Below are 64,715 nucleotides of genomic sequence, written 5' to 3'. Positions count from 1 at the left end.
ATTGAAATAACGTTGAGTTCTTCATTTCCTTTAATTAGCACATAATTTCTTCATTTTTAATTGATGCGCTTCGAAGAAGGAAGTGAGTCATGTCTCATTACAAAAGGTTTGATATGATCTTCCTTTGGGCTAACTCACAACAAAATTTATCGAAGAGATTTCTGGTTGTAAAAATATTTTTCACTCTGGATTTGCTTTAGATTCCAGACAATTGTCTAATGTTAGAATCGATGCATTTCAAAGGTAGTGTTGTGTCATGTCTCGTTGAAAAGCATTAGTGATTGTCTTCCCGTGTGGTGACTCTCAACAAATTTTATCGAGATTTCTAGTACTGAAATAACGTTGAATTCTTCATTTGCTTTAAATCGCACATAATTTCTTATTTTTGGAATCGATGCGCTTCGAAGTTAAAAGTGAGTCATGTCTCATTACAAGGGATTTGAGATGGTCTTCCTTTGGGATGATTCAAAACAAAATTTATCGAAGAGATTTCTAGTAACGAAAATATTTTCCATTCTCCATTTGCTTTAAATTGCAGATAATTGTCTAACTTTACGATCGATACCTTTCAAAGGAGTAGGTGAGTCATGTCTGATTAAAAAGCGTTAATGATCGTCTTCCTGTGTGGTGACACTCAACAAAATTTATCGAGATTCTTAGTAATAAAATAACCTTGAATTCTTCATTTGCTTTAAGTGGCACATAATATCTTCATTTCGGAATAGATGCGCTTCGAAGATAGAAGTGAGTGATGTCTCCTTACAAGGGATTTGAGATGGTCTCCCTATGGGCTGACTCACAACAAAATTTATCGAAGACATTTCTAGTAACGAAATTATTTTCCATTCTCCATTTGCTTTAAATTTCAGATAATTGTCTAATTTTAGAATCGAAGCATTTCAAAGGTTGAGTCGGTCATGTGTCGTTACAAAGCGTTTGTGATGGTCCTTCCGGATGGTGACTCACAACAAAATTTGTCGAGATTTCTTGTAATGAAATATCGTTGAATTCCTCATTTCCTTAAAGTGGCAAATAATTTCTTCATTTTTAAATCGATGCGCTTCGTAGATAGAAGTGAGTCATGTCTCATTACAAACTGTTTGCGATTTTCTTCCTCTTGGGCTGACTCACAACAAAATTTATCGAAGAGATATCTAGTAATAAAGATATTTTGCATTCTCTATTTTGTTTAAATTCCAGATAATATTCTACTTTTATAATGGATGCACTTGAAGGTAGATGTGAGTCATGTATTATTAAGAGGCGTTAGTGATGGTCTTTCTGTGTACTGACTCACAACAAAATTTATCGAGATTTCTAGTAATGAAGTATCGTTGAATTATGCATTTGCTTTATGTGGAACATATTTTCTTCATTTTGGAATCGATGCCCTTCGAAGATAGAAGTGAGTCTTGTCTCGTTGGAAACGGTTTGAAATGGTCTTCCTTTGGCCTCACTCACAAAAAAATCTATCGAAGAGATTTTTAGTAGTAAAAATATTTTCACACTGAATTTGCTTTAAATTGCAGATAATTGTTTAATTTTAGAATCGATGCACTTCTAAGCTAGTGGATAGTCATGGCTCATTGAAAAGCGTTAGTGATGGTCTTACTGTGTGGTGAGCCTCAACAAAATTTATCGAGATTTCTAGTAATGAAATAACCTTGAATTTATCATTTCCTTTAATTGAAACATAATTTCTTCATTTTGGAATCGATGCGTTTCGAAGATAGAAGTGAATCATGTCTCAAAACAAAGGGTTTGAGATGGCCTTCTTTTAGGCTGACTCACAAAATTTATCGAAGAGATTTCTAGTAACGAAAATATTTTCCATTCTCCATTTGCTTCAAAATCCAAATTATGTTTAATTTTAGAATCGATGTACTTCAAAGCAAGTGGTGAGTCATGTCTCATTGGAAAGCGTTAGTGATGGTCTTACTGTGTGGTGAGCTTCAAAACAATTTATAAACAATGTCTCATTACAAAGGGTTTGAAATGGTCTTCCTTTGGGCTGATTCACAACAAAATTTGTCGAAGACATTTCTAGTTGTAAAAATATTTTTCATTCTGAATTTGCTTTAGATTTCAGATAATGGTCTAATACTAGAATCGATGCATTTCAAAGGTAGAGTTGTGTCATGTCTCGTTGAAAAGCATTAGTAATGGTCTTTCTGTGTACTGACTCTCAACAAAATTTATCGAGATTTCTAGTAATGAAGTATCGTTGAATTCTTCATTTGCTTTACGTGGAACATATTTTCTTCATTTTGGAATCGATGCGCTTCGAAGCTAGAAGTGAGTCATGTCTCATTGCTAATGGTTTGGGATGGTCTTTCTTTGGCCTGACTCAAAAAAATCTATCGAAGATATTTTTAGTAGTAAAAATATTTTCACACTGAATTTGCTTTAAATTGCAGATCGTTGTCTAATTTTAGAATCAATGCACATCAAAGCTGGCGGTGAGTCATGTCTCATTAAAAAGCGTCACCCATGATCTTTATGTGTGGTGAGTCTCAACAAAATTTATCGAGATTTCTAGTAATGAAGTATCGTTGAATTATTCATTTGCTTAATATGGAACATATTTTCTTCATTTGGAATCGATGCGCTTGGAAGATAGAAGTGAGTCATGTCTCCTTACAAAGGGTTTAGGATGGTCTTCTTTTGTTCTGACTCACATCAAAATTTATCGAAGAAACTTTTAGTAGTAAAAATATTTTCACTCTGGATTTCTTTAGATTCCAGATATTTGTCTAATTGTAGAGTCGATGCACTTCAAAGCTAGAGGTGAGTCATGTCTCATTTAAAAGCGTTAGTGATGGTCTTTCTGTGTGCTGACGCAAAACTATTTACCGAGATTTTTAGTAATGAAGTATCGTTGAATTGTTCATTTTCTTTATATGGAACATATTTTCTTCATTTTGGAATCGATGCGCTTCGAAGATAGAAGTGAGTCTTGTCTCCTTACAAAAGATTTGAGATGGTCTTCCTTTGGGCTAACTCACAACAAAATTTATCGAAGAGATTTTTAGTAGTAAAAAATATTTTCACTCAATTTGCTTTAAATTGCGGATAATTGTTTAATTTTAGAATCGATGCACTTCTAAGCTAGTGGATAGTCATGGCTCATTGAAAAGCGTTAGTGATGGTCTTTCTGTGTACTGACTGACAACAAAATTTATCGAGATTTCTAGTAATGAAATAACGTTGAATTTTTCATTTCCTTTAATTGGCACATAATTTCTTCATTTTGAAATCGATGCGCTTCGAAGATAGAAGTGAATCATGTCTCAAAACAAAGGGATTGAGATGGCCTTCTTTTGGGCTGACTCACAACAAAATTTATCGAAGAGATTTCTAGTAACGGAAATATTTTCCATTCTCCATTTGCTTTAAATTCCAGATTATATTTTAATTTTAGAATCGATGCACTTCAAAGCTAGTGCTGAGTCATGTCTCATTGAAAAGCGTTAGTGATGGTCTTACTGTGTGGTGAGCTTCAAAACAATTTATCGAGATTTCTAATAATGAAATAACGTTGAATTCTTCATTTCCTTAAAGTGGCACATAATTTCTTGATTTTTTAATCGATGAGCATCGTAAATAGAAGTGAGTCATGTCTCATTACAAAGGGTTTGAGATGGTCTTCTTTTGGGCTGATTCACAACAAAATTTGTCGAAGAGATTTATAGTTGTAAAAGTATTTTTCATTCTGAATTTGCTTTAAATTCCAGATAATTGTCTAATATTAGAATCGATGCATTTAAAAGGTAGAGTTGTGTCATGTCTCGTTGAAAAGCATTAGTAATGGTCTTCCTGTGTGGTGACTCTCAAAAAATTTATCGACATTTCTAGCAATGAATTAACGTTGAATTTTTCATTTGCCTTAAGTGGAAAATAATTTCTTCATTTTGGAAACCATGCGCTTCGGAAATAGAAGTGAGCCATGTCTCCTTACAAAGGGTTTAAGATGGTTTTCTTTTGTTTTGATTCACAACAAAATTTATCGAAGAGATTTCTAGTAAGGAAAATATTTTCCATTCTCCATTTGCTTTAAATTCCAGATAATTCTCTAATTTTAGAATCGATGCATTTCAAAGGTTGAGGTGAGTCATGTCTCATTAAAAAGCGTTAGTGATGGTCTTTCTGTGTACTGACTGTTAATAAAATTTATCGAGATTATTAGTACTGAAATAACGTTGAATTCTTCATTTACTTTAATTGGCACATAATTTCTTGATTTTGGGATCGTTGCGCTTCGAAGATAGAAGTGAGTCATGTCTCATTACAATGGGTTTGAGATGGTCTTTCTTTAGGCTGACTCACAACAAAATTTATTGAAGAGATTTCTGGTAACGAAAATATTTTCCATTCTCCATTTGCTTTAAATTCCAGATAATTCTCTAATTTTAGAATCGAAGCATTTCAAAGGTTGAGGTGAGTCATTTCTTATTAAAAAGCGTTTTTGATGGTCTTCCCGTGTGGTGACTCTCAACAAAATTTATCGAGATTTCTAGTATTAAAATAACGTTGAATTCTTCTTTTTGCTTTAAGTGGCACATAATTTTATTCATTTTTTAATCGATGCGCTTCGTAGATGGAAGTGAATCATGTCTCATTACAAAAGGTTTGATATGGTCTTCCTTTGGACTGACTCACAACAAAATTTATCGAACAGATTTTTAATAGTAAAAGTATTTTCACTCTGGATTTGCTTTAGATTCCAGATAATTTTCTAATGTTAGAATCGATGCAATTCAAAGGTAGAGTTGAGTCATGCCTCGTTGGATAGCATTAGTGATGGTCTTTCTGTTTGCTGACTCAATAAAATTTACCGAGATCTCTAGTAATGAATAACGTTGGATTCTTCATTTGCTTTAAAAGGTACATAATTTCTTCATTTTGCAATCGATGCGCTTCGAAGATAGAAGTGAGTTTTGTCTCATTACAAACGGTTTGAGATGGTCTTCCTTTGGGCTAACTGACAACAAAATTTATCGAAGAGATTTTTTGGAGTAAAAAATAATTTCACGCTGAATTGGTTTTTAATTGCAAATAATTGTTTAATTTTAGAGTCGATGCACTTCAAAGCTAATGGTGGGTCATGGCTCATTGGAAACCATGCGCTTCGGAAATAGAAGTGAGTCATGTCTCCTTACAAAGGGTTTAAGATGGTCTTCTTATGTTTTGATTCACAACAAAATTTATCGAAGAGATTTCTAGTAAGGAAAATATTTTCCATTCTCCATTTGCTTTAAATTCCAGATAATTCTCTAATTTTAGAATCGATGCATTTCAAAGGTTGGGGTGAGTCATGTCTCATTAAAAAGCGTTAGTGATGGTCTTTCTGTGTACTGACTGATAACAAAATTTATCGAGATTATTAGTACTGAAATAACGTTGAATTCTTCATTTGCTTTAAAAGGTACATAATTTCTTCATTTTGCAATCGATGCGCTTCGAAGATAGAAGTGAGTTTTGTCTCATTACAAAGGGTTTGAGATGGCCTTTCTTTGGACTGACTCACAACAAAATTTATCGAAGAGATTTCTAGTAACGAAAATATATTCCATTCTCCATCTGCTTTAAATTCCACATAATTGTCTAACTTTAGGATCGATACCTTTCAAAGGTTTAGGTGAGTCGTATCTCATTAAATTGTGTTAGTGATGGTCTTCCTGTGTGGTGATATTAACAAAATTTATCGAGATTTCTAGTAATGAAATATCGTTGAATTCTTCATTTTCTTTAAGTGGTACATATTTTCTTCATTTTGTTACCTATGAGCTTCGAAGATAAAAGAGTTATGTCTCATTACAAAGGATTTGAGTTGGTCTTCTTTTGGGATGACCTACAAAAAAATTTATGGAAGTGATTTGTAATAAAAAAATATTTTACAATCTCCATTGGCTTTAAATTGCAAATAATTGTCTAATTTTAAAATCGATGCAGGTCAAACGTAGAGGTGAGTCATATTTCCTTGGAAAACTTTTGTGATGGTCTTCTCGTGTGGTGACTCAACAAAATTTGTCAAGATTTCTAGCAATGAATTAAGGTTGAATTCTTAATTTGCTTTAAGTGGAACATAATATCTTCATTTTGGAATCCATGCGCTTCGAGGATAGAAGTGAGTCATGTCTCCTTACAAAGGGTTTAAGATGGTCTTCTTTTGTTCTGACTCAGAACAAATTTTATCGAAGAGATTTTTTGTAATAAAAATATTTTCATTCTGGATTTGCTTTAGATTCCAGATAATTGTCTAATTTTAGAATCGATGCACTTCAAAACCTAGAGATGAGTCATGTCTCAATAAAAGGCGTTAGTGATGGTCTTTCTGTGTACTGATTTACAACAAAATTTATCGAGATTTCTAGTACTGAAATAACGTCGAATTCTTGATTTCCTTTAATTGGCACATAATTTCTTCATTTTGCAATCGACGCGCTTCGAAGAGAGAAGTGAGTCATGTCTCATTACAAAGGGTTTGAGATGGTCTTCCTTTCGGCTGAATCACAACAAAATTTAACGAAGAGATTTCTAGTAACGAAAATATTTTCCATTCTCCATTTGCTTTAAATTCCAGATAATTCTTTAATTTAAAATCGATGCACTTCAAAGCTGGCGGTGAGTCATGTCTCATTAAAAAGCGTCACTGATGATCTTTCTGTGTGGTCAGTGTCAACAAAATTTATCGAGATTTCTAGTACTGAAATAACGTTGAATTCCTCATTTCCTTTAATTGGCACATAATTTCTTCATTTTGGAATCGATGCGCTTCGTAGATAGAAGTGGGTCATGTCGCATTACAAAGGGTTTGAGATGGTCTTAGTAGTAAAAATATTTTCTCTCTGGATTTCTTTAAATTCCAGATAATTGTTTAATTTTAGAATCGATGCACTTCTAAGCTAGTGGATAGTCATGGCTGATTGAAAAGCGTTAGTGATGGTCTTACTGTGTGGTGAGCCTCAACAAAATTTATCGAGATTTCTAGTAATGAAATAACGTTGAATTCTTCATTTGCTTTAAGTGGCACATAATTCTGTTCATTTTGGAATAGATGCGCTTCGAGGATGGAAGTGAGTCATGTCTCATTACAAACGGTTAGAAATGGTCTTCCTTTGGGCTGACCCAAAACAAAATTTATCGAAGAGATATCTAGTAATAAAAATATTTTGCATTCTCCATTTACTTTAAATTCCAGATAATATTCTACTTTTAGAATCGATGCACTTGAAGGTAGATATGAGTCATGTATCATTTGGAGGCTTTAGTGGTAGTCTTTCTGTGCGTTGACTCACAATAAAGTTTATCGAGATTTCTAGTAATGAAATAAAAGTTGAATTCTTCTTTTGCTTTAAGTGGTACAAAATTTCTTCATTTAATTTTTACCTATGGGCTTCGAAGGTAGATGTTAGTTATGTCTCATTACAAAGGATTTGAGCTGGTCTTCTTTTGGGCTGACCTACAAAAAATTTATGGAAGTGATTTGTAGTAAAAAAATATTTTACATTCTCCATTGGCTTTAAATTGCAAATAATTGACTAATTTTAGAATCGATGCATTTCAAATGTAGAGGTGAGTCATGTCTCATTGAGAAACTTTTGTGAAGGTCTTTCTGTGTGGTGACTCTCAACAAAATTTATCGACATTTCTAGCAATGAATTAACGTTGAATTCCTCATTTGATTTAAGTGGAAAATAATTTCTTCATTTTGGAAACCATGCGCTTCGGAAATAGAAGTGAGTCATGTCTCTTTAGAAAGGGTTTAAGATGGTGTTCTTTTGTTCTGATTCACAACAAAATTTATCGAACAGATTTTTAGTAGTAAAAATATGTTCACTCTGGATTTGCTTTAGATTCCAGATAATTGTCTAATTTTAGAATCGATGCACTTCAAAGCTAGTGGTGAGTCATGTCTCATTAAAAAGCGTTAGTGATGGTCTTTCTGTGTACTGACTGACAACAAAATTTATCGAGATTTCTAGTACTGAAATAACGTCGAATTCTTCATTTCCTTTAATTGGCACATAATTTTCTTATTTTGGAATCGATGCGCTTCGAAGATAGAAGTGAGTCATGTCTCATTACAAAGGGTTTGAGATGGTCTTCCTTTGGGCTGACTCACAACAAAATGTATCGAAGAGATTTCTAGTAACGAAAATATTTTCCATTCTCCATTTGCTTTAAGTTCCAGATAATTCTCTAATTTTAGAATCGATGCGTTTCAAAGGTTGAGGTGAGTCATGTCGTATTAAAAAGCGTTTGTGATGGTCTTCCCGTGTGGTGACTCAACAAAATTTATCGAGATTTCTAGTATTGAAATAACGTTGAATTCTTCTTTTTGCTTTAAGTCGCATATAATTTTGTTCATTTTTTAATCGATGCGTTTCGTAGATGGAAGTGTATCATGTCTCATTACAAAAGGTTTGATATGGTCTTCCTTTGGGCTGACAGAACAAAATTTATCGAAGAGATTTCTAGTTGTAAAATTATTTTTCACTCTCGATTTGCTTTCGATTCCAGATAATTGTCTAATGTTAAAATCGATGCACTTCAAAGCTAGTGGTGAGTCATGTCTCATTAAAAAGCGTTAGTGATGGTATTTCTGTGTACTGACTGACAAAATTTATCGAGATTTCTAGTACTGAAATAACGTTGAATTCTTCATTTCCTTTAATTAGCACATAATTTCTTCATTTTGCAATCGATGCGCTTCGAAGATAGAAGTGAGTTATGTCACATTACAAACGGTTTGAGATGGTCTTCCTTTGGGCTAACTCACAACACAATTTATCGAAGAGATTTTTTTGGAGTAAAAAATAATTTCACGCTGAATTTTCTTTTAATTGCAGATAATTGTTTAATTTTAGAATCGATGCACTTCAAAGCTAGTGGTGAGTCATGGCTCATTGAAAAGCGTTAGTGAAGGTCTTACTGTGTGCTGAGCCTCAACAAAATTTAATTGATTTCTAGTAATATAATAACGTTGAATTCCTCATTTACTTTAATTGGCACATAATTTTCTCATTTTGGAATCGATGCGCTTCGTAGATAGAAGTGAGTCATGTCTCATTACAAAGGGTTTGAGATGGTCTTAGTAGTAAAAATATTTTCGCTCTGGGTTTCTTTAAATTCCAAATAATTGTCTAATTTTAGAATCGATGCACTTTAAAGCTAGATGTGAGTCATGTCTCATTAAAAAGCGTAAGTGATGGTCTTTCTGTGTACTGACTCAATACTATTTATCGAGATTTTTAGTAATGAAGTATCGTTGAATTCTTCATTTGCTTTATGTGGAACATATTTTCTTCATTTTGGAATCGATGCGCTTCGAAGATAGAAGTGATCTTGTCTCGTTACAAACGGTTTGAGATGGTCTTCCTTTGGGCTAACTCACAAAATTTATCGAAGAGATTTTTAATAGTACAAAATATTTTCACTCAATTTGCTTTAAATTGCAAATAATTGTTTAATTTTAGAATCGATGCACTTTTAAGCTAGTGGATAGACATGGCTCATTGAAAAGCGTTAGTGATGGTCTTACTGTGTGGTGAGCCTCAACAAAATTTTTTGAGATTTCTAGTAATGAAATAACGTTGAATTTTTCATTTCCTTTAATTGGCACATAATTTCTTCATTTTGGAATCGATGCGCTTCGAAGATAGAAGTGAATCATGTCTCAAAACAAAGGGTTTGAGATGGCCTTCTTCTGGGCTGACTCACAACAAAAGTTATCGAAGAGATTTCTAGTAACGAAAATATTTTCCATTCTCCATTTGCTTTAGATTCCAGATAATTGTCTAATATTAGAATCGATGCATTTCAAAGGTAGAGTTGTGTCATATCTCGTTGAAAAGCATTAGTAATGGTCTTTCTGTGTACTGACTCTCAACAAAATTTATCGAGATTTCTAGTAATGAAGTATCGTTGAATTCTTCATTTGCTTTACCCTGAACATATTTTCTTCATTGTGGAATCGATGCGCTTCGAAGATAGAAGTGAGTCATGTCTCATTGCAAATTGTTTGGAATGGTCTTTCTTTGGCCTGACTCACAACAAAATTTATCGAAGAGATTTTCAGTAGTAAAAATATTTCACTTGAGTTTGCTTTAAATTGCAGATCATTGTCTAATTTTAGAATCGATTCACTTCAAAGCTTGAGGTGAACCGTGTCTAATTAAAAAGCGTTACTGATGGTCTTTCTGTGTGGTGAGTCTCAACAAAATTTATCGAGATTTCTAGTACTGAAATAACGTTGAATTCTTCATTTCCTTTAATTCGCACATAATTTCTTCATTTTGGAATCGATGCACTTTGAAGATAGAGGTGAGTCATGTCTTATTACAAGGGGTTTGAGATGGTCTTTAGGCTGACTCACAACAAAATTTATCGAGATTTCTAGTAATGAAATAACGTTGAATTCTTCATTTGCTTTAAGTGGCACATAATTCTGTTCATTTTGGAATAGATGCGCTTTGAGGATGGAAGTGAGTCATGTCTCATTACAAATGGTTTGAAATGGTCTTTTTTTGGGCTGACCCAGAACAAAATTTATCGAAGAGATATCTAGTAATAAAAATATTTTGCATTCTCCATTTACTTTAAATTCCAGATAATATTCTACTTTTAGAATCGATGCACTTGAAGGTAGATATGAGTCATGTATCATTAAGAGGCTTTAGTGATGGTGACGTGCATTTTCTCACGGTGCAATCTCGCACCGTGCTCATTATCGAGCAATTTCACACGGTCCTGGTTATCGCATTAATCAGTCAGCAGGTGTGGTGCATTTTCACACGGTCCATCTGCAATCACGTGATTCACCCTGAAACTTCTTTCACTACAAGGGGAGGGGGGACAGAACAACTATGAACTAAGTAAGAACAGAGAAAGAGCAAATACAAGTTAAATACGAACAATTGCAATTAATATTAGAGAAGGAGAGCTTAGAAAATATTTCACTTTCACAAAAAGAATAATGAAGAAAGTATGCAGAAATTAAAATCACAAAGAACAAGATAGAACAAAGAAATCAGCAAATAAAAACAATAGTAAAGAAGAAGAGAAAAATAGCATATACAATAAGAAATTGAAATAAATGAAAAAAAATAACAGAAACTATCGGAAATTGATATTAATACATAAAGAACAGCAAATGAAAATAAGAACAAATAAAGAATAATCAAAAATTAAAATAATTAGGGACAGAAGATAGAATAATCACATATTAAAATAAATAAAGAATAAAATAAGCAGCACATCAGAGAATTCAGACAGGTAGTTCAACAATCGAAGAAAAATGTGCCCGCCCTAGAGCATAGAAAAACGTTGTGATTTGTAAAACACACAATATTAGCTCCATACTCCAAGGCGGTTCTAAGAAGAACCTTGTCATCTTGTTATTTTCCGAGCGAACAGCACGTCGTTAAGATGGAACCTTCTACTTTTGTACGTCGTCAACCCATTTTTACAGTTCATAGCCCATTATCTTAGCTTTTGGAGATAGCTCAAGCTTCTCAAGCAATTTTTAAGGTCTGCGCCATTTTCTAGCTTCTCCAGGACTAATTGCAATCGTTTGTCAAGACGGATGTAAGTGAATTTTCTACACTTCTCCGAATTGCAGTCTAAGCCCTGTCTCGCGAAAGCATGAAAACTAGCTGTCGCATCTGCTTTTAATACACTCACAAGCTCAAAGATATGTGGTGTACTCTTAGATATGGTGCGATTTAACTTATTGTGCCAACCCTCCACTGGGTTGTTTGTTCTGTGCCTTTGACCCTTGCAGTTCCATATTTCTCTTGGAACATTTGGATTATCCATCCATTGTTCAATGAAATAATCGTTGAAAATTTCGATTTTCTGGCCAGATGGACAGTCCTCCATGACGGTGAGCCAACCTTCATCGATCCTGCTTGTTGGTATTAATGCCAATGCACTACACATGCGAACATGATGGCGTACATCTTCATTGTGGAGGTATTCTTCGACGAGACCTATACCCTGAATCTTCCGCCAGATACTCTGGTTGAAATGGTAATGGCAGCCGGAAACCTGTGGATTGGGAAACACTGCACGCAACGCATTGATTGCAGCAAGTTCAAAATCTATTTTTAACACTCGAGGTTCGTTCTGGCCAGACCACGTTTTAAGAAATGTAAACAGTTGTTCGTATGTTCGCTCTGTTTTATCTGGCAACAATGCATACAAGACCGGTACAACCAGTGTCTTATCATGTGTGCTTCCTATGTCTGCATGTATGGTGTATAACTGGGAAAAATACTTACAGGAACTCTTGAACGTTCCGTCAAAAAACCATTGTTCGCTTTCCTTCAGTGCTGGTTTCAAACCCTCGTAACCAAAACACAGAATTCGTCCGTCTCCTTCCAGTGCGTCGTACTGTAAAAACGAGGTACCATCTTCAAACCGAATCATATAATCGGGAAAGCAGATATTTCTAGGAGTCGGCGCACCTTGATGTATGCCGAGTGATTTCCTTCTAACACCATTTAAACCCCCTTTCTTCTGATCATACGATGGTATGGAGGTTACTAGGTCCAGACCTTGATTAATTGGAACAGCCATTTCTTCTTTGAAGATAACAGACACTGGTGTAAGGATCTCGTCTCTTGCTCTCTTCTTGCAATTTGAAAGTCGCTTTCGTATCTCGCAAACTGCAACATCAGGTACACACTGATGATCTCTTTCCACAACTGCTATTTTATCTTCTGTCTTGGGCAGATTGAGCCTGCCATGGCAATTTACCTTCTGTCTGTTGATGCATAGCTAAAATAATAATAATAAAAAAAAACATCAGCTTCTGAAATAAACAATTGAAATGTGTTTTCGCATATACGTACACACACATAAAAAAGCGTTTGCTCGGTTACAAATGTACAAAATAAATTATTATTCATAAGTATCTTTTGTTTAAAAAATGAAACATAAAAACATGCGAATTTGTGTTATTACTTTTATGCAATTATATATGTGTAGATATTTGTTTAGGCAAAATATCACATGAAAGAAAGTTAATTTTTAAACACAGTAAAGCTCCGATTATCCGCGAGTACTTTTTTTTTTTTTTTTTTAAGCCCTGCTGCAGCCGCCTACTATTATTTTTCATAAGTACTCGAGTCGCTGCGGGATGACAATCCGTACGCAGATATGTACTGTATGTTCTAATACATAAAAATAAATTGCATTGTAAAAATCAATATTTCCAATTTTCTGCTGTATTGTACATATTTTAAAAGTTTTATTATGTCTTGTTCGTACAATAAAACAATGTTTATGCTGAAATATTTTTGGGTTATCGGAGATTTTCGCCATCTCTGGTGCCCTTGCTACCAAATTCCGCGGATAATTGGGGCTTTACTATATTAGAAGTACTAAAACAACGTGAAAAAATATTTATGCTTTAGAGAAGCAAGTATACTGTCCTCTCAGATAAAGATTAAAAGTAATACAGATACTGTTCTTGTAATTCAGATAAAGATTAAAAGTTACGAAATTTTCAAAATACCATCATACATGTAAGATATCATACATTATTGCATATTTTCGAGTGCCTTAGACGATCGGTGCCCAGTTTATGAAAACAACCACCAAGAAAACTAAGAATGTATTAAATCCACAATATAAGCCAACCTACTTCATTAAAAGAAACTAACGTGTATTACGAGAACATGTCATGTCTAGACATCGGATTTTTATGCACTTAAAATTTATGAAATATGCATACAACTTCAGGGACTTCTTTTTAGAATTTACTTTTATAATAGTTATAGGTTACATACTCTTAACGTTTTAAAACACACACAAATAATGGAATTAAGTTATATGAGAACACGATCTCTGGTTTTCTTGACATTTGTATTTTACAGTGGATTCAATTAACACGAAATAATACGAGTTGAGTTGATTTTGAGTTTAACGTTCCGTTCAGCATCGAGTCTATATGAGACGTGGGCCTACTTATTAACGTGGAATCCGAACCACATGAGCTCCCGCCGGGACGAAATAATACGAGTCTACACGTTTCCATTGTACAAATAATAATAATAATAATCGTTTTCAAGGGTTTACTCTTCTCGCAATTAGCCTTACAGTGTATCACAAGATGCTTCTCTTCATTTTTTGGTATCCGTTTATGACATTTGTAGCCAGAAAATGAACTATTAACATCAATAGATGTTACTATACAATATTTACGCAGAGGAGCAAGTGTAGTATATATATATATTCTGGCAAATTGAAATTTAACCCTTGGAGATATTTTCCCATGGCTTCAATTATTTTTAGTTGGAGTTTCTCCCAATAAGATCCGTCATTTTTTTTTCAAGGAGTGCCCGAATTTACCAGAAAATGACCGGAGCTCGTGTCGAACTTCACCAACTAGAGCTAAGCATTCACTGAGTAGCAATACACGTATCTCTTGTTTCTGAATTGATGTCGACACGATATTACAATGTCATTATTATTATCAGATTTCTCTTAACGTTTTGGTAATTGTGGGCATTTCTGCTCTGGTGATCGGTTTCTAACATTATTGGTCGTCTATAAATTAGGAATTCTTCCATCTTCTCATGCAAAAAGCCCTTCCGTTGCATAGGCATGGAAATGTATTGAAAATATAAACTAAAACTGGATTTATTCCATGTTGTAAGCATACATCTGAAATAAAAACTTATAAAATGTGCTGAATATACTCTTGAGTACTAATATATGCTCTAACCTTTGAAATATGCATTTATATGCACTACAAAGCTTCAAATTCGGACTATATTATTATTTCTAGAAACCCCTACCAAATTTAACAGAGATGCATACGAGCAAACAATGCATTTGCATAAAAATCCGATGTCTAGTCATATTATATGAAGCCTTCGCGCCCCCCCCCCCAAAAAAAAGAAAAGAAATTAAGAACATAAAAAAAGGAAACATGAATTTTTACAGAAAATCCTAATTCTATTAATACGATACTTACCCATACTGTATGATCCCTGTTTTCTCTCTGCATGTAGTACTGGAACCCTGCATGAACTAAGAGACGATTACCTCTGCTAGTTGTTATAAACTCCATTTCTACGTTGAATCACTATGTTCACCCAACAACGAAAACACTAAAATTAAGGAATTAGACATCAAGGGCGATTCTTTTATACCCTATTTATCCCCCACCCTCCAATGACATGATTCACAGGTGTACCATGGCCATACGCACCTGCAGAGATAACTAAGCAGTAACAGGAAAAGAATAATCACAAAATAAAAGTTTATTTAACTCATCTTTCTATTTTTAAAAAATGGGTTCCGACTTCATTAACAAAGTGCTTATTTTATTCTTTGCTGTGGAGAATGACTTTATTGTCCATACATTATTTCCGAAAATAGAGATCTTGATCAACTTAGCCGCAGAATGCCTTGAAAGTCGACCTGCAGAGACGATATCAATTTGGAGTGGAAACCAGTAACACATTTTAGTCTGTTTTCGCAAGATTATTTTTTTTTAGTTCATACTTGTTCTGTCCTCCCTCCCCTTGTAGTGAAAGGAGTTTCAGGGTGAATCACGTGATTGCAGATGGACCGTGTGAAAATGCACCACACCTGCTGACTGATTAATGCGATAACCAGGACCGTGTGAAATTGCTCGATAATGAGCACCGTGCGAGATTGCACCGTGTGAAAATGCACGGAATCTTAGTGATAGTCTTTCTGTGCGTTAACTCACAATAAAGTTTATTGAGATTTCTAGTAATGAAATAAAGTTGAATTCTTTTTTTGCTTTAAGTGGTAGATAATTTCTTCATTATGTTACCTATGCGCTTCGAAGATAGAAGTGTGTTATGTCTCATTACAAAGGATTTGAGTTGGTCTTCTTTTGGGCTGACCTACAAAAAAATTTATGGAAGTGATTTGTAGTAAAAAAAATATTTTACATTCTTCATTGGCTTTAAATTGCAAATAATTGTCTTATTTTAGAATCGATGCAGGTCAAATGTAGAGGTGAGTCATGTCTCATTGAAAAACATTTTTGATGGTCTTCCTGTGTGGTGACTCTCAACAAAATTTATCGACATTTCTAGCAATGAATTAAGGTTGAATTCTTCATTTGCTTTAAGTGGAAAATAATTTCTTCATTTTGGAAACCATGCGCTTCGGAAATAGAAGTGAGTCATGCCTCCTTACAAAGGATTTAAGATGGTCTTCTTTTGTTCTGATTCACAAGAAAATTTATCGAATAGATTTTTAGTAGTAAAAATATTTTCACTCTGGATTTGCTTTAGATTCCAGATAATTGTCTAATTTTAGAATCGATGCACTTCAAAGCTAGTGGTGAGTCACGTCTCATTAAAAAGTATTAGTGATGGTCTTTCTGTGTACTGACTGACAACAAAATTTATCGAGATTTCTAGTACTGAAATAACGCCGAATTCTTCATTTCCTTTAATTGGCACATAAGTTCCTTATTTTGGAATCGAAGCGCTTCGAAGATAGAACTGAGTCATGTCTCATTACAAAGGGTTTGAGATGGTCTTCCTTTGGGCTGACTCAACAAAATTTATCGAAGAGATTTCTAGTAACGAAAATATTTTCCATTCTCCATTTGCTTTAAATTCCAGATAATTCTCTAATTTTAGAATCGATGCATTTCAAAGGTTGAGGTGAGTCATGTCTCGTTGAAAAGCATTAGTGATGGTCTTTCTTTTTGCTGACTCACAACAAAACTTATCGAGATTTCTAGTAATGAATAACGTGGGATTCTTCATTTGCTTTAAGTGACACATAATTTCTTTATTTTTTAATCGATGCGCTTCGTAGATAGAAGCGAGTCTGTCTCATTACAAAAGGTTTGATATGGGTTCCCTTTGGGCTGACTCACAACAAAATTTATCGAAGAGATTTCTAGTTGTAAAATTTTTTTCACTCTAGATTTGCTTTAGATTCCAGATAATTGTCTAATGTTAGAATCGATGCATTTCAAAGGTTGAGGTGAGTCATGTCTCATTAAAAAGCGTTTGTGATGGTCTTCCCGTGTGGTGACTCTCAACAAAATTTATCGAAGAGATTTGTAGTAATAAAAATATTTTACACTCCTTTACGTAACATATAATTGTCTTGTTTTGGAATCGATGATCTTCGAAGATGAAGATGAGTCACGACACGCAATGAAGATTTTGTATGCAATTTTTGGAACTTGTGTCACAAAGAAATCTACGAAAGATGTTTGTAGTAATAAAAAGCTTGTTTAATATCATAATTTAGCATTGATAACAGCATATTATTTAATTTTGGTATGTGTTTGCTTCGATATTGATGTGAGTCATGACTCACTAGAAGGTGCTTGGGATGACCTTGCCGTTGCCTAAGCTCTTTTGGTCTTTATTTTCTTTTTTGTTTCATGTTACATTTTTGGTTATGGGTTAAATAATTATAACCAAAAAAAAAAAGGTTTTGGTTCTGACTTTTAAGGCGTCATAGTTTCTATCGCGGTAGAACTTGGTGGGCCGCGAAGCGAAGAAGATATCAAGTGCATTTTGCACCTCTACTAGGGATTTCAGCTGGCGTCCTCTAAGGTGGTTGTACAAGAAATGGAACAGGTGATAATCGGACGGTACAATGTCCGGGGAGTATGGTGGATGCAATAGTGTTTCCCAGTGGCAGCTGGTGCTTTAAATTTTAGGTGGTGCACAATAGGTGACCTCTCCTTTTTCATTATTATTATTATTATAGCAGTGGTGTATTCACGATTTTGTTTCGGGGGCTTTGCTAATTCTCGGGGGGTTGCCTGAAAATGTGAAAATTCTGCAAGATATTTCATATACTGTACTATAGTAAGTAAGATTTCGGGGGGGGATTAAGCCCGGAAGCTCCCATAAATAGCTAGCTTTAGTCGATGCTGTCAAAAATCCAGGTCCGTGGGGTGAGTACAATGTACCTAAAAATCCATTCGTACCATGCAGTTTCCCATATACTCAATTATAAAAATACTATACACCCTTTTGCCATACTAATTACTTTATTTCGAAAAATAGTTAAATATTTTTGGGGGTAACTTTTCTTAGCAGTTACAAGCTGCTTGACTCATACCAACTGGTAGGTTTATAAATCCCTTCTCTGCCGATACCATTGACCAGCTTACAAAATACCATACGACCATTTTGTCAAAATTTAATATAAGTAACTACAAGTTTGAAAAAAAAAAAAGTGAATGAGGTATTTGAATTATGCCTATCTTTCAGTTCATAATATAGCAGACTACCTACAGCACAGATGCTGCAAATTATCTCGTGTATGAATAAATGTTATATTACTGGAAACTATGTACAATGCGTCTTTATTGATAACTACCCCGATGGTAAACATTAACTCTTGTTTCATATGCATACAAGCTAAACGACTCTCTTTTCATTATGAGTAACTTTCCTTGATTATCACCTAACAAAAACTAAATGTACAAAGCAGATTTATCAACCGTGTGCGGTTTCAACCATATATAAACAAGTCTCTTAAGTTGTCCGGATTACTTCTTATAAATAGTTATAAATATTTCGCAATCACTGTTCTTCCGTTACGCATACAAGCTAAACGACTCTCACTTTATGTAACTCTCCTTCAAAATTAGCACCCAACAAAAACTAAATGCAAAAAACAGACTTATCACCATGCAGTTTCAAAAGTATATGAACAAAGTCTTAAGTTGTTCGGATTACTTCTTACAAATATTTACAAATATTTCGTAATCACTGTTCTTCCGTTGGAAGCTGAGACTGCGTGCTGCTGAGAGTGCCACCTCCAGATGAGGATGCTCTCTCATCCAGAGTAACTCTAATAATGCTTCTGCTTTCCTCAAATGAAACTCGAGTAGCACTTCCGCTCTCATCCATTGAAACTCGAGTAGTGCTTTCGCTCTCATCCACTGAAACTCGAGTACTGCTTTCGCTCTCATCCAAGGAAACTGGAGTACTGCTTCTGCCTTCTCTGAAATGAAAATTCAAAGTATTATGCATTTGTGCTATAACATTCGATTATCAACATGATATAATTAAGACGAGAGTCAATTTCTCACGTATTGACAAGGAAATATCTGAGGATCACGGATGCTACAGTGCCAAGTGACATTGAAGAAAAAAAACTATCCTCTGTTGCAGCAATGATATGGAAATACAACGTGAAGTGCATAATTCCTTCAACAGGTGGCAGAATAAATCACCTACGTTGTACTGCTTCCGATGATTTAATTTTGCTTCCGATACTTGCTCATTTTTTATTAAAAATGGTAACGTTTTGAAAATTTCGCAATTGTTTAATAAACTACTCTTCATGATACATCATCTGAGCAAATTTCGTTTCTCTAGCTCCAGCGCTTCAGCTTGTGCAGCTTTTTCATATTACGTGTTCCCGCTAGTTTGGAAATGAAATCTTTGAGCTTTACGTCCCACGATTATGCCGGTTAGGCTAAAGGAGACTGATGATGAGTAATGAATGAAAATGGTGGAATGAAGTGGGAGGAAACCCACGCACACAGTGTTGGTCCACCACAAAGTTTACTTGGCGGGGGCTGGGATCGAACCCGGGACCCCTAGCACCATAGGTGAACGCTCTACCACTGAGCCACCGCGGCCCCCAAGAACTAATTTGGAATTAATTAGTTCTTCTGTACTCTGCAGTATTTTGAAATTGCCCATATGTAATTTTCTATAATGGTTTTACTTGTGTACATGTTTATCTTCTGGTCCTCAAAAGACAATTAGACAAATGTATTAAAAGTATGTAAAGATCAGTACAACGTGTTTTTATCAGGAGTCCTTCGCGAGTGAGTCGGCAAACGTACCGCATTTGTGGCCAATTAGTCCCGGTTTCGAGTTCAAATGGAGGACAATTTGTTTCGGATGTAAGTCGAGAAACGGTTTGGACTCCGCTCTAAGCTTATGTGACCCCTTCCACCATAACCCGGTAGTTGCAAAATAACACCAAGGTGAAACAAACTTATCTCTGCCCATATGTAATATAAATACACAGAGCAAATTATTTTAACAAAAAAAAAAAAAGTTTAAACCCCAAAGAAAAAACTTTTTTTCAATAAAAACCATGGTTTTTGCCAACCCTCTTACAGACATACAGACAAGCATGTACTAAAATACAGAAAATCAATTAAGATACGTCCTTCAGCGTTGGATATTATAATTAGTCACTGTATTAAAATCCTGCCTCTCTTCCCCATATACTTTTAACACAATGCTAATTAAATCACAACCCAGTCTGCGTCTTAATACCAGTAATATTTAGTACATTCATTACCACTAAAAATCAAAGAATTTTGCACTAATCCTGAACGAGTTCTTTTAACTCCTAGCTTAAACGGCTTAGTATTCATTGTAATAATATGTTGTTTTGTTCGTGACAGATCACATTTATGTACGTAGCATACGGACACAATGAGCCTACAAGCAACTTATGTAATTTCCTTATATCTCTAAAACGTTCCCTTTCTTGGAACACTTAACTCACTTGCACCCTCCCCTAAATCTCCAACGTATACTTTAGGTTATAAATGTACAGTAATGCTTCTTTTTACAGTGTTTGATGAAGCCAATATGTTCAGTTAGTTGGCGAAACTGTCACATTATTTTAAAATAAACGTTGCTTTATTTAGTTATTTATTTCCTAGTTCAAGATATTTAAGATAGCAAAACTATTATGAACCAGTTAGCTATAATTTCACCAGGAGTCAAGAGAAATCTTTGATCTTTCTAGTGATGATAATGTATAAAATTATCAAGGTTCAAATAAATAAATAAAAATAAAGAAACTGAATATACCTTCTGCAAATACTTTGGAAAAGCAGGAAATACAGATGGAACTGCATTTTCGCGAATTCTCACACAAGAGAGGGACGTTCTATCAATGTCATCTTCTCGGAAATGTACAGAACAAAGTGCACTACCAGCACTAGGAGTCCAATTTTTCCGTCGAATACACCTAATCCAGGCTTCACGCAATTCTTTCTTCTTAGGTATCCTTCAATTAAAAAATGTACAAAATTACCATTAAAAATTCAGATTATACAATACGAATATAGAATTGGTTATTGAGCTTATGGAACACACTTAATAATAATAATAATAATAATAATAATAATAATAATAATGTTAGTATTTCATGTATTTTTAGCCTATATTTCCATACTCCCAAGGGTACTCTTCATCGGGCATAGGGCTTAACATTTTTTCTCTTATGCAGCTCTTTGGGTAGAATTTCTTTTCTTTTCTTCTTTGGTAACAACAATGGTGTGAAAATATCTTTTTTAACTAAACTGATTCTGTATTTTCAAAAATCTATTCCTGTAATTTTCTACGTTGCATGTAAGTTTGGAAGACGTGAAAAAGGAACATTATTCAGATTAGTTGTAATTGTTATTACAAATACAGAGCTTTAGCCATAAAAGGCTGATAACGGAGATTATTACCCGGTCTTGCTATTTGTTCCCCCCCCCCCCCCGCCAAAAGTAATCTACTGCTACACTATGCGCGGACTTGGATTTGAATAAGTTATTCTATATTCTAATTTTGGAAAGTATAACCATAGCTTTACTTGGGAAACTCTCTTACATATCAAGTTTAACTTATCTATCGATCTTTTCCGCTCCCTCTTTATCATATAATGACAGTGTGCTTTACTGATATCTTCTTTCACTGGAAGCTTTCTCATACACATGGACAATGAAACTACATTTAATTCCGACATTCAATCATATCTCAGGTTTGAAACTTATTACACTAATTTTATGCGAAACACAACTTCTCAGAACTTTTTAAATTCATGCAATAACAATAATAAAAATTGGAATTAGCGTAGAGCACTGATAAGTTTCTCATTTATGAAGAAGAGTATGTAAAGCATTATATTTCAGAAATTGAAGATAACCCGATTCTTCTCAATTCTCAACTTTGCTGTAGGTTTCTGTTTTAATTTAACTTCACATCACACAACATACAAGTAGTTTTATCCTTGCGTACACACACAAAATAGGACTGTTTTAAGTGTTCGCCGACAGATGGTGTTGTTGCATCTCTACAGATAATGCTGGGCGCAATTATGCAAAAAATATCTACCTGTTTGGGCTAGGTACCCACTAGAAGCTAGCATTGGACCTATTCACATCTGGGAAGCGCAAAGAAGGTCGGTCCGCTGGATATCAAGGAAATGCATGTATATATATATATATATATATATATATATATATATATATATATATATATATATATATATATATATATAGATAGATAGATAGATAGATAGATAGATAGATAGATAGATATAAAGTACTGATGATCAAGACTGTATGCTGATAAATTATGTTTTAAAAAAAGTTAAATTCTGGACTATATGAATTCGGTATTGTGGCAATATTAGGTACATAGAGTTATGGCAGTTTCAAAGCCCACTATCTTACTAATTCATTTATCTTGTCTAAAACCAACCTTTAACTTAGAACATGTATGCTCCAGTAATGGAGGGAAAACTTAAATGGAGAGCAGGAACTGAAAAGCGAGTATTATCTGAACCAAATATGGTGAAATGGGGCAAAAGTTTAGATGCCATCCCATGTAATGCGGGCATGCAGTTGAAAAATGTACGGAAGAAATATATATTACTTGATTACACAATAAGATCGTACAAGTAATAAAAATATATCGGGGTCTTACCTCTTGCATGTATAGTAAGGCAAAATTCGAAATGAAAAGTGTGGCGTTTACCAGGTAATACTCCATAAGAAAGACATGAAACAAAGTGTTATATAAAGACAGTGTACAAAGCACTGATGCTAATAAACACTCGCCCCGAGCGAGTTTTTAAAATCACTATTATTTATTTTAAACGTAAATAAATTATTTTGGTAAATCTTTAGTAATGGGGGGTGGGGAAACTAACGAAGACAGAAAACAACGTGCCTTGTGTGACTCCAAACCACCTTCACTCGCTAACGCTCGCTCGGCAACTGTCTGAATTAAATGTATTTAACCTCACCCATCCGAATGTGAATAGAATATCGGGAAAATTCGGTTAAAATCCTGGCCTCCCTAAAGTTAAACAATAGCTATGATTTCTAATGGAATGTGAGCAAGTAGGTTGGATTTTTTTTTTGGGCTAGTAAAATTTTGTTGCCTATTTGCATTCTTGGTACAAAGTGATCATTGAACACACAAAGCTGTGCTAGTTGTATATGGCTATAGGGCACATGCTTTCATGAAACATAAAATGTTTTTCCACTACCATTTATGTGTATACCCACGGTCAGTAACGCGCCTGCTCCATACACAAAGCCTCACTACGGCTAGTATTCCCCTGCCTGTCTCAGATAGCAATCTTGGTTTTTAATGACCACATAACACAAGTTGGTTCGTGCTTTTAAGTCGATTCTGCTTTATATAGTGCTGTTTTATGATATACCTGCACACGCTGTAGTTATACTCAGCTCTCCTGAAGTCAGTCTGAATATTTCATTACAAATCCTTATTTAAACACTCTTTAAGACATAAACAGTGCATTTCCTACTAAAAGGAGTTTATATTTCACGAATATAATCATCCCGTTGTGTAGCAACCTAGTACAGGTAGTATATTTGTATGTGTTCTGGATTTTTGTCCCACGGACATGTATTTGATAGGAAACTCCGCTCCCAACGCCCCATCTAAAAGTATACTTACATTAGTAGAGTGTTGTTAAGCGCTAGTGGGAAGCATGAGAAAGTAATTAATTTTGTGCAGTAATATAATACAGATGAATTTACACTAGCATAAAGCACAGAAAGCATGAAAACAAGAATTATTTATGATTAAATGTTAATAGTGAACCAGTGTGCGAATTGAAAAATTTTCCCAGGGGGGGATGAATTTCACCCATATGCGCACCCAGTCCTCCCACACACACACACACACACACACATATATATATATATATATATATATATATATATATATATATATATATATATACGGTAAAGGCGCCGGTGGTCGGACACCCTCCAGTGGTCGGACATTTTCAAAGAAATATAGGTTAAACAAGACCCATTTCACTTAAATGTCTACAAAAAATACATCCCCAGTCTTTGGACATCTTTGTCTTGATGTGTCAGTGTTACCAGCTACCAAACTTGAAAGGCTGTAGTAGGAAAAAATATGAAGTACCTGCCTCTCTTGGTAAACTGAGAAGATGGCGGAAAGCTTATTGAACCGCTAAGAAATGTGTCCCAACGAAATAAGGTAAAACTCTCTAGTTTTTAATGGTTTCAACACAAAATTTGTTTTCCTAGCTTATGAAGTGTTATGTTTGGACTTTATATCGTAGAAAGTATGCTAGAGTAATAATAATTATATAATTTATTGTGTCCGACAATAGGTACCTAGAAGTCATGAGTCTTCCAGTGGTCGGACACCCTGTCCGACCACTAGTGTTTTGTTTCTATTGTGATTTTATTGTAAACTTTGGTTCTTTCGTTAGTAATAAGGTAACAGATTAATCCACAATGGATTTCTGTAACAAAAACGTATTATACCAGTAGTCGCACACACAAAATTCCGAGTGTCCGACCACCGGCGACTATGGCGATCATTGGTGCCTAATGTCGGACGCAATGAAAATTTCCGTAATGACCAAAATTAAATAGCCTAAATGTCAGTATTTGTCTAAGAACTTTATTTCCAAATAGCCTACCTTTAATGTATGTTCTTCTTTTAGTCTAGGAGACCACGTTTCACAACCATATAATACTGAAGGTAATATTGTTGTTTTTGTATTTTAATTTTAAGACGTTTTGAAATTAAACAAGCGGATATTAGTTTTTGAACAGAAAAATGCATTTCCTGACTTCAATCTGCTTTTAATTTCCGATTTTACCTCATTTTTATCTGTGAATACCACTCCAAAATAGGCCTATTTAAACTTGTTTACAGTTTCAAATGCTTGATTACAAATTATTAAATATTAATATTATTAGTTAACATCTGGCGTAAGCTAGTAAACATATATTTAGTCTCCCCTACACTAACTTATAAGCCTGTCTCTTTAGCTGCTTTAAAAAGTTTATCTGTATAACTTTTAATGATTTTTACGCCATTTGTCCCTAGCCAATCTACATCATCTGCATTTGTCAGTAGCTGAATAATGCCATTAAATTTAAACCTTCATTACTTTCTCTTATCTTTCTAACTGCATACTCTAAAGCAAAATGAGAAAGTGATGGAGATAAAGTCTCTCCTTGTTTTAATCTATCATGAATTTTAAATTTATCGTAGAATTGTTTGTATGTCTTCTTTTATCCATTAATACATGATCAATTTGATTATAAAAAAATATCCCTACAGCTATTACAATTCTACCTTCTCAATTTCAGGTTACTTTGAAAGTTAAATAGTCATCATGAACAAAGTCGAAACTGATGAAGTCAAAGGTGAGAATAAAAAGCGTACCAAGGTTTTCCACCGATACTCCACAGAATCCATGGTTGCAGCTTTAAATGCCATACAGAAGGATGGAATGGGATTAAGAGAAGCCAGCAGAAAATTTAACGTTCCAAAATCATCAATTCAAGATCGCTTGAGTGGCAAAGTATCGCAACCGGGCCATGTCAGAAAAATGGGACCATCTTCAATTCTAACACAGGAAGAGGAACTAAAGCTTGTTAAGTGACTAGAAGACTTAGCAAAAATGGGATTTCCAAGGAAGACACATGAATTGCTTGATTCTGTTGCTCAAATTATAAAAAGTGATAAAAGACAAACACCATTTAAAGATGGACGTCCAGGTAAGAAATGGTATAAATCTTTCATGCGAAGACACCTACAGTTGGTTTTAAGAGAACCGGAAAGTCTATCAAAAGGACGTGCAAGAGTTACTGAGGAATATATCAGTAAGTGGTTCAGGGAACTGGAAGGGTATCTAAGAGAATTAGGTGTAGAAGAAATTCTAGAAGATCCAGATCGTATTTTGAATGGAGACGAAACGAGCTTTGCATTATGTCCAAAAACAGGCAAGGTTATAGCTCCACGCGGCTGGAAAAATGTATATGATGTGAAACTAGGGAACGAGAAAGACAATATCACTGTGTTGTTGGTGTTCTCAGCCAGTGGCAAAACACTGTATCCTATGGTTGTCTTCCCTTTTATTAGAGCACCACGGGACATTGTGGACAGTATGCCAGAAGAGTGGTTTCTTGGTAGAAGTGATAGTGGATGGATGAAAAGCGATCTTTTTTATGAGTACGTTGCTAATGGCGTAAACAAGTGGATAGATGATCAAAAGGTGAAAAAGCCAGTTATTTTATTTGTTGATGGTCACAAATCCCACATGACTTTAGAATTGAGTGAGTTTTGTTCCAATAATGGTGTCATTTTATATGCTCTACCTGCTAACACAACACACCTCATGCAACCTGCTGACGTCAGTGTATTTAAGCCTCTGAAGTCACAATGGAAGCAGACAGTTCGCGCGTGGTTAAATGAAGAAGAGAACTTGAATAAGGTTCTAACCAAATCCCAGTTCTGTCCCTTACTGAAAAAAGTGTTGGAGAATGAAAGTATACCTGATTCAATTAGAAGTGGTTTTCGAAAGTGTGGATTGTGCCCTTTAAATCCGGACGCTATTGATTATAGCAAGTGTGTTCAGAATCAGCTAGAGAGAATAAATACAACATCCAAAACTCATGACCTTAACATCTATGAGATAGATGCAGCAGAAAAAGTTGTTGCTGCTTTAAAAACTGAGCTTAGTGTACAAAGTGTGGACACAGACAAAGTATTTAGTGTGTTGAAAAAAGAGAAAGCTAAGTTATGTCCTAATCGTGGTGGTAAAGGTCCACAACCATCTGTTTCTAATGAATTAAGTATAGGTGATAGTGTTGATATGGAAGTTCTTTTAGATACAGAAATTTTTCCACAAGAGCTAAGTTTATCAAGTAACTATACAATATGTTCTGAAATTGTCGCCACAGAAGAAAATTCAAATGTGAATGATAGGATAATTCCGGAAGAGACTTCTACAGTACACGTTATCGAAAACCCTGTCTGTTCATCAGTACCCTTGTCTAAAGTTTCTTGTACATCTGAAGAAACGATTGCTCAGGATGGTTGCTTAGTAGATGAACTCCACACAATTACTGACGTAGATATCTGCCTGCCAAACACTACGTCAGCTGCACTTTTTAAGCATATTTCCTCTAATTCACCCAAAACTGATCATCATTCTCTTAGTTCTGGTATTATTCCAAGCACATCCATAAATGTTACATTGACGCCTGAAACATTTTTCAATTGTAATAACGACAATTCTAACGTTCCAGATTACATACATCCCCAGAGTTCTAATTTAAATCCACCAACTTCATCTGACATCCCATTTCCTGATTGTACATCAAATACTGTGGAAGAAAAGTCGTCAAATTATGTGTCATCACCAAGCACTTCTTCCAACATTCCTTCTCCTTTTAAGACACATCTCTACTATCCCAAACCTATAGAAACAATAAAAAGAAGAAGAGGGCTGAGCGATAAAGTACCAAGTGCCATATCATCAGCAAAGTGGAGAGAGTATATTCAAAAGAAAGACACTGGAGAAAAGAAAGAACAGAATCATAAAGTGAAGAAGGCAGAACACCTGCAATCATCTGAAATTCACACGCCCGAAGGAAATCTGAGAAAAGGTAAGAAGAAGAGCTTAGAACAAATAAGGAAAATTAGAAAGCGGAGCCTACCAAAAGAAGAATCCTCTGATGAAAGTATCTACGATTATGAAACAGAATTTCAACCAGAAATCCAAACAAAAATATGGAAATTTGGACGTTCATTCCCTAACCTTAAACCCATCAACAAAACAGAAATATTAAAGAAAGACATGTGGTTAGTTGTAGCTTTTGATGATGGTGCTGGTAAGAAGAGATTTTGGATAGGACAAGTTCTTGGACCGAGTAAAGAAGAGAATGGTAAATATGAAGGGTCATTCCTTAGGCCTGTCATGACCAAAAGGTATTGTGGGTATATCTACGGACATCCTCAAGAACCCGATGAATATCCATTTTCCCCTGAAGACGTAGTGGGAAGGTTGTACACTCCTGAACGTTATGGACGAGGCTGGTACAAGTTCAACATTCACCACAAGGACTTGAAAAGTTAAAGCTGTTAGTTAACTTTTACTTTGCAATTTAGGCCTATTAAATATTTTCTTCTCGTGTTGAATAATTTCACTATAGTCTGAAAAAAATATTTATGTTATCTTTATTGGATTTAGGGCCTATTTGTGAGCATGTGTAAGAAACATTGTTGTGTTGTATTCTAGTCTGAATACTTATAACTGAAGATGGCTTAGGCCTATATCTAACAAGCAAAAAAATATTATTAGTTCTTTTTTTATACAAGTGTAATCACTTCTTTTCTAACAAATAAAATATTTTCGCATTATTTTTAAGGATACAGTCTTTTCCTATTACTTTTGAAACGTGTCCGACCACTGGAACGCACCTGTCCGATCTCTCGCTCTGATTGTCCGACCACTGGTGAAAATGACTATATTTCCGGAAAAAAATCGTAACACAAGAATATGTGCCACATTTTGCGTTAAAATTGCTTATTTTTGTTCAGAAATGTGCAAAGAATTAGATTCAACAGTGTGAGCCTTACTGTCATGTACGAAAACGAAACCTGAAGAACTTAAAGTAAAAAAATCCCTTAACTGTCCGACCACTGGTGCCTTTACCCTATATATATATACTAACAAGTACAAAACAGTTGAGATGTGAGATCTTTCATAAATTTTCACTCAAGTGATATTTAGGTTAGCTACGCAAAGTAAGAATTGTTCCCTTTTTCTATCTTATCTTTATGTCCATTTAAAAATACTCCAGAGGGGGAAAAAGTTATCCCTGCCAGGGATAAAATTTTTCTTCTCCAGAGTGGGAAAGATTTTTGTCAGGGGGGGAAATCCCTGGCATCCCCCCCGCCAATTCGCACCCTGCAGTGAACGATGAAAATGAAAGAGGAGTAGCTAATTATAGGCAACATAGGTTAAAATAATAACAAATAAATAGCAATACAACGTTAAAAACTGGTTTAAGGTTAAAAACGTTAAAAAACTGAAGGTCTAATTCGGGGACGCTACCTGCGGAAGATCAGTTTTCTTACTACTTTTGGCATTATTCGAGCAGACGGTTCTACCAAATTTTGACACATTTCTTACATTTTCAGGTTAGGTCAGAGCTTTGCAACGGGGCAGACGTGTTATATGTTTTCAGGGGAGTATCGATACTTTTTGATTCATTTCCTTCTAGTTAGTCTTTTATGAACACTATCATAAAGGGCTCTGCTGTGATAAGTAAAATATACCGGTACTATAACGATAATTTGGGGATACCCTAGCTCAGTCGGTAAGACGGCTGACTTTGACTTAAACGTAAGAGAAACGGGTCCAAACTAAAAATCTTGCCGATGCCGGAACCCCGGACCACCCAAATAGTCGGCTCGCATGGAGCTATGTGTGTCTTTTCGCAGAGTATGCACTAAATGAGAAGGCAAGGTTCTAGATTACTTGTCCCCCTTCCCATTGAGCAGTAATAAAGACAGAAAACAACGTGCCCTGCGGGGCTCTAACCAGGGTTTGCCTAAGTGGGCCCAGCCCGAAAAAACCCAGTGGTTTTTTTCGGGTTGGACCCACCTGAAAAAACCCACCTGGGTTTTTGACCTATTTGTTAATATATCATTGGTACAACTAAGGTGATCACATTGTAAGTGATTTTCATCAGATTTTAGACTTTCCTTGGGCGAATTAGAGGCTTTCACGTTAAGGTAGACAACAACATTCAACATACGATCTTCATAAAGTTCTGAATGCACTGAATGAATTTTTTAAAAAATACCTTAGCTTGAGATAGTTATAGAACAAATTAATGTATGGATTATGCTGAAAGCCTATTTGAAGTACAATAAGCAATCTTGTACTTTAGAAAATATTTTCCGTGAATAGTGTGCTCGTCGACACCAAGGGACGTTATCACTCATACATTTGACGGGTTTAAGGTCATCGGTGCCGCTACTAATAGTACATATGTAAATACATTAGTAAAACTATTAGCATTATTTCTTACCTTGGATGTAAAACACAAGTTTCTTCAACTAAAATTTGGTTTTCCAACAATAACAGTTTAGTTCAGTCATTTGATGCTACTCTTCAAATAATTATTCTGTAGAATCAACACCAGCAATAGCGTAAAAATTCTTGTCAAATTTAAGAAGCTTAATGCTCGGGGTTCCGAAGACTATGTAACGCTTACTATTTCAAGTGCTGAGTTCAAATTTCCGTACTAGTGGAAGTTTTGATGTACACGCCGTGAAAGAAGTGCTCGGGAAATTAAACGCAGAAGGATCGGAAATGAATACTTCAACAATAAAACTATTTATTTTACGCTTAAGCCTGCCATACGTCCCGTTTTTGGGCCCGAGTGTCCCGCGTCCCCGTAAATTTAGTCGGGACAGGGTAATTTCCCGTTTTTTTTTAACTCCGTTCCACTTCTACTATCAATATCAGCTTATTCGAAAAGTGAAAAAAAAAAATCTGACATTGGCTGGAAATCCTGTAATTAGTGAATGAACAGTACTCTGTTTCGAGGAAGTTATTACACCACCCTGTTCGACTTAATAGCGAGCGAAATTTAAAATGCTACTTTTTCCATTGCACTTTATGGGAACTCGGATAAAAAAAAAAAAGAAAAGAAAAAAGGCTTTGAATGTTTCTACATTTACAAACGCAGGGAAGATGACTGACCTTTTCTCCAACAACACATTAGATAAGTTAACAAGAATTATAATCTTTTTCAGAAGCTAGGTCATAGAATTGTGCTTTGGTCCAGGTCTTAGAAAAATGGAAATCTGACAATTACACACGACACAAGGAGAAAAATCAGCTTTCCATCAGATTAAACTGACGAACGTAATTTTGGCAAATACAGCCATGTAAATAAATATTGCTAAACGCGTGAAGAATATTGTAGGTAGATTGTACCACTGATTTAAATAATTTCCATATTGTTTTCCTGTAAAGCATTTTTATAGCACATCTTAAGTTTTTAGGCATCTTCAGTCCGTACAATTAGTTGCGGGGTACGAAGAGAGAAAAGCAGCTGCTGCTTAGTGAACTTTCATCTATTATATTCCAGAACAGGACGTTTGGGCGCGGACGTTTCGGCGCTGTACGTTTGGGCGTGAGGTACATAGTAAAAATCACAATTTACGACATATAAAGTGAGCTAGGCACCGAAAACTAAGCGCGAACCAAGATATATACATTTCCTACACTTCTATCTTTATTTCATCTCATTTATCTGTATATTTTCTATCTCTATCTTATTTATTCATCTAAATTAAATAGTTTAATGCGTTTGTGGCATTTGTTGCCTAACCTCGTCATGGATTGATTTTTCGCTAAAGGAATCAGACGAACTGTTAATTTTCTTAATGTTAATTAAAACATATTGATTTAATTTTTGTATTTTTTAAAGAAGTTAATAATTACATACTTATGAATATTAAAATTCCTTTCCTTTCGTAATACGTTTGTCAAACTCTTATTCTTCCTTAAGTCCAATAAAGAACTATCAATAAAAGATTTCCGCGCACTCGAGTTAAGAGAAGCGGCCCGGCGTAGCGTAGTCGCTAACGCTCTCGCCTTCGGTGCGAGCAGTCCCGGTGGGGGTTCTTGGTCGAAAAAGTGTAGTACGCTCTTTGAGGCCAGCCACCCTGAATGAGGTTTTCCTGGGTTTTCCTCATTCATACCAGGCAAATGCCGGGGATATACCTAATTTATAGGTCCAGGCCGCTTCCTCCCTTCCCCAATCCTTTCTTCCTTCCCTTTCCCCGGATAGTGTGCTCCCTCAAACGTGACGGGCTAAATGGCCTTAGATGCCGAGAGCAGAAATCTAAAAATCCTAAATCCTAATCTAGTTGAGGGAAAGATGTTAATACAGGGTGTCTAAGATATTGAGTTTAGTAACTGCAGTATACCGTATTTCTGGTATCACTTTTTTTAAAATTAACATTCCAATATAAAAATCAAAACACATTTTTTTCGTCCCATTTTAAGCATTTAATCTGCATTAAAGGAAGTGGCGAAAGGAAAAAAAGGAACGATTTCAAAGTGAAAAATAATAATCAAGTGTACATATATTGGTCATTTAGCCACTAGAAATGTGTTTGACATTCACACTTATTGCATAACTACAGTAGAAGGCCTGCTTTAATTTTTTTTTAATGGAATAGGCTCACTATGTGTGTAATGCAATCAATCATATCTAGCCTGGTCTACTTACCTTTGGCTTGAAAAGTTATCAGACAAAAAACACACTTAACTTTAGTTGAAACTTAAATTCACAAAATTTAATTGTTAATTCAGTTTTTAGAATTTTGAAATTCCAGTATTTCCAGTATGTAAAATAAAATCCAGTATAATTCAAGGACTTCTACTACAGTAGACACCTTGTGATATCTTGATTTGAACTTAGTACTCAGCGTTTAACATAATGACTTTTTAATTTAACTCACGCTCAAACGTCTGGCACCCAAATGACTTCGCGCCCAAACGTCACGTACCGTTATATTCTTGAAAAATAAAAAAAAATAAATAAAAATATAAAATGAAATCTTTTAGTTTCAGTCTCACGGTTATGTCTGCTATGCTCAAGGTGACGGTGTGATGAGAAATGAATGAAATGACGGAATGAAGACAGTGGGAGGAAATATAAGAATCCCGAGAAAACCCACACACAAGGTGTTTGTCCACCACAAAGCTCACTTGGCGCTAGCTGGAATCGAACTAGGGACACCATGCACCAGAGGTGAACCCTCTACAACTGAGCCACCGCAGCCTATTATACTTTTGTTCATAACCAGACTACAGTTATTTGCATTGTATTGGAAAGTTGATGGGGAGGGGGCTCTGAGGTGTCCCGTATTCTCATGAAAAAAATATGGGATGCTTATTTACGCTGGAAGATGTTAATTTCATACAAGACATTTTGAAACATTTATTTATTTCATATAACATGAATTGTATCTTTGTTTTAAATTAATAGACCCCTTTTGGTATTCACATTTGCCGAACTTCAGTCAAGCTTCTAGATGACTTGATCTACATGTGTTCGTTTGTCTGCCGAGCTCCTTCATGGTTAAAGCGGTTAGTGTACGTGTCTTCGGCGTGGGAGAACCGGGTTTGCTTCCCGGAGGGAGACCTTGTGGTTCGGATTCCATGTTAATCAGCAGGTCCCGTCTCATATAGCCTCGCTGCTGAAAGGGACGTTAAACACAAAATCAACTCAACTCGTTTGTCTGCCTCTACCACACACACTACAGGTTACAACTTTCGGCCTTTTAAGTTAAAATTTGCAGAGTACAAGCACAAGACACTCTAAATTTCCTGTACAGATTTTGGCGGCATACCAACGTAAAATGTCAAAATGGCGGCCATTTTTTCAAAACAGCGAGTATCCGCGCTACGAAGCGCAATTTTCAGTCATTTAAGGTGAAATTTCGACGTTGGAAGCACGAAATACGCTAAATATGCTGTATAGATTTTCTCACAAATCGAATGTAAAATTTCAAAATGGCGGCCATTTTTTCGAAACAGCAGTGAGTAGAAAATTGTTGCAAGTTGTGACAATGACAATCTTCAAATATAAATCACACTTTAACACTTTTACCCCAAAGACATTGAAATATTTCGAAAAAACCCAATTAAACCCCCCAAAAAAAAAACAATTTAACCCTGGCTCTAACCCGCCTACACTCGCTAACGCTCGCTCGGCAATACTGTGAAAATTAAATGTATAAACTTTAGTACAGAAGGAAATCAACCCAGCTAGTAACCTACACGGGGGACCAGTAATCTAGAACCTTCCCAATGAGAAGCTTAATTACTTGGAGATCTACCTCAGGACTCTGTAAATAGTGTCGACACATAGCAAAAAACTACAGTGCATAAAATACGAACCATCTGGTGCTAGGTGGCTACTAAAAAGCACGAATGCTACTCAACGAGCCAGGGCAGAAGCGCAACAGTGGACCCCGATCGTGAGCGACAAGGGACGTGCATAGGTAGCTGGCGCGTCAGCGATGGGGGGTATACGCATAAACAAGGATAGTTGAAGAACACATTTACATTTACAATAATCTCACTATCACTCAAAATTCATTTCAATATGCTGTGCATTGACAGTAATAACTTGTATTCACATTCTCATTCCTTCACGAAACATGTTCCATATCATATTCTACCTACAAATTTTCCATTTTGTAGAACCGTCTGCTCGAGTGAATCCTACTTCTCCCTAAATCGCAGGTTCTTGGCAAGGTTCTAGAACACTAGACGCCCTTCCCGTTTAGCCGTAATAAAGACAAAAAACGACGTGCCGAGTGGGGCTCTAACCCGCCTTCACTCGCTCGGAAATATTATGTAAATGAAATATTGAATTTTGGTACAGAAAGGAACGAACCTAGCTGTATATATCTTGGTTCGCGCTTAGTTTTCGGTGCCTAGCTTACTTTATATGTCGTAAATTGTGATTTTTACTATGTACCTCACGCCTAAACGTACAGCGCCGAAACGTCCGCGCCCAAACGTCCTGTTCTGGAATATAATAGATGAAAGTTCACTAAGCAGCAGCTGCTTTTCTCTCTTCGTACCCCGCAATTAATTGTACGGACTGAAGATGCCTAAAAACTTAAGATGTGCTATAAAAATGCTTTACAGGAAAACAATATGGAAATTATTTAAATCAGTGGTACAATCTACCTACAATATTCTTCACGCGTTTAGCAATATTTATTTACATGGCTGTATTTGCCAAAATTACGTTCGTCAGTTTAATCTGATGGAAAGCTGATTTTTCTCCTTGTGTCGTGTGTAATTGTCAGATTTCCATTTTTCTAAGACCTGGACCAAAGCACAATTCTATGACCTAGCTTCTGAAAAAGATTATAATTCTTGTTAACTTATCTAATGTGTTGTTGGAGAAAAGGTCAGTCATCTTCCCTGCGTTTGTAAATGTAGAAACATTCAAAGCCTTTTTCCTTTTCTTTTCTTTTTTTTTTCTTTTTATCCGAGTTCCCATAAAGTGCAATGGAAAAAGTAGCATTTTAAATTTCGCTCGCTATTAAGTCGAACAGGGTGGTGTAATAACTTCCTCGAAACAGAGTACTGTTCATTCACTAATTACAGGATTTCCAGCCAATGTCAGATTTTTTTTTTCACTTTTCGAATAAGCTGATATTGATAGTAGAAGTGGAACGGAGTTAAAAAAAAAACGGGAAATTACCCTGTCCCGACTAAATTTACGGGGACGCGGGACACTCGGGCCCAAAAACGGGACGTATGGCAGGCTTAAGCGTAAAATAAATAGTTTTATTGTTGAAGTATTCATTTCCGATCCTTCTACGTTTAATTTCCCGAGCACTTCTTTCACGGCGTGTACATCAAAACTTCCACTAGTACGGAAATTTGAACTCAGCACTTGAAATAGTAAGCGTTACATAGTCTTCGGAACCCCGAGCATTAAGCTTCTTAAATTTGACAAGAATTTTTACGCTATTGCTGGTGTTGATTCTACAGAATAATTATTTGAAGAGTAGCATCAAATGACTGAACTAAACTGTTATTGTTGGAAAACCAAATTTTAGTTGAAGAAACTTGTGTTTTACATCCAAGGTAAGAAATAATGCTAATACTTTTACTCATGTATTTACATATGTACTATTAGTAGCGGCACCGATGACCTTAAACCCGTCAAATGTTTGAGTGATAACGTCCCTTGGTGTCGACGAGCACACTATTCACGGAAAATATTTTCTAAAGTACAAGATTGCTTATTGTACTTCAAATAGGCTTTCAGCATAATCCATACATTAATTTGTTCTATAACTATCTCAAGCTAAGGTATTTTTTAAAAAATTCATTCAGTGCATTCAGAACTTTATGAAGATCGTATGTTGAATGTTGTTGTCTACCTTAACGTGAAAGCCTCTAATTCGCCCAAGGAAAGTCTAAAATCTGATGAAAATCACTTACGATGTGATCACCTTAGTTGTACCAATGATATATTAACAAATAGGTCAAAAACCCAGGTGGGTTTTTTCAGGTGGGTCCAACCCGAAAAAAACCACTGGTTTTTTTCGGGCTGGGCCCACTTAGGCAAACCCTGGTTAGAGCCCCGCAGGGCACGTTGTTTTCTGTCTTTATTACTGCTCAATGGGAAGGGGGACAAGTAATCTAGAACCTTGCCTTCTCATTTAGTGCATACTCTGCGGAAAGACACACATAGCTCCATGCGAGCCGACTATTTGGGTGGTCCGGGGCTCCGGCATCGGCAAGATTTTTAGTTTGGACCCGTTTCTCTTACGTTTAAGTCAAAGTCAGCCGTCTTACCGACTGAGCTAGGGTATCCCCAAATTATCGTTATAGTACCGGTATATTTTACTTATCACAGCAGAGCCCTTTATGATAGTGTTCATAAAAGACTAACTAGAAGGAAATGAATCAAAAAGTATCGATACTCCGCTGAAAACATATAACACGTCTGCCCCGTTGCAAAGCTCTGACCTAACCTGAAAATGTAAGAAATGTGTCAAAATTTGGTAGAACCGTCTGCTCGAATAATGCCAAAAGTAGTAAGAAAACTGATCTTCCGCAGGTAGCGTCCCCGAATTAGACCTTCAGTTTTTTAACGTTTTTAACCTTAAACCAGTTTTTAACGTTGTATTGCTATTTATTTGTTATTATTTTAACCTATGTTGCCTATAATTAGCTACTCCTCTTTCATTTTCATCGTTCACTGTTAACATTTAATCATAAATAATTCTTGTTTTCATGCTTTCTGTGCTTTATGCTAGTGTAAATTCATCTGTATTATATTACTGCACAAAATTAATTACTTTCTCATGCTTCCCACTAGCGCTTAACAACACTCTACTAATGTAAGTATACTTTTAGATGGGGCGTTGGGAGCGGAGTTTCCTATCAAATACATGTCCGTGGGACAAAAATCCAGAACACATACAAATATACTACCTGTACTAGGTTGCTACACAACGGGATGATTATATTCGTGAAATATAAACTCCTTTTAGTAGGAAATGCACTGTTTATGTCTTAAAGAGTGTTTAAATAAGGATTTGTAATGAAATATTCAGACTGACTTCAGGAGAGCTGAGTATAACTACAGCGTGTGCAGGTATATCATAAAACAGCACTATATAAAGCAGAATCGACTTAAAAGCACGAACCAACTTGTGTTATGTGGTCATTAAAAACCAAGATTGCTATCTGAGACAGGCAGGGGAATACTAGCCGTAGTGAGGCTTTGTGTATGGAGCAGGCGCGTTACTGACCGTGGGTATACACATAAATGGTAGTGGAAAAACATTTTATGTTTCATGAAAGCATGTGCCCTATAGCCATATACAACTAGCACAGCTTTGTGTGTTCAATGATCACTTTGTACCAAGAATGCAAATAGGCAACAAAATTTTACTAGCCCAAAAAAAAAATCCAACCTACTTGCTCACATTCCATTAGAAATCATAGCTATTGTTTAACTTTAGGGAGGCCAGGATTTTAACCGAATTTTCCCGATATTCTATTCACATTCGGATGGGTGAGGTTAAATACATTTAATTCAGACAGTTGCCGAGCGAGCGTTAGCGAGTGAAGGTGGTTTGGAGTCACACAAGGCACGTTGTTTTCTCCACCCCCCATTACTAAAGATTTACCAAAATAATTTATTTACGTTTAAAATAAATAATAGTGATTTTAAAAACTCGCTCGGGGCGAGTGTTTATTAGCATCAGTGCTTTGTACACTGTCTTTATATAACACTTTGTTTCATGTCTTTCTTATGGAGTATTACCTGGTAAACGCCACACTTTTCATTTCGAATTTTGCCTTACTATACATGCAAGAGGTAAGACCCCGATATATTTTTATTACTTGTACGATCTTATTGTGTAATCAAGTAATATATATTTCTTCCGTACATTTTTCAACTGCATGCCCGCATTACATGGGATGGCATCTAAACTTTTGCCCCATTTCACCATATTTGGTTCAGATAATACTCGCTTTTCAGTTCCTGCTCTCCATTTAAGTTTTCCCTCCATTACTGGAGCATACATGTTCTAAGTTAAAGGTTGGTTTTAGACAAGATAAATGAATTAGTAAGATAGTGGGCTTTGAAACTGCCATAACTCTATGTACCTAATATTGCCACAATACCGAATTCATATAGTCCAGAATTTAACTTTTTTTAAAACATAATTTATCAGCATACAGTCTTGATCATCAGTACTTTATATCTATCTATCTATCTATCTATCTATCTATCTATCTATCTATATATATATATATATATATATATATATATATATATATATATATATATATATATATATATATATATATACATGCATTTCCTTGATATCCAGCGGACCGACCTTCTTTGCGCTTCCCAGATGTGAATAGGTCCAATGCTAGCTTCTAGTGGGTACCTAGCCCAAACAGGTAGATATTTTTTGCATAATTGCGCCCAGCATTATCTGTAGAGATGCAACAACACCATCTGTCGACGAACACTTAAAACAGTCCTATTTTGTGTGTGTACGCAAGGATAAAACTACTTGTATGTTGTGTGATGTGAAGTTAAATTAAAACAGAAACCTACAGCAAAGTTGAGAATTGAGAAGAATCGGGTTATCTTCAATTTCTGAAATATAATGCTTTACATACTCTTCTTCATAAATGAGAAACTTATCAGTGCTCTACGCTAATTCCAATTTTTATTATTGTTATTGCATGAATTTAAAAAGTTCTGAGAAGTTGTGTTTCGCATAAAATTAGTGTAATAAGTTTCAAACCTGAGATATGATTGAATGTCGGAATTAAATGTAGTTTCATTGTCCATGTGTATGAGAAAGCTTCCAGTGAAAGAAGATATCAGTAAAGCACACTGTCATTATATGATAAAGAGGGAGCGGAAAAGATCGATAGATAAGTTAAACTTGATATGTAAGAGAGTTTCCCAAGTAAAGCTATGGTTATACTTTCCAAAATTAGAATATAGAATAACTTATTCAAATCCAAGTCCGCGCATAGTGTAGCAGTAGATTACTTTTGGCGAAGGGGGGGGGGGAACAAATAGCAAGACCGGGTAATAATCTCCGTTATCAGCCTTTTATGGCTAAAGCTCTGTATTTGTAATAACAATTACAACTAACCTGAATAATGTTCCTTTTTCACGTCTTCCAAACTTACATGCAACGTAGAAAATTACAGGAATAGATTTTTGAAAATACAGAATCAGTTTAGTTAAAAAAGATATTTTCACACCATTGTTGTTACCAAAGAAGAAAAGAAAAGAAATTCTACCCAAAGAGCTGCATAAGAGAAAAAATGTTAAGCCCTATGCCCGATGAAGAGTACCCTTGGGAGTATGGAAATATAGGCTAAAAATACCTGATATACTAACATTATTATTATTATTATTATTATTATTATTATTATTATTATTATTATTATTATTATTATTATTATTAAGTGTGTTCCATAAGCTCAATAACCAATTCTATATTCGTATTGTATAATCTGAATTTTTAATGGTAATTTTGTACATTTTTTAATTGAAGGATACCTAAGAAGAAAGAATTGCGTGAAGCCTGGATTAGGTGTATTCGACGGAAAAATTGGACTCCTAGTGCTGGTAGTGCACTTTGTTCTGTACATTTCCGAGAAGATGACATTGATAGAACGTCCCTCTCTTGTGTGAGAATTCGCGAAAATGCAGTTCCATCTGTATTTCCTGCTTTTCCAAAGTATTTGCAGAAGGTATATTCAGTTTCTTTATTTTTATTTATTTATTTGAACCTTGATAATTTTATACATTATCATCACTAGAAAGATCAAAGATTTCTCTTGACTCCTGGTGAAATTATAGCTAACTGGTTCATAATAGTTTTGCTATCTTAAATATCTTGAACTAGGAAATAAATAACTAAATAAAGCAACGTTTATTTTAAAATAATGTGACAGTTTCGCCAACTAACTGAACATATTGGCTTCATCAAACACTGTAAAAAGAAGCATTACTGTACATTTATAACCTAAAGTATACGTTGGAGATTTAGGGGAGGGTGCAAGTGAGTTAAGTGTTCCAAGAAAGGGAACGTTTTAGAGATATAAGGAAATTACATAAGTTGCTTGTAGGCTCATTGTGTCCGTATGCTACGTACATAAATGTGATCTGTCACGAACAAAACAACATATTATTACAATGATACTAAGCCGTTTAAGCTAGGAGTTAAAAGAACTCGTTCAGGATTAGTGCAAAATTCTTTGATTTTTAGTGGTAATGAATGTACTAAATATTACTGGTATTAAGACGCAGACTGGGTTGTGATTTAATTAGCATTGTGTTAAAAGTATATGGGGAAGAGAGGCAGGATTTTAATACAGTGACTAATTATAATATCCAACGCTGAAGGACGTATCTTAATTGATTTTCTGTATTTTAGTACATGCTTGTCTGTATGTCTGTAAGAGGGTTGGCAAAAACCATGGTTTTTATTGAAAAAAAGTTTTTTCTTTGGGGTTTAAACTTTTTTTTTTTGTTAAAATAATTTGCTCTGTGTATTTATATTACATATGGGCAGAGATAAGTTTGTTTCACCTTGGTGTTATTTTGCAACTACCGGGTTATGGTGGAAGGGGTCACATAAGCTTAGAGCGGAGTCCAAACCGTTTCTCGACTTACATCCGAAACAAATTGTCCTCCATTTGAACTCGAAACCGGGACTAATTGGCCACAAATGCGGTACGTTTGCCGACTCACTCGCGAAGGACTCCTGATAAAAACACGTTGTACTGATCTTTACATACTTTTAATACATTTGTCTAATTGTCTTTTGAGGACCAGAAGATAAACATGTACACAAGTAAAACCATTATAGAAAATTACATATGGGCAATTTCAAAATACTGCAGAGTACAGAAGAACTAATTAATTCCAAATTAGTTCTTGGGGGCCGCGGTGGCTCAGTGGTAGAGCGTTCACCTATGGTGCTAGGGGTCCCGGGTTCGATCCCAGCCCCCGCCAAGTAAACTTTGTGGTGGACCAACACTGTGTGCGTGGGTTTCCTCCCACTTCATTCCACCATTTTCATTCATTACTCATCATCAGTCTCCTTTAGCCTAACCGGCATAATCGTGGGACGTAAAGCTCAAAGATTTCATTTCCAAACTAGCGGGAACACGTAATATGAAAAAGCTGCACAAGCTGAAGCGCTGGAGCTAGAGAAACGAAATTTGCTCAGATGATGTATCATGAAGAGTAGTTTATTAAACAATTGCGAAATTTTCAAAACGTTACCATTTTTAATAAAAAATGAACAAGTATCGGAAGCAAAATTAAATCATCGGAAGCAGTACAACGTAGGTGATTTATTCTGCCACCTGTTGAAGGAATTATGCACTTCACGTTGTATTTCCATATCATTGCTGCAACAGAGGATAGTTTTTTTTCTTCAATGTCACTTGGCACTGTAGCATCCGTGGTCCTCAGATATTTCCTTGTCAATACGTGAGAAATTGACTCTCGCCTTAATTATATCATGTTGATAATCGAATGTTATAGCACAAATGCACAATACTTTGAATTTTCATTTCAGAGAAGGCAGAAGCAGTACTCCAGTTTCCTTGGATGAGAGCGAAAGCAGTACTCGAGTTTCAGTGGATGAGAGCGAAAGCACTACTCGAGTTTCAATGGATGAGAGCGGAAGTGCTACTCGAGTTTCATTTGAGGAAAGCAGAAGCACTATTAGAGTTACTCTGGATGAGAGAGCATCCTCATCTGAAGGTGGCACTCTCAGCAGCACGCAGTCTCAGCTTCCAACGGAAGAACAGTGATTACGAAATATTTGTAAATATTTGTAAGAAGTAATCCGAACAACTTAAGACTTTGTTCATATACTTTTGAAACTGCATGGTGATAAGTCTGTTTTTTGCATTTAGTTTTTGTTGGGTGCTAATTTTGAAGGAGAGTTACATAAAGTGAGAGTCGTTTAGCTTGTATGCGTAACGGAAGAACAGTGATTGCGAAATATTTATAACTATTTATAAGAAGTAATCCGGACAACTTAAGAGACTTGTTTATATATGGTTGAAACCGCACACGGTTGATAAATCTGCTTTGTACATTTAGTTTTTGTTAGGTGATAATCAAGGAAAGTTACTCATAATGAAAAGAGAGTCGTTTAGCTTGTATGCATATGAAACAAGAGTTAATGTTTACCATCGGGGTAGTTATCAATAAAGACGCATTGTACATAGTTTCCAGTAATATAACATTTATTCATACACGAGATAATTTGCAGCATCTGTGCTGTAGGTAGTCTGCTATATTATGAACTGAAAGATAGGCATAATTCAAATACCTCATTCACTTTTTTTTTTTTTTCAAACTTGTAGTTACTTATATTAAATTTTGACAAAATGGTCGTATGGTATTTTGTAAGCTGGTCAATGGTATCGGCAGAGAAGGGATTTATAAACCTACCAGTTGGTATGAGTCAAGCAGCTTGTAACTGCTAAGAAAAGTTACCCCCAAAAATATTTAACTATTTTTCGAAATAAAGTAATTAGTATGGCAAAAGGGTGTATAGTATTTTTATAATTGAGTATATGGGAAACTGCATGGTACGAATGGATTTTTAGGTACATTGTACTCACCCCACGGACCTGGATTTTTGACAGCATCGACTAAAGCATGAAGACCAGCAAATAATAGTTAAGAACCACGATGGAGTGTTTTATAGTTTGTGACCTCAGTTCCAGATAAAAAATGAGAAGTGGAGAATTTTAACATGTAGCAAAATATTCCTCACCAAATAACTCTCCAACTTCCTACCTCAAATCGCCTCCGAATTTGCACCAAGCAAGGCGAGCACATATAAAACACAACCGGATGTTTTTGTTTCTCAACATAAGATAGTATTTAGCTGAAGTGACGGATTGCAAATAAAAATTTTGAAAATGAATCCTGTATCGTGCAGATGCTATGCAACCAGTTTGTGAGAGTGATGACTGGGTCGCTTCTCGATCAAGTGTGTCTATACGCCAGATATTGACACACGTTTGTTTCTGGATGCATGTTCCGATAGTTCGGCGAAAAAGCTTCCGGGTGTGTTTTATTTGTGCTTGATGCGAAATCAGGTTGAAGGTTGCACAGTTCGAAATTTTGATATTTTCTTCCATTTTCGCACAATTTTCAAACTCAAAAAGTTGTGAAGAGGCTTCAGATATTGGCATCTGGTACTAAGTATTATTATATATACACAACAATTTGCTTTTCTCAACTTTTTTTTCTCTAAAACAGTTTTTGTTAATCCTCTTATGCATTCTGTAATATGATCATTGAGTATTGTTATAGTTTGTAGTACATTGTCATTCTAAAGTCAAAATCAAGCAATAAATATATAATGCCCTTTATTTACCGTATAGTATTTTTTAATCTTTCATCCTAATCTTCTTATAGTTATTTTTACATGCTTGCCCTCACACATTCTAATACGGTTGTGCCATTACCATGATTTTTACTATTCTTTTTTCGACATGACAATTTAGAAAAGACTTAATCCTTTGTTCTTGGAGCCATCTGGATGCCGCCATGTTTGCTTATGCATTTGGAAGTGTTTGTTTTCCCTTGTGCATTATCTTCGAGTATAATGTGTTGTTATGGGGTAATTAGTCGTCAATTGCTACTTTGCTGAGCGATTGTGCAGCCGACTTTGTAAAATTTTGGATTAAAATGTACAGGCCAAATTCGTTGAAAGGTCAAATTTATTAGATTTGTTTCAGTTTCTTGCTTTAAGTCGAAATCTCCCTACGAGGAACCAGTGAAAGTTTCCGTGTCCATTACAAGAGTAAATGATGGAATAAACGTTTATGTAACCTTCAGGAATATTCAGGTTTAGGCTTAAATATAAACTTATTATTTGCTGAACTATATTTTCATTAAAATTCAAAACGTGTTACAGTTTCGTCAACTAACTCTGGCTTCATCAGACACTAATGAAAATATATAGCTTTGCTCAGCAAATAATTAGTTTATATTTAATTCTAACAAAGCAAATCTTCTATTTATGGAAAAATCACAGGTTTAGGCGTTTTCTATTGCTTTTTTAGTATTTATGTATACACATATATAAATTAAATGACGTTAAAAGAGTCGTTAATAAGTTACTTCTTATTTTATGAACAAGCAAAGTGCAGCTGGAAGGTAGCAAACTATCATCTATATTTGCTCTCTCCAAAAGGATGTGGGCTGATAAGGGTCATTTTTCGCCCATCGAACATCGGAAAAATGTAAAGTGTTTATAGAGGCTAGATACATTCTGTTCTCTCATAGGTCGAAAGACACACGGAACCAAAATAAATTGACGTCCGAGAAGTTGGCCCCCCCCATTGAAGCACTAATGATCTCTTCTAGTGCAATCGTTAGTGCTTCGTTAGTGCTTCTTAGAAAACCAACTCCCAACATTAGTGCTTCAAGAGTTTGGACGCTAGAAGCAAAAAACTTTGGGGGGGGCCAACTTCACGTTAGCCCCCCCCCAGAAAGCACTAACGATTAAACCTAGTGGAATCGTTAGTGCATCGTTAGTGCTTCCAGAAAACACGAATAGTTTCGTTAGTGCTTCACAATTAGTGTGGCTATAGCCAGTTATATGTCACGAAATTCCCATAAGGAATACATGGGGAATTTTTAATTGGCTCAAATTACCAACAAATTCAAAAGCGCTAATGACCTCTTCTAGTGCAATCGTTAGTGCTTCGTTAGTGCTTCTTAGAAAACCAACTCCCAACATTAGTGCTTCAAGAGTTTGGACGCTAGAAGCAAAAAACTTTGGGGGGGGCAACTTCACGTTAGCCCCCCCCCAGAAAGCACTAACGATTAAACCTAGTGGAATCGTTAGTGCATCGTTAGTGCTTCCAGAAAACACGAATAGTTTCGTTAGTGCTTCACAATTAGTGTGGCTATAGCCAGTTATATGTCACGAAATTCCCATAAGGAATACATGGGGAATTTTTAATTGGCTCAAATTACCAACAAATTCAAAAGCGCTAATGACCTCTTCTAGTGCAATCGTTAGTGCTTCGTTAGTGCTTCTTAGAAAACCAACTCCCAACATTAGTGCTTCAAGAGTTTGGACGCTAGAAGCAAAAAACTTTGGGGGGGGGGCAACTTCACGTTAGCCCCCCCCAGAAAGCACTAACGATTAAACCTAGTGGAATCGTTAGTGCATCGTTAGTGCTTCCAGAAAACACGAATAGTTTCGTTAGTGCTTCACAATTAGTGTGGCTATAGCCAGTTATATGTCACGAAATTCCCATAAGGAATACATGGGGAATTTTTAATTGGCTCAAATTACCAACAAATTCAAAAGGGCTAATGACCTCTCTTAGTGCAATCGTTAGTACTTTGTTAGTGCTTCTTCGAACACCAAACCCAACATTAGTGCTTCAAGAGTTTGGACGCTAGAAACAAAAAAAACTGTGGGGTGGGGCCAACTTCACGTTAGCCCCCCAGAAAGCACTGACGATTAAACCTAGTGCAATCGTTAGTGCATCATTAGTGCTTCTAGAAAACACTAATGTTTTCGTTAGTGCTTCATTATTAGTGTAGATATGGCAAATTGTGTGTGACGAAAGTCACGTAAGATAAACATTGGGAATTTTTTATTGGGTCAAATTCCCACCAAATTCAAATGCGCTAACGATATCTTCTAGTGCAATCGTTAGTGCTTCTTAGAACATCAACTCCCAATATTAGTGCTTCAATAGTTTGGACGCTAGAAGCAAAAAACTTTAGGGGGCAACTTCACTTTAGCTTCCCCTCAGAAAGCACTAACGATTAAACATAGTGCAATCGTTAGTGGATCGTTAGTGCTTCCAGAAAACACTAATGTTTTCGTTAGTGCTTCACTATTAATTTGGCTTTGGCGAATTACATGTCACGTAACGCCTGTAAGGAATACATGCGGAATTATTCATTGGGACAAATTCCCGCCAAATTCTAAAACGCTAATGATATCTTTTAGTGCAATCGTTAGTGCTTCTTAGAACACCAAGTCGAAACATTAGTGCTGCAATAGTTGGGACGCTAGAAGGAAAAAACTTTTGGAGTGCAACTTCACGTTAGCCCCCCAGGTAACACTAACGATTAAACCTGGTGCAATCGTTAGTGCATCGTTAGTGCTTCCAGAAAACACTAATGGTTTTGTTTTGCTTTACTATTAGTGTAGATGTGCCCACTTATATGTCACAAAGATGTCCAAACTCACGAGGTCGGCGCTCACGAGTTCGAAACTTACGCTAACTCGACCTCAACCTCACGACGTGAGGGTGAGATAAGGCTGGTGATGTGAGCGTGAGGTTGAGTGAGCTCGAGGTGAGACGGGTGAGGTGAGCGTGAGGTCAGACTGGTGATGTGAGCGAGAGGTCAGGCTGGTTATTTGAGCGTGAGGTCAGGCTGGTGATGTGAGCGTGAGGTTGTGTGAGCGTTAGGTCGAAATGAGTTTGTGAGTTCAGGTCGAAATTAATTTTTTGAGCGTGAGCTTGAGGGAGGTTAGGTCAAAGTGGTCACCTCTGTTTACGAAACTCCCATAAACACATGGGGAATATTTCACTGGGACTAATTCCCGACAAACTCAAAAGAGCTAATGATATCTTTAATACAATCTTTAGTGCTTCGTTAGTGTTTCCTAGAGCAGTGACTCTTAACACTAGTGCTGCAATAGTTGGTCACTAAAAGCAAAAAAGTTTCATAGACAAACGTGAAGTTAGCCCCCCAGGAAGCACTAACAATCAAACCTAGTGCAATTGATAATACATTGTTGGTGGTACTAGAAAACACTAATAGTTTCGTTAGTGCTTCATTATTAGTGACGAAACTCAGGTAAGAAAAACATTGGGAATTTTTCGTTGAGTTAAACTTCCGCTAAATTCAAAAGCACTAATGATCTCTTCCAGTGCAATCGTTAATACTTCTTAGAGCACAAAATCTGAACATTAATGCTTCATTAGTTTGGATGCTAGGAGCAAAAAAAAAAAAAAAAAAAAAAAAAGGACTATCTTCACGTTTGTCCTTGAATTTTTTTTGCTTTTAGAGACCAAACTATTGCAGCACTAGTGCTAAGAGTCACTACTGTAGGAAGCACTAACGAAGCACTACAGATTGTATTAAAGATATCATTAGCTCTTTTGAGTTTGTCGGGAATTAGTCCCAGTGAAATATTCCCCATGTGTTTATGGGAGTTTCGTAAACAGAGGTGACCACTTTGACCTAACCTCACTCAAGCTCACGCTCAAAAAATTAATTTCGACCTGAACTCAAAAACTCATTTCGACCTAACGCTCACACAACCTCACGCTCACATCACCAGCCTGACCTCACGCTCAAATAACCAGCCTGACCTCACGCTCACTGAACCTCACGTTCGCATCATCAGTCTGACCTCACGCTCACATCACCAGTCTGACCTCACGCTCACCTCACCCGTCTCACCTCGAGCTCACTCAACCTCACGCTCACATCACCAACCTTATCTCACCCTCACTTCGTGAGATTGAGGTCGAGTTAGCGTAAGTTTCGAACTCGTGAGCGCCGACCTCGTGAGTTTTAACATCTTTGTGACATATAAGTGGGCACATCTACACTAATAGTAAAGCAAAACAAAACCATTAGTGTTTTCTGGAAGCACTAAGGATGCACTAACGATTGCATCAGGTTTAATCGTTAGTGTTACCTGGGGGGCTAACGTGAAGTTGCACTCCAAAAGTTTTTTCCTTCTAGCGTCCCAACTATTGCAGCACTAATGTTTCGACTTGGTGTTCTAAGAAGCACTAACAAAGCACTAACGATTGCACTAAAAGATATCATTAGCGTTTTAGAATTTGGCGGGAATTTGTCCCAATGAAAAATTCCGCATGTATTCCTTACAGGCATTACGTGACATGTAATTCGCCGAAGCCAAATTAATAGTGAAGCACTAACGAAAACATTAGTGTTTTCTGGAAGCACTAACGATCCACTAACGATTGCACTATGTTTAATCGTTAGTGCTTTCTGAGGGGAAGCTAAAGTGAAGTTGCCCCCTAAAGTTTTTTGCTTCTAGCGTCCAAACTATTGAAGCACTAATATTGGGAGTTGATGTTCTAAGAAGCACTAACGATTGCACTAGAAGATATCGTTAGCGCATTTGAATTTGGTGGGAATTTGACCCAATAAAAAATTCCCAATGTTTATCTTACGTGACTTTCGTCACACACAATTTGCCATATCTACACTAATAATGAAGCACTAACGAAAACATTAGTGTTTTCTAGAAGCACTAATGATGCACTAACGATTGCACTAGGTTTAATCGTTAGTGCTTTCTGGGGGGCTAACGTGAAGTTGGCCCCACCCCACAGTTTTTTTTTTTGTTTCTAGCGTCCAAACTCTTAAAGCACTAATGTTGGGTTTGGTGTTCGAAGAAGCACTAACAAAGTACTAACGATTGCACTAGAAGAGGTCATTAGCGCTTTTGAATTTGTTGGGAATTTGAGCCAATTAAAAATTCCCCATGTATTCCTTATGGGAATTTCGTGACATATAACTGGCTATAGCCACACTAATTGTGAAGCACTAACGAAACTATTCGTGTTTTCTGGAAGCACTAACGATGCACTAACGATTCCACTAGGTTTAATCGTTAGTGCTTTCTGGGGGGGGCTAACGTGAAGTTGGCCCCCCCCAAAGTTTTTTGCTTCTATCGTCCAAACTATTGAAGCACTAATGTTGGGAGTTGGTTTTCTAAGAAGCACTAACGAAGCACTAACGATTGCACTAGAAGAGGTCATTAGCGCTTTTGAATTTGTTGGTAATTTGAGCCAATTAAAAATTCCCCATGTATTCCTTATGGGAATTTCGTGACATATAACTGGCTATAGCCACACTAATTGTGAAGCACTAACGAAACTATTCGTGTTTTCTGGAAGCACTAACGATGCACTAACGATTCCACTAGGTTTAATCGTTAGTGCTTTCTGGGGGGGGCTAACGTGAAGTTGGCCCCCCCCAAAGTTTTTTGCTTCTATCGTCCAAACTATTGAAGCACTAATGTTGGGAGTTGGTTTTCTAAGAAGCACTAACGAAGCACTAACGATTGCACTAGAAGAGATCATTAGTGCTTCAATGGGGGGGGCCAACTTCTCGGACGTAATAAATTGTTCCTCATATCAAAGCTTACACAGCGATGTATTATTACGAGTCTGCTTTATTTAGGTTCATTGAATCCTTCTTACCACAAGCCTATGTCAACGACAGCAAACATTGTCAAAATGACGCAAAGTTGCCTCTTTTTGGGCACTAATTTCTATGGCTTATTTTCTTTCTCACGTATCTATTATATTCACATACAAAACATATCTTCCAGTATACAGATATTGCAAACTTGTCTGAATCGGACTCTTGATTTTTCCGGTGTTCGATGGGCGAAAAATGACCCTTAGCCCATCTCGTTTATATATATATATATATATATATATATATATATATATATATATATATATATATATATATATATATATAGTTGTACTAGTTTCAAGACAATTGCTGCAAATTTTGGTCAAGATATGTAGAGAAATTCTGAAACTAGTGAGGTACAAGTCAGAATATAAACTGCTTGGGATTTAAAGACTATTAAAGCATATGAAACACAATATGTCATTCCGATTACATTTAGACAGAACCTGGAAATAACAATGAAAAATATCTTCTAAACGTCACAGGTGATTACTCCATGAATGAAACCGAAATGGTAGATTGTGTTTCCTATGTTTTAATAATATTAAATCGCAAGCAGTTAATATTTTGACTTATACCTCGATCACTAGTTTCAGAATTTTGATACATATTTTAGCCTTATAACAAATTTGCAACAAACAATGCCTTCTAAATTTGCAACAAACAATACCTTCTAAATTTGCTACAAACATTACCTTCTAAATTTGCTACAAACATTACCTTCTAAATTTGCTACAAACATTACCTTCTAAATTTGAAACAAACATCACCTTATAAATTTGCAACAAATGTTATTTTATAAATTTGCAGCAAACATTACCTGATACATTTGCAGCAAACATGATCTTGCGATCGTGAAAACACTTTATGCAATGTTGCTGCAAACCTTTTAATATTTTCACCAAATTTATCAGCTCATTTTCGGAAATTTTGAGAAGAAAATTTGCACAAAATATTTGCAGCAAAGTCCTGGCAAACTTTCTTGCTGTGCAGTCGCAAACATTTCGTTTGTATTGGCATCTGTTTTCGTTTTCTGAGGCAACTTTGCTGCAAACTCAGCCAGCGTCAACTTCGTTATTTGCATTGAACTTTCGGCAAATTTTCCCATTTGAAAAGGCAAGTTTTTTGCAAACTTTTTAGTTTGCCTTTGCAAATTTTTAAACATTTTTAAAAAATTTTCTGTGCTATCTGGGTACTAGGTAGTAGATTAGTCCTCAAGATTTCTTCTTTGAGCGTCTGGGTATGCACGCATATTTCTGTTTTCTAATTTAGCGCCTTTTCCGGTAAATTTTAGTTATAGTTCTTTCTTATGAATTTTAATTATTGTGCCTAGCGAACAATAGCAGATTTGGTCCATTTGTTTTCTTCTCATTGGATCAACTTCTGTTCAGTGATGCCAATTCCTTCAGAGCCGTTTTCCCTTCACAAGCTTTAGAATTTCCCTTTTCCGGACAAAATTTCCCTTCATCCAAACCGTTCAAGTACTGTATTTAGTAAACGTATTTTTAAACGTTTTATCTTCCACCCCCTCTCCCAATCTTATAACCGCATACAGGCAGATACCTGACAGCCTTCCTTTGAGCTTATGCAGAATTTGAACTTGATTTGTTGTTTAGGTATCTAAGGCGTCGCGATAGAGGAAAGCAAAGGATATGGAAAGGTGTAAGTCAGGACCTATGATAAAGGTGCAATCTCTGCATTTGCCTGGTGTGACTGAGGAAAAACCGTATAAATACCTCGGTCAGGACGGACAACCTAAATAAATCATAAAAAATATAAAATAAATATTATGTAAATTTAATTTTTATCCTAGATATCATGATATATTTTAATATTAATGTAACCTAAGGTACAAAGAAAATATTAAGTATATATTTGTTATGTACTTACTTAAGAACAGCACTCCAATATTTATTGAAACGAATACGAACAGTTACAAAGAAAACTCTAGCTGCTGTTGTCTTTGGCTGTACACGAGGAATGTTCGTAAGCACAATACAAACTAAATCAAAGTTTGGAGATGCGGAATTCTTAAGAATTTGTAATTCTGTACGCACAGTCACCAGAAAATTTGTAAACTTACACTAACACACATACACTAATGACCCAGTATTCGCCCATATAAACATATTTACATTCACGACACGTCCCGAACACGAATCCAAACCAAACTGTTATAATAATTGGAATGATAATTTAATTGAGAAATGTTTCATCTTATTGCATTGCATTTAATACTACAACATCGTACAATAGATCAGACATAACTTGTAAAGCAAATTGAAATTAATAACGTCGTAATGCCTTCTACATGATGAATCTTCTTTCTAAGTACGCGATAAGTATGTATTCATATCAATATTTTTATTAAAAGGATATTCAACAATGGGAAGATTAATTTTGATAAAAGATTTTAAATAAGCATTGTTGTAATGTTTCGAATTTAACTGAAAATGTTGATCGATGTGTAATGTTGATAAATATTTAAATATTAACGAATGCAAAGCAAGATAACTTGTAAGAATTTATGTGAAATATGTGCAACGGATTATGTTTGGAACAAATAGGATGTTGAATTTATACTGAATTTTAATTAGATTAATCAGATACGCAAATACATTCAATCTATAAATGATTGAAGATAGGTTCAAATTTCCCTGCAATATTGAGAGATTACAAACAATTTCCCTTTTCTCCAAAATTTACTCAAAATTTCCCTGCGCCAAGGGAAATTTCCCTTCAATTGGCATCACTGCTTCTGTTAGAAACAAAAGAAAGGTAAAACAAATTACATAACTTGTTTGTATTTATCGAGATTTGAAGTTTTCAGTTTCATATTTTGTTTTATTTAAAGGTCCTATACTTCTATTTCCTGAAACATTATTCTGGACTTTCAATATTCAGAGGATGGGCTTATAACAGCTCCATTTGCGACTACCAGGGCTTATTTTTTGAAGAGGATAAAAAGAGTTGTATTTTCCCTTCCTGCAAATGATAATAATAATAAATGTAGGAATTAAATTGATTATTTATTTAGCTCCTAAAAAAGGTATTATCAGAGTACTGATCTTTAGTTAGTAATTGGTATGCACTGGTGCTCAGTGGCGGCGATTGGACGTTAAAAGTGGGGGGGGGCAAGATGTGATCTGAAAATGAAAATGAAATGAAATCTTTAAGTTTTACGTCCCACGGTTATGCCGGTTAGGCTAAAGGAGACGGTGATAATGAGAGATGAGTGAAATGGTGGAATGAAGAAAGTGGGAGGAAACGGGAGAACCCCGAGAAAACCCACGAGCACGGTGTTTGTCCACCACAAAGTTCACTTGGCGGGGGCTGGGATCGAACCCGGGACCCCAAGCACCAGAGGTGAACGCTCTACCACTGAGCCACCGCGCCCCCAAGATGTGATCTGAATATTTGTATATCAATGTTAGTAGTTTTCCTGGTTGTTTCTAACACTTTGTTTGACGAAATGTTGTATAACTAATAGGATACTATCTTTTTCAGTTAAAATACCGTATATCGTGTTTCATATTTAATTAAGTAAATTGACAAGAGCAACGTACATTAGGTACTAACCCTTGATTCCTTGCTCATGAATATCATAAAATTCTGTCTGGAAAATTGTGTGATCAGATTATTTAATAACATATTTGCAAAACAATAAATAGAAAGGATAATATTAATCATACTAATGAATAATGAGGCTTGTTTTGTAGAAGTTATATTGAAACTGAGGATTAATAAACAACTTACATTTTTAATTCCACATTTGCCATTAAATGTATGTCATTACTTTTAGAAAATGAAAGACAGTAAATACTACAAGCATATGCTACGACGCAATTGTAATATTAATTCCTTTGAATTGCAATTAAAACGCAATTCCTGTAGCTGTCTTAACTCCACGGGAAGACAAATAACCAATACCCACTTACGCAACGACAAATATTATATGGTACCATTTTTTTCTATAAACCAGTAATATATGCAAAAACTTTACATTTCCAAATTAAATTATATACACTAACCATTTTAAAGTACGGCTTTTTAAAGGTAAATTATTGAATTTCAGTCAATCAGCTACAGCATCATCCCTATTTATCCTAGAATCATGGTCAGTACCTCATCCTCTTCAGAATAGAACAACCTTTCAAACGGTTTCCTATCATGTCCCTAAGGCGGGAAAGTTTGAGGGAAATATGGATTTTTTTCTGATTTTTCTCAAACTCTGATCCCCTTTGGACCCCCTATGTTAACGCACAGATCTCAAAATCAACTGAAAAATTCGAAAGGGTGTACTAAATGTGTATAAAAAATTTCAAGCTTCTATCTTGAAAACTAAGTGCGGGAAAATGTTTACCAATGAGCTAAGAACATTCCCACAATGCCCCAGATGACCCAGATGTAATATAAAATTTTCCTGAGACATTCCTATTTATCCTAAGATCATTGTTCGTACAACATTCCCTTTAGAATAGATCATACTTTCAAATGGTACCACTCACAGGTCTCCATCATGTATCTCAGGAGGGGAAATCGCGAAAAAAAGGGATCTTTGTTAAAAAGATAACGTTTTTTACCTTTTTGCCCCTCTGGACCCCCCTGTTTTATCGCAGAAATTTGAAAAGAATGTGGAAAATATTAAGGGGTGCACTAAATTTATGTGCAAAATTTCAATCTTCTAGGTGCAAAAGTAAGCCCTGCAAAAAGTAATCAAAAAAGTCATTACAAAAAATATTTTTTAAGTTATGACGTCATCACACTACATCTCGACGCAGAAAGGCGTGAAAGGATATGTAACGTGTTCTACAATGCCTCCAGGCTTGAGAAAAAACAGAAGTAAAAAAGCTTTTTTGGTACTTTTTAAATCGAATAATGAAGATTCTAGGCTATCACAGAAAAATAGATGATATAATTTAAAAGAGTTAAGTGGTCACTTCAAAAAAGTGGGGGGGCAACTGCCCCTTCTTGCCCCCCCTAATCGCCGCCCATGCTGGTGCTCCCATACTTATTTTGTTTCAAAGTACTGACGTGACGTTTACCATATTGACTAGAAATGTACGAGGAGCTGCTGAAAAATTCGTAGCCCAACCCTGATGGAGTGCACGTGGTCTTCTATACTTCCCCCGAGAGTCAATATACTACCTTATACAGTGTTCCAGTTTTTGCAAAAAAGTTAAAAAAAATCTGGAGACTTCCTCGCACTACTGTTCGTAGCACTACCCTTATCAGATCTAAAATGGCGTCCTTTCAAGTGTTATTTAAGTTGGGAAATAAGTACAGGCAATATTTAGACGGAGCTAAATCTGGGGAATAAGGATGATGATCTAGACATTGAAATCTTAGATTATGCAATGCTAATTGTGTTCGCAGGGACTTGACGGACAGGTGTATTCTCCTGAAGGAACGTAATTTCTTTCTTTTCATTTTCCGTTGTGTTGAACTTTAGTTTTGTGAGTAATGTAGAGATTCTGGATTAAATATCTGACAGTTGCGGAGGTAGTCTATGAGTACGACTCCATACTTATCCCAGAAGAATAAGTGTGTTGCAGTTTCTCAACCTACGTCTGTGTCTTGAACTTCGTGGGGCGAGGGAGAAATGAGTGCTACTACTCCATTGACTGTTGTTTCGTTTCAGGATCATAGTGGTACAACCATATTTCGTCCATGGTTACTATTCGTGAGCGAAATTATCAGCATTACAGTCAAATTGGAAGAATACTTCTCTCGCCGTCACTCTTTTATTCTCCTGGCAGATTTTTTGGGAACCCATTATGTCGAGAACTTGCACATACCCAAGCCATTCTGAACTATGATACCGACGCGTTTGAAAGAAATTACCACAATCTCTGAGAGAAGTTTTGCTGAGACTATGGAAGGGGGTTGCAGCCAGACCTCAGACTATAATAAGTATGTCGTGAGTTTACTATACACTTTAAAAAGTATATAAACAATAGTTTAAATTATTTTTGTCACTTAAAAACTAGGGTGGCCTAGGCCCCCCGGCCCTGAGCTATATCCATCACTGGTTGAAATGCTGAAATTCTAAAGAATAAGTCACCAATTGCATCCATGATTTCGGGAACAGTCACTGCTTTAAGTCATCCTGGATGTAAAGCATAATTTGTTGAGAAATCGTCACGTTTAAACTAAGCCACTCACTTCTTCACCACTTATTTAACGGAGGAGAGTATCGTAGTGCTTCACTGATTTCCTCATTAATTTACTTCGGTGACTATCCTTGGTGGAACAAAGGGAGGATTTAGGATTTAGATTTCAGGGCTTTCGGCATCTAAGACAATTTAGCCCATCACGTTTTGAGGGATGACTCCCTCAGCGAGCACACTATCCGGGGAAAGGGAAGGAAGAAAGGATTGGGGAAGGAAGGAAGCATCCTGGGACCTATAAGTTAGGTACCACCCTGGCATTTGACTACACTGAGAAAAAAACTAGGATTACCGTGTGGATACATCGTATTTACGAGGGTGCGCTCCTTAAGTAATGTAATTTCATGTATAAAAGTACAGCAGGTGGGAACACCATGCCAAGTCTGGAGTTCCGCGGCTGGATTTCATGTTAAAAACACATTTCCTTTCTTTTCTTTCTCACAGAATGATATGACGTCTTATTACTATCGTAAGGTAGGGAGTCACAGATTTAGAAAGAACCAAGAGGAGACAGTCATAGGAAGGTGGTAACAACATTATATACGTAAGCTACCACCGCCGGAATGGCTATGGCGTTAATTCTAGATTTGAAATGGTGGTCCCACAATACAAAATTTTTGCTGGACGGTGGTGTAGAATGTACTACGGATGAAACAACATTACGTAATGTGGTGACGCGCGTAACCTGGTAAAAACAGCATTTACATGCCGACTGGATTATGCATTTTTCTCCGTGTATTAGCAATGAGGAAAACCTCAATCAGAGTGGCTGGCCTGAAAAAGCGTTTTACACTTTTTCGACAAAAACGTTATAACAGTTGTGATCTGGATGTTCGTGAAATTCGCTGTTTGGCCACACATTATCACTTCAGAGACCTGAGAAAGCAATAAGAATTTTATTATTTATATGAAAATTTGTATTTGTATCCTCGTCGCCAAAAGTGCCTTTACGTCGCCGTGACGGGTATGTGACCGCGCAGTACTCTAAGGAAGGGATGGTTGCATAAGAAATTGTGATTAATTTTGAAGAGTTTTTATTTTGACTAAGGAAATAACGTAGGTATACGGAGTAAAGACATAGATTAGAAGCATCACCGTACTGTCCTCTCTGAAAATATTCGTATTCTCAGTTTTTCAATTTACTGTCTTATATGTTACGTTAATAACTGCTAACAACTGCTACTAGAGCTTTTCACTCTTCAGGAAAGACATGTTCGCAGGGCACTTTTATAAGTCCTAAATGTGTGCGTGAAATATTTCATTCCTCTCACTGTAATTATTTGAGAATTGAAACTAATTACGCTGAACGTGAATATGTTTCGCTGTCGTAAAGCAAGGACCGTAATAAATGTAGATAAGGTTCTTATTATTATAGAAAACACAGAAGTATTTATTCCGTATATAGAACAATATAATACAGTAACTAAGAAACATCATAGTCACTTACGCCCGCAGGACTTTTTCCAACGGGGGAGAGGGCAAAATACCGATATAGTGTTTTTCATTTTATTGCCCTATATATGTTAAGTTAAAATCCATAACATTAATATTGATAGCGTATATCGTCTTTCGCCGCTGTAGCCCATTAGTCACAACATTCATCTCCAGACATGATGTTGAGAGAATAGAAAGAAAGATATATGAACAGTGGTGTAATTAATTTTACTGCGTCCTGGATCGATCGATCATTGATTTACTCATACTCCACCAGGCCCCCTGTCCCAGCTCCTGCCTTATATATAGGGTTCCATGTCAGAAGGGCAGACAAAAGGGCAAACACAGAAAGGCCCGAGTCAAAACGGCCCCCGACAAAAGAAACCCGCTACAAAAGGGCCAGACCAAAAAGGCCGCGCGTCAAAAGTGCCCGGGTGAAAATGTCTCCGCAACAAAATGGCCTGAGTCAAAAGGACCCGAATCAAAACGTCCCTCATAAAACGGGCTCTGGCCAAAAGGATCACACAAAAAAGAACCCGAGTCAAAAAGCTCTGCGTCAAAAGAGCCCGCGTCAAAAAGGGGTCTCGCTACAAATGGGTCCGAGTGAGCCATGCATGAAAAGGGACCGAGTTAAAAGGTATCCGCAACAAAAGGGCCCGAGTCAAAAGGGGTCGAATCAAAACGACCTATATCTAAGGGGCTGGGTCAAAAGGGTCCCATGACCAAAGAGTCCTAGTAGAAAGGGAACTGCCTCAAACAAGCCCGGGTAAAAGGGGCCACGCTACAAAAGGGCCCGAGTCAAACCGACCCCGCGTCAAAAGTGCCCGGGTGAAAAGGTCTCCGCAACAAAAAGGCCTGAATCAAACGGGCCCGAATAAAAACGTCCTCATAAAAAGGGCTCTTGCCAAAAGGGTCGTACAACAAAAGGACCCGAGTCAAAGGGTCCTTTGTCAAACGGGCCCGGGTAAAAATGGGCGTTGGTACAAAATGGCCCAGTCAAACGGGCCAGAATCAAAACGCCCCTTGTAAAAAGGTCTCTGGCCAAAAGGTTCCCACAACAAAAGGATCCGAGTCAAAAGGTCCTGTGTCAAACATGCCCGGGTCAAAAATGGGCGTCGCTACAAAAGGGCCCAGTCAAACCGCCCCGCATCAAAAGGGCCCGGTTCAAAAGGTCTCCGCAAAAAAGGGTCCGAATCATATCACCTTTCATCAAAAGTACCTGAGTCAAAAGGGTCCGCGACAAATGGGCCTTGCATCAAACGGGCCCGTCAAAATTGCCCCGCTACAAAAGACTCGAGTCAAAACGGCCCCACGTCAAAAGGGTCCGGGTCAAAGGTCTCAGCAACAAAAGGGTAGGAGTCAAAAGGGCCCGAATCAAAACGACCCTCATCAAAACAGCCGGGTCAAAAGGGTCTCACGACAAAAGAGCCCGAGTCAAAAGGGACCTGCCTCAAACGAATTCGGGTCAAAAGGGGTCCCGCTACAAAATGACCCGTGTCAAAACGGTCCCGCGTCAAAAGGTCCCGGGTCAATAATGATCTCGGCAACGAAAGGGCCTGAGTCAAAAGGGATGATTCAGAACGCCCTTCATAAAAAGGAGTCGAGTTAAAATGGTTCCACGACAAAAGGAGCTGAGTCAAAAGGCCCTGTGTCAAACAGGCCCGTGTCTAAAAGGGGCCCCGCTACAAAAGGGCAAGAGTCAAACGGACCTGCGTCAAATGGGCCGATTAAATAACCTCGCAACAAAAGGGCCTTAGTCAGAAGACACGAATCAAAACGCCCCTCATCAAAAGAGCCCGGGTCAAAAGAGTCCCACGACAAAAGTCCTCGAATTGCAAGGGCTCAGCGTAAAACGGGCGCAGGTGAAATGGGACTCCACTACAAAAAGCCCAAGTCAAACGGCCCGGTGTCAGAAGGGCCTGGGCCAAAAGTCTACGCAACAAAAGGGCCCGAGTCAAAAGGGGCCGAATCAAAACGCCCCTCATCAAAAGAGCCTTGGTCAAAAGAGTCCCACGACAAAAGGGTCCGAGTCAAAAGGGCACTGCGTCAAACGGACCCGGGTCAAAAGTGGTCCCGCTACAAAATGTTTGAGACAAAACAACCTCCCGTCGAAAGGGCCCAGGTAAAAGTTCTCCGCGATAAAAGGGCTCGAGTCATAAGGGCGCTGCGTCAAAAAGCCTGGTCAAAAGGGTTCTGCGGCAGAATGGCCCGAGTTAACAGGCAACTATGTCAAACGGGCCCTGATCAAAGGGGCACCGCTACAAAAGGGCACGGGTTAAAACGGCCAGGCGTCAGCCGGGCCAGAGTCAAATGTTCCTCGCGTCAAAGTGGCATAAGTCAGGAAGGTCCTGCGTCAAAAGGGCCCGGTAAATACTTTTTCACGGGTAAAAAGCTTTAGATCAAAGCAAGATTGGAGATCAAGCATGCACAAGGGGTTTGTGTCCTCTTCGTAAATTGAAGTGTTTGTGCAAAAGAAGGAAATATATCTGTGGTTATTAGTAACAAAAAGGAAATTTGAATGGTGATATTAGTTTTGTTTGCTTGTTGATGGTTTGCAAAAATCGCTTTCGCTTAAGTCGTTCTCCATGAAATTTTGCATACACTCCCGTCATAGGCGGACTGGGTGTATTAGGGCCTAGGCCGCGGTTACCATGGAGGGCTCTCAGACTATAATATCAATTTCTAAAATATCGTACAATCAGTGGCGCAACCAGCTATGAGCTTGGGGGCTTATGCCTCTCCGAAACAAACCTGGTCTATCTTATACAGCCGCGCTGCAGACAAATTTCGGTGAAATTTCAAAATAGATCAATGCATAAATGAATATTGAATTAAGTCAAAGCACTGTCGAAAGAGAAATATACAGAGAAAACGGGGTGTCTAAAAAGTCCCCTTGACTTAGGATAACTCTGTTATTATCAGAGTTACAACAAAATGTAAGAGGAAATACCGTCTTCAAATAAAGTTTTTAATAGACAGTAACTTCATTCATTTATGTTCTGGGTCCAGGTAAATGGTAACGTTGCATTTTCATGTAACTTTATGCGCATATAGAGCGTACAGCCCAAACGACTTATCCGATTGAAAACATTATATTTGGAGACTGTTTTCCCTCTTACATTTTGTTGTAACTCTGATAATAAGAGAGTTACCGTATGTCATGGGACTTTTGAGACACTCTGTATAGTAGCTGAAACACTAAACAAATAGTAGCCAATAGCTTTTTACTATGGAAAGAACACAACAGCTTACTGAAAATTGTAATAAACAACTAATACTAACTTTTGACTCTGGAATGAACACGACGTTTTACTGAAAATGAAAATCTCTGCTGAACAACTAAAAAACTAATAATTTTAAAACGTTAAGATTCTTTTCAGTTCAGATTATGAATGGCAGAGTTCCTGAATAACTTCGTTCACAGACACTAAATTTAACATATCTCTTTCCATTTTCATTAGTAAAAATGTGTCCAAAATGTCTTCACACAAATTAGCTCTGAGATTTGTTTACTCTCTAACTTTAACTTTGAGAAGCACCTTTCACACGTCACTTGTATGCATGGTAGAGACAACGCATGTTTGTATGCAATGTATAAATTATTAAAACAACTAGACTGACAGAAATTGGTACAAAATTTTCCCTGCACATGACAAAAAGTTTTTACACAAGTTGTTTGCAGCATCATTATCACTCTTGCCGTGAATCCCGTCCAAAATGTTCAATCTCCCATAGCATGCTCAGATGCATAATCATCATCGTCTTCTATGGATTCAGGGGCATCATTCTCTTCAGAATCATCAAAAACCAGAACTTTTGTGACAGAATATACGACAAAGAACTGCTGGAGTTCTTTGTATATTTCCTCCTATTTTATACTTAGTTTTTTCGCAAGAATTCTGAAAGCACCTGCAGACACACCATTTTTCCCGATTTCCGAAAAGTGCTTGGGATCCAGCATTTGGAGTTCATTTGGCTACTGAAATCTATCACTGACACATGTAACAGCTGTATTCAGAATTTTCGTTGAAGTTTTTTATTCTGAATAAATCATTTTCACTTATATTTAAGTTCTTTCCCAGTTCAACTGCCGCCAGCTCTCCTGACATTTTCTTCTTTAAGATTCTTCTGGGCGGAAAGTCTTTTTCCATTGCTATCTCTATATCAGATTGCACAAGCTGTTGTTTTTTCACACAAAATATTTTTGTATTTTCGTAAAGCTTAAACAGACATCTTTTGCCTCTATTTTTTTCTGAAGCTAGTGCAGCAAGTTGTCTAGAAGTACGATAGTCCAATCCGTGAGACTGCATGTATTTTGAAACATGCTTCGTTTTTGTAAACAAGTCCTGAAACACAGAGCACATCATTACAGTGTTAAATTCTGTCAATTTATTCAGCAAAGTTTAGCTTGAAATGTTGATTTCGCATTAAAACTCCTGTCCTGTACATCATCATTGAGGAACAATAAAAATGAAAGAAATCTTGACGATGATAGACAGTCGTCTCGTCTTGGCTTCATGTTTCGTAGCGAAACTCGTTAGTGTCGGCTACCGCATTCAGTGCTTTGTTTTTGCTCCACAATCGTGTTGCACCAACTTGTTGAACTTTTCGTAGTTTGTCATGTTCCTCGTGGCTTGCATCAATCATTTTCTTCCAAACATTCTTTCTTTTGTAGTATTCAGACAGAACATGGTACTGGTTTCAACGACACCAAATAAGTTTGCAGCTTCAGGTATCTACTCAGTCAAATTTGTCATAGCCAAAATAAGAGCATGAGCCATGCATTGGGTGTAAATGATTTCAGGATTATCCTTCTCCAGTAATGCTTTAACTCCTTTATAGCATCCACTCAAGTTAGCAGCTCCATCAAAAGAGCAACTTACAATATCAGAGATCAAAACATTGTTGGCACAAAGTACTCTTTTGTTTTCATTTTAAGTTACTTGTCTTATAGTGTCACTCTTTACAACAACTGCTAACAGCCGCCCAAATACTTGACCGCTTATAACGCAGAGAATTACTATAGTAAGCTGATTCAACACTGAAACATCTTAAATAGAATCAACCATTATGCTGAAAATGCCCGCTTTCTTACCGTCTTCCACTGTTTTCTCCTGCAATTTTGTAAACGTTTTTGATAGAAAATAATTTTTTAAAAATATGCGGTTTTTCCATTTTTGAGTTATCAAATATAGACCTGCAAGATGTATGAACATCCATGAAGAACCAATCAGCCTATGGTTAAATATGGACTCAGCTACAAACCAGACCCCAGTCTTCAACGATGAAAGGGCCCCATCTGCCCAACATAAATAAAAAAGTTCCAGGTCCCAACAGCTCAACATGATGAAAAAAGTGCCTAGGAGCCCAACTGCTCAATGAAATGAAAGGTCCCCAACTGCCCAATACAATGAACAAAGGACTCAGGGCCACAACTGCTTAATGTAATGTAAGAAGGTCCCAACTGTCCAATATGTTGAAAGAAGGGTCTAAGGCCCCAGGTACAAACTAAATCACAGTTTCTGATAATAAAAGACCATAGTGAAAGATGGACCTAGTCACAAATCCAGTAACAAAAGGACCTTATTGAAAAAGATAACTTACTGATTGATGAAAGGATGGAAGAGGAGTGTGTGTTGGCAGCATAATAACAGTGATCTACCGAATTATTTAGCTTTTTTCTGTTTTAGCTTTTCTCTCTTTCTCTTTCTTTCTTTATTGTTTCATATTTTTTTTTCTGAGAAGGCCTAGGCCGCGATTGCGGCCTAACGGCTCTGGCCAGTCTGCCCCTGACTCCTGTCTTTCTGAGTTTGTATTCTCGTGACATAGCCCAATCAAAATTTATCTATTGCTGATTTTCCCCTTACTTGTAAAATTTCATTTCTATCCCTGGATCAAAGTATAGTATGAAAAATATTCTGTGGAAAAGATCAGTTTAATTTTACTGTGAGAATACATATGTGGATCTGCATACAGGGTTAGTGAAAAGTATTGGGACAGAACAATAATAACGACATGCGCGGACGGAGGAAAAATAAATGTTACAAATGGTATTATTGCAAAACCTGCATTGATTTGGAGCGTGGTCACCATGGAAGGCATCTTGAATTCCGCCATATTGCATATCACACAATATTGTTTTAAATGTAAAAGTTTATGATTTTACACTTCAACTTAGGCTTGAATATTCTCACAAATGAGAATGTCAACTCATTTATTACACATCATTTGTTTGAGACAGAGTGTGCTATGTTTGACATATGTATCTAATAGAAAAAATGTATCATGATAGAGCAGTAACAAAGAGATGCATGGACAGAGGAAAAGCAAATGTTACAATTTGGCATTGGTGTAGAAACTGCGTTAAATGATTTAGTATACATCATAGTAGCCATCTTGAATTCCGCATATTGTATACCACAAAATATTTTTAAATAAAAAGAGGTACGTGTTGAGTTTTGATTTTGAGTTTAACGCAGTGGCAAGGCCTGAGGGGAGACAGGGTAGACAGCGTCTACCCTTTAGAATGTTATATGTATTAAGCCATTAAGCCTAAATTACTAACTTAAAATTTTGCACTTTAGATTCTGAACTTAAAATTTCCTATAATTTATTCTGAGCTTTTTTTAATGCTTGCGTATGAAAGACAGAAAGCAATGGATCTCGCGAAACCTTGAACATTATCCCTATAGAAGCGTAGGAGAAACAAACAACCATGTGCGAAGTCCAAAGACTCGTGCTATGTAGTACAGTGAAACCTCTCTAAAGCGGACAGCCATGGGGAATCAAAAATTATCCGCTTAGAGAGGTTTCAATATTTTATGACGTAAATTAGTAAACAAGGTAATACACAATTAGAAAACAAATATTTTTGCATGAATCATGTATTTACGAATATTACAAAAATGCCTGAATTATCCTCCGCCACCCAATACTCTATGTTCGAGGCACAACATGGAAATAAGATGATATAGTTCTCTGCTCTTTACACTTGCTACTACTTACTACATTTTCGGTATGTTGTTTTAATTTGTGAGTTAATTGCAGTCCAGTAGTGTCTTTTTTCAGACAATATGTGTACCCGAGGGCCAAAAATACCAAACTTGTCTTCTGCTTGCTTACAGATTCTAGTGGCACAGTACCATAACGTGTCATCCCAATTGTGGGTAATTGTCAAACACTTTTCTGTCTAAAACAGTTTGGGTGGTAGTAGATGTAAGCAAAGGACATGAGAGTGTTGTTAAACAGAGACTTCGTCCGGGTTGCTGAGCAGCCAGTTGAGAGGCAAAATGTCACAATGCTTCCTTGATGACACATGTATGAATTACTAAAAATGTATTTTTACTGCACTTTCCAACTTGTTTCTAGAGAAAGTGTCCGTAATACGGACGTAAATAATACCTATAAAAGACAGGAAAGACTGTCCGTGTCCGTACTAGAGAGTGTCCGCTTTAGACAGGTTTATCAATATGTTTTTTTCCTATTACAGTGTTTGGGGATTAAAAAATATGTCCGTTACGGGAAGTGTTCGTTGGTAGAGGTTTCACTGTAGTACTTGCGAAAAGACAGTTGCTGTTCTAACTACGTTTACTGGGCTACCTATCTTAATTTAAACTTGATTTGTAAGTGACAGAAACAGACCGCTATTTCTTCTTGTTTGTTTTTATTTTAAACCATCTTTCGAGCTCCCT

At 36.5% G+C, this 64,715-nt stretch overlaps 1 protein-coding gene and 2 long non-coding RNA genes across 3 annotated transcripts; 2 read left to right on the top strand and 1 right to left on the bottom strand.

The window, feature by feature from the left end:
- Nucleotides 1–18,123: 18,123 nt before the first annotated feature.
- LOC145678393 (uncharacterized) lies at nt 18,124–21,480 on the bottom strand. The gene is made up of 2 exons (XR_014130372.1): nt 20,823–21,480; nt 18,124–18,981 (listed from the first exon to the last, which is right to left on the bottom strand). It is a non-coding gene; the product is annotated as an uncharacterized LOC145678393 (long non-coding RNA).
- An 888-nt stretch (nt 21,481–22,368) lies between these two features.
- LOC145678392 (uncharacterized) lies at nt 22,369–29,147 on the top strand. The gene is made up of 2 exons (XM_081748473.1): nt 22,369–24,266; nt 25,397–29,147. Exon 2 carries the CDS (start codon nt 25,711–25,713, stop codon nt 28,168–28,170), a length of 2,460 nt encoding a protein of 819 aa, XP_081604599.1. The 5' UTR covers nt 22,369–24,266; nt 25,397–25,710; the 3' UTR covers nt 28,171–29,147.
- A 10,080-nt stretch (nt 29,148–39,227) lies between these two features.
- Nucleotides 39,228–43,563, top strand: LOC145678391 (uncharacterized). The gene is made up of 2 exons (XR_014130371.1): nt 39,228–39,906; nt 41,745–43,563. It is a non-coding gene; the product is annotated as an uncharacterized LOC145678391 (long non-coding RNA).
- Nucleotides 43,564–64,715: the final 21,152 nt, after the last annotated feature.

The sequence above is a fragment of the Thermobia domestica genome, chromosome 2, assembly GCF_964235325.1.
Source record: "Thermobia domestica chromosome 2, izTheDome1.hap1.1, whole genome shotgun sequence".
Lineage (NCBI taxonomy): Eukaryota > Metazoa > Arthropoda > Insecta > Zygentoma > Lepismatidae > Thermobia > Thermobia domestica.
This window is presented reverse-complemented; position numbering and strand designations above follow the sequence as displayed.

Coding starts and splice junctions, on each gene's coding strand:
- LOC145678392 (XM_081748473.1), top strand. CDS start 25,711: ATGGGATTTCCAAGGAAGACACATGAATTGCTTGATTCTGTTGCTCAA.